The sequence below is a fragment of the Besnoitia besnoiti genome, chromosome IV (genome assembly GCF_002563875.1).
Source record: "Besnoitia besnoiti strain Bb-Ger1 chromosome IV, whole genome shotgun sequence".
Taxonomy (NCBI): domain Eukaryota; phylum Apicomplexa; class Conoidasida; order Eucoccidiorida; family Sarcocystidae; genus Besnoitia; species Besnoitia besnoiti.
Genome location: NC_042359.1, coordinates 2,166,044 through 2,228,984, shown reverse-complemented (window position 1 = coordinate 2,228,984; position 62,941 = coordinate 2,166,044). Strand labels below are relative to the sequence as shown.

At 57.2% G+C, this 62,941-nt stretch overlaps 9 protein-coding genes across 9 annotated transcripts in view; 5 read left to right on the top strand and 4 right to left on the bottom strand.

The window, feature by feature from the left end:
* BESB_054360 (Tyrosine kinase-like (TKL) protein) overlaps nucleotides 1-3,662 on the top strand; it is a gene marked incomplete at both ends in the record, with an annotated part of 12,624 nt that extends 8,962 nt beyond the window's left edge. The window contains 7 exons of the mRNA XM_029363871.1: nucleotides 1-7; nucleotides 390-438; nucleotides 849-1,463; nucleotides 1,800-1,849; nucleotides 2,076-2,122; nucleotides 2,622-2,791; nucleotides 3,363-3,662. The exon at nucleotides 1-7 is cut by the window's left edge and continues 75 nt beyond it. Coding sequence (XP_029219794.1) covers nucleotides 1-7; nucleotides 390-438; nucleotides 849-1,463; nucleotides 1,800-1,849; nucleotides 2,076-2,122; nucleotides 2,622-2,791; nucleotides 3,363-3,662 — 1,238 coding nt within the window. The remainder of the gene's footprint in view (nucleotides 8-389; nucleotides 439-848; nucleotides 1,464-1,799; nucleotides 1,850-2,075; nucleotides 2,123-2,621; nucleotides 2,792-3,362) is intronic.
* A 1,275-nt stretch (nucleotides 3,663-4,937) lies between these two features.
* Nucleotides 4,938-7,926, bottom strand: BESB_054350 (uncharacterized protein; the record flags this gene model as incomplete). Its single annotated transcript, XM_029363870.1, has 2 exons — nucleotides 4,938-6,634; nucleotides 7,104-7,926. The coding sequence occupies 2 exons, from the start codon at nucleotides 7,924-7,926 to the stop codon at nucleotides 4,938-4,940; spliced, it is 2,520 nt and encodes an 839-aa protein (XP_029219793.1).
* Nucleotides 7,927-11,503: 3,577 nt separating this feature from the next.
* On the top strand, nucleotides 11,504-16,365 carry BESB_054340 (uncharacterized protein; the record flags this gene model as incomplete). The annotated part of the gene is made up of 3 exons (XM_029363869.1): nucleotides 11,504-15,248; nucleotides 15,424-15,677; nucleotides 15,988-16,365. 3 exons carry the CDS (start codon nucleotides 11,504-11,506, stop codon nucleotides 16,363-16,365), a joined length of 4,377 nt encoding a protein of 1,458 aa, XP_029219792.1.
* A 2,280-nt stretch (nucleotides 16,366-18,645) lies between these two features.
* BESB_054330 (phosphorylase family protein) lies at nucleotides 18,646-23,301 on the bottom strand (the record flags this gene model as incomplete). The annotated part of the gene is made up of 8 exons (XM_029363868.1): nucleotides 18,646-18,720; nucleotides 19,346-19,581; nucleotides 19,929-19,984; nucleotides 20,376-20,430; nucleotides 20,632-20,760; nucleotides 21,197-21,316; nucleotides 21,440-21,580; nucleotides 21,960-23,301. 8 exons carry the CDS (start codon nucleotides 23,299-23,301, stop codon nucleotides 18,646-18,648), a joined length of 2,154 nt encoding a protein of 717 aa, XP_029219791.1.
* Nucleotides 23,302-26,091: 2,790 nt separating this feature from the next.
* Nucleotides 26,092-26,910, bottom strand: BESB_054320 (uncharacterized protein; the record flags this gene model as incomplete). Its single annotated transcript, XM_029363867.1, has 1 exon — nucleotides 26,092-26,910. The coding sequence occupies one exon, from the start codon at nucleotides 26,908-26,910 to the stop codon at nucleotides 26,092-26,094; it is 819 nt and encodes a 272-aa protein (XP_029219790.1).
* Nucleotides 26,911-29,042: 2,132 nt separating this feature from the next.
* BESB_054310 (uncharacterized protein) lies at nucleotides 29,043-29,456 on the top strand (the record flags this gene model as incomplete). Its single annotated transcript, XM_029363866.1, has 1 exon — nucleotides 29,043-29,456. One exon carries the CDS (start codon nucleotides 29,043-29,045, stop codon nucleotides 29,454-29,456), a length of 414 nt encoding a protein of 137 aa, XP_029219789.1.
* A 2,665-nt stretch (nucleotides 29,457-32,121) lies between these two features.
* On the bottom strand, nucleotides 32,122-43,363 carry BESB_054300 (putative COPI protein; the record flags this gene model as incomplete). Its single annotated transcript, XM_029363865.1, has 22 exons — nucleotides 32,122-32,172; nucleotides 32,556-33,505; nucleotides 33,947-34,006; nucleotides 34,292-34,418; nucleotides 34,661-34,780; nucleotides 35,073-35,159; nucleotides 35,279-35,434; nucleotides 35,835-35,990; nucleotides 36,199-36,327; nucleotides 36,796-36,870; nucleotides 37,202-37,309; nucleotides 37,527-37,760; nucleotides 38,164-38,356; nucleotides 38,661-38,887; nucleotides 39,508-39,596; nucleotides 39,736-39,892; nucleotides 40,294-40,544; nucleotides 40,872-40,956; nucleotides 41,217-41,298; nucleotides 41,778-42,040; nucleotides 42,489-42,675; nucleotides 43,182-43,363. 22 exons carry the CDS (start codon nucleotides 43,361-43,363, stop codon nucleotides 32,122-32,124), a joined length of 3,969 nt encoding a protein of 1,322 aa, XP_029219788.1.
* Nucleotides 43,364-47,776: 4,413 nt separating this feature from the next.
* On the top strand, nucleotides 47,777-50,239 carry BESB_054290 (transmembrane protein; the record flags this gene model as incomplete). The annotated part of the gene is made up of 4 exons (XM_029363864.1): nucleotides 47,777-48,076; nucleotides 48,597-48,788; nucleotides 48,992-49,294; nucleotides 49,544-50,239. 4 exons carry the CDS (start codon nucleotides 47,777-47,779, stop codon nucleotides 50,237-50,239), a joined length of 1,491 nt encoding a protein of 496 aa, XP_029219787.1.
* A 7,758-nt stretch (nucleotides 50,240-57,997) lies between these two features.
* BESB_054280 (uncharacterized protein) lies at nucleotides 57,998-62,011 on the top strand (the record flags this gene model as incomplete). Its single annotated transcript, XM_029363863.1, has 7 exons — nucleotides 57,998-58,154; nucleotides 58,756-58,959; nucleotides 59,724-59,864; nucleotides 60,076-60,183; nucleotides 60,671-60,922; nucleotides 61,113-61,253; nucleotides 61,971-62,011. The coding sequence occupies 7 exons, from the start codon at nucleotides 57,998-58,000 to the stop codon at nucleotides 62,009-62,011; spliced, it is 1,044 nt and encodes a 347-aa protein (XP_029219786.1).
* Between the last annotated feature and the right edge of the window lie 930 nt (nucleotides 62,012-62,941).

Sequence of the window (62,941 nt, the reverse complement as noted above, 5' to 3'; positions counted from 1 at the left end):
TTCTCGAGTGAGAAAAGCGAGAAAAACCCTGCCGAGACAGCGCGCGCAGGCATGCGTGCGAACGCGGAGGGCGCTCTCCCAGACCCGCTGCCAGAGAGAGAGAAACCGATGCGCATATCTATGTGTCATGCAGGGTTTTTGCTGTCCAGTTTTTTGCATCCAGACTCGTTTGTCTTTAGCGGTGTGCGCACTGAATAGCGAGCCCGCAGGCAATGCGTAGACCGATACCACCGGCGAGGGAGCTACAGTGTCGCGGATTCATCCAACACCTTTGATGCGCGCGGGAAGACGACAGTCGGTTGAGATGGGGCGCTCGTACGCGCCTGTGCGGTTGTGGAGAGGCCGCTGCAGAAAGACGGCGATGCGAGTCTGTCTTCTCCCTTTCGCAGAGCTCTTCTGTACCTGAAGCGGCAACCTGTCGGCGTGATTCATCACCTCGTAAGTGCCCATCTTCTGTGCTTTCCACTGTGCCCCCCAATGTGCACCTCTACTTATATATAAATATATTTATTCATTTATGTACGCAGACACCGATTCGTGTTTTCAGGTGTGTAGCGGCGTCAACCAACAACTGAGCAACTGCGTGTCGCGCGTCTCCTCTCTCTGTCTCTCTGCTTCAGTGTGGCAAGCTTTGGGTCTGTGTGGCTCGGTGAAGGCTTGTCGCGAGAGATATACCCGCACTTGCAACGGAGGAATAAGTGGCTCCGTTGTCAGTTGGGGCGGCGCTCTCCACGCACGCGGTCGTCGTGGCGCAAGCTTGCGTCAGCACGTAGATGTTTGTGTCGCGGTTTCCGCGTGTTCATTTCCCTCTTTCTGCGTTTTTTTCCTTTTCGGCCTTTCTCCCCCAGGACATAAAGCCTGGTAACGTGCTGCTGCAGCGCGGGCAGTGCAAGCTCGCGGACTTTGGCCTCTCACGCGTGGCGCCGCGGGCCGCGCGGGAGGAAGGCGCTGACAGCGGCGAAGAGAGCGCAGAGGAGGGTTCTGAAGCAGAGGGTGCCGAGGATGAGGCGGGACTCGCGCGCGGCAACTTGCAAAAGGGACGACGACGCGGAGAGAAGCGTGCACAGCCGCAGGTGTTCTGGGAGGGAGGCGGCACGCTGTGGTACCAGCCTCCGGAGTGTCTCATTCATCAGCGCCAGCGCCAAATGCGGAGAACATGTCAGGCGGGAGACGAGGTGCGGAGCCCTCCGCCGCCCGCTGCGGGGCTGTCGCCTGCGCCGCCGAAGCGCAAGAGCCTTCCAGAGGGGACCTCGCCCTCGGCCTCGCCGTCGCCCTCTGCGTCGGGCTCGAGTTCGCCGTACGCGGCCGCACAGAGCCGCGCGACTCGAAACGTCGCCGCCCGACTAGCAGTCGCCGAGCGCCGAGGAGAAGAGAGAGCTCGGCTCCTCGCGCTCGCCGACAAAGACCTAGAGGCCTTCTTCCGCGCACTCCCGCTCGTCCGCTACGTCCCTCTCGATGACAAGGTTAGGCTTCGAGTCGGGGCGTCAAGGCTTAACATTCATCGATGAAATTGTTGGGCTCATTAGGTCTCGTGGTCTCGACGAATGCGGTGTGCCTGGTTTTCGGGAATTCCGGTTCGCTGTTTTTCGTCTCTTTGCCACGCTTCTTTACTTGCGCTTCTCTCCCTCCTCCTCTACCCCCCCCCCCCCCCCCCCCCCCGCAGTGGGGTGCGGTCGGCGTGTTTGGCCTTCGAGTTGTGTGCGTCTTGCTTTTAGCTGCCTCTGTGTCTTCGTTTGCGGGTTCGTGTCTCTCGGTCGAAACGCCTGCTTCCTCGTTGTCTGTCTCCTTTTCTTCCGCAGATTGATATCTGGGCCGTCGGCTGCATTCTTTACGAGATGCTCTTCAACAAGTGAGGCGAACGAACTTTCGCGACCCAAAAGGGTCGCTATCGACAGCAGGAAACGAAGAGAGAGCTCTGCGTGTGGCGCAGCCTGTCTCTTCCCTCCCCAAGCCGCCAGCACACCGAGATATCCGCGATGCCGGCGAGACGAGGAGACGCCAGGGTCAGGGACCGACAAAGGGGGGGCGAGCTTCATAAGCCGAAAGCGGACCTGCGTGTGCTTGTCCCTTTTCAGGCGGCCGTTTGGGCCTTCACCTGCGCAGACCTCGTCAGATCCCACGCGTAAGGCGTGTCTGCGTCTTGACTGGAGTTGAACTGGTTTCAAAGAAAGAGGGCAGCTCCCCGCAAAAGGCTTGGTGTCTAGCCGAGCATGACCAGCACGCCTCCAGCCGCCGACCGCCACCGGAGATTCCAAGGGGGGGGGGGGGGGGCGGAGGGATGGGAGGATTGCCGGCGAACTGTCTCCATCACGCGGTGCGTGCGTCAGCAGTTCTTTGTTATGGCGTCGGTTGTGTCTCTATAACGCGTTAACCTTGGCGGCCTCACGTTCATACAATATATATATATATATACATATATGTACTTGTATGCTATGTGTCGTGCGTATTTATGCAGACTTCGGCGTTGAATTTGGGTCTCAGTCGGCAGGTGTCTTGATATTTTCGTGTCCAGTTCGTCACTGTGTGCCGTTTCTGTCCGTTGTGCATGGATATTTGTCCCTCCGGGTTGCTCCTTCGCGGGATTTCATCAACATTTCTCTTTTTTCCTCGTTTTCCTGCAGTAGCTCTCATTCGAGATGCCCTGCGCGGCCCTCAGTTTCCTGAGCGGCAAAGCGAGCGCAGCGCTTCGCAGAAGCGAAAAAGTGAGGCGTTCTCGCAAGTCAAAGGCGATACGTTTTCCTTCGAGGCGCACAACGGAGAGCAGAGCAAGGAGCCGTCCGACCTGTGTATTGTAAGCTCGGCAGCGAACTCACGTGATTTATCAATCCTTTGCGCACATATTATGCATATGGGGCCTGGGCTTGAGCGTATACAGATATATATATGTGGATATAGATATATTTGCGGAGTCCGGGCGCCACGTCGCTGCCGCGTTTACATAAAGGTGTGCGCGTCTCTGCTTGCCGTGTAAGGGGATGGCTAAAGGCCTTTCTGAGTTCCGCAGTGTCGCACTGTATTTGCGTCACATATTTGTGAATCTGTGATTCGCATGAATCTGCTGCGTAAACCCTATATATTTAAACGGCTTTGCTCGGCGCGCCCCTGCGGACGGTGCTTGGCTCGTCTGTCGTGAGCCGGGGTCGCTAGGGCATGCGTCATCTCTCCGCTCGAGTGTTCCTCCGTTGTGTTGCGCTTTGTTGCTCTCTTCGTTTTCGCTTGTGCTGGAGGCATTCTCATTGTTCTAGGAACGAAAGTGTCTTTGCTCTCTCCATCTGATATGTGCAGTGCTAGATCGTGGTTGGGGTTTTTGCGCTTTCTTCCAGTTTCACGAGGCGGTGCCTTTGTGGTTCGCTGTTTGACAGAATTTGCTCGAGCGGCTTCTCGCGTACGACGCGTCTCAGCGGCCAACAGTAGAAGAGGCTCTGGCGCATCCCTTTTTTGCGAATCAGATGGAAATTCGCTCAAGCACAGAGAGTTCTGCGAACGGCCCGGAAGCCGGGGCCTGCGCGAGGAGCTTCGAGGAGCTCGAGCTGCGCAGGCGTGCCTTCCAGAGGCAGCAATTCGCCCGCGCGCCCGGGAATAGCGACGCGGAGGCCGCGGGCGACGCAGAAGAGGAAGAAAGATATCTTACAGAGGGACTCGCCGAGCGCGCGAATCTCTGAAAAGAAGATGAGAGAAAAGACGGGAGAGGGGAGAGGGAAGCGAAGAAGGCTCACGGAGCGACGCGTGAGCGAGGCAACGACGGCCGAGACGCGCAAGAGAGGAGACGGTGTCTACATCTGGATATTGCGCGATGAGGTTCAAGCTGAAATGGCACATTTTTCTGTCCTCGAGAGTCTCGAGCAACGCCGCACCACGTGAGAACAATGTTGGCGGGAAATTCCGGTTCGGTGAACTGTGTCTAGCTGCGCAGCCGGCACGAACCGACAGTCGGAACAAGCAGGTCATGAAGATTCACGTTTCATGACTATTCGCGCGACAACAGCTCCAGAAGGGAGACTGAAGCACTGTTGAGGTCTCGGAAAAAGATGCGACACCGGGCTGAGGCGCCTACACGCACATGTACAGATAAACGAAAAGGTATTAGAGTATGTTGAGTGCGATTGATTCTCTTCAAGCTGCGCCATGAGCTACAGTGGCTGCTGGAGTTCCTAGGATATATGGATTTTCGTAACGCTTCTAAATTCGATTCATGCATCAGAGGGTTCGGCCAGTATATCTCGCCTGCTAGCGACAGAGAAAACCGTTCGCCGGTTGTAGCGTATATGCATATATATATATATGCAGACGCCTGCTGTAGCGTGGCCCCAACCAGATGGGCACGTGCCGCGTCGTCTTCACCGAAAAGCGGACGCACTGTTGTTTCTTGATTCACGCGAAGCCAAAACGGGAGAGTCTTGTACGTCTAGCTTTCACGCGAATGAGATAGACCACGGAAACGAAGACGCTGACTGCAGCTGCCCTCCAGAGTCGGGCCTCACTCAAAACGCAGGCGGCGACCGCCCCAACCTTGCTTTACCAAACAACACGCTCGTGGTCATAGCTGCCGCACCACAAACTGAACTGAAGTACGGCGTCTGCCGTCGGGTTCACGTCGCGAGCAACCTCTGCGAGTGCACAAGGTTTGAAAATACCTTGTGAAAAAGCCTGCATGAACAGAGACACTAAGCCGATAACGGAGACATGGCGATTCCAGCGCATGAGTACAGAACCCGCCAGCAGCCGGGCGTGTGTATCCGTATCTGCAGTGCACGTGTATCTAGAAAAAGACACATTTGCAAGTATTCACTTCGCAATTTCACAACCACTGATTGATCTGTATCACACGGAAAACGAGGGACACCTCGCCTCGGATTCCCTTGGTCGAGGCATGACATGCTGCAGCGGCAGCTCCGAGGCTCACGTCCCCCCACCCCGTCCCCCCCCTGATTGGCGGGTTAGTAATCTTGTTCCCCTTCCTCTGCCTCCGCGTCTCTGGTGTCCCCAAAAAGCCAGCCGAAGAGGCTGCCGCGTTCCCGTTTCCGCGCATGCCTTCTCTTCAGCCTCGGGGTTCGCCGGGTGCTGCTCTCCGGCAGCGCTTCGTCGTGCGTGAAGGTGTGGCTGCTGGCGAAGAGTGATTTGACGCTGTCTAGTGTCGAGGAGATGGACCCGCTGAAAAAGTTTGTCGCGCCTTCATCGAGAGCCGCGATACTCTTCGCGGCCTCGGCGGAGGCGGGCGGTCCCGCTGTCTGCATCCTTGCCTCCTCACGCTTCTTTCGCAGACCAGCGAAAACGTTGTTCCTCCATTGGTACGCTGTTTCCTTCATCATTTGGACGAGGTTCTTCCTGCGGCTCGGCAACGCAGTGCTGCTCGACTGACTCGGCGGAATGCGCACGATGGTGCTCTGGCCCGTCACGCGCCGGTCGCCCTCCCCGCGGCTGGCCGCGTCCACCGAGCCCCCGGGCCCGTCGCCGTCGACCGCGGTCGCGCGCCGGTCGTAGTCCGGCGTGAAGGCGAACCTGGTGTCTCGGCTGCTCGCGCGAGACAAAATCGATTTCAGGGACACGAGCTCCAGAGGAAGTGGCCTGCCGTCGCGCCGCCCGCGCGGCCCGCGTCTCTCCGCGTCGTCCGCGCCCGCGGCGAGTCCCCCGACCTGCTCTTGTCGATCCTCCTCGCTCAGCGTGGCCTCCACGGAGATGGTGACTGGCAACACTCTGGGGGAAGCCTGCAGGTGGCCCTTCCCGAGCAGAGCGATCTGTATACTGGCGCCATCTGCACTTGCGCCCCTTCTGCTGCTGGTCGCGTCTCCTCCGCCTGAGCGCCATTCAGCTGTCTGGCCTGCGGCACTGGGCGGCCCCCCAGAACGGGGCGACGAGGAGACGCTGGCAGAAATTTCTCGCCTGCTCCTCGCGTCGCCCGATGATCTGCCGACGTCGGACCCGGCCTTGTTCTCGTCCGACCGCTGCTCTGCACCCCCGCGCTCGTCTGCGCGCCTCGAGCCGCTGCGGCGGCGCTCGATTACCACTGTAAGTCCCGCACGCGTGCGGCCGCTGTCAGGTTCCCTGTGCGTCATCGTTCGCTCCACTCCGCTCAGTGCGAGGCCGTCCCCCTGTGGGGCTCCAGCGGCCTCGAAAGCCTCAGTCGCCGCGCCGCTGCCGAACAGATGCTTTGCGCGCCAGGAGACCGAGGCCAGCGGCGAGACCGCGGCCGTTTGCTGGCGCGTCAAGGGTTCCGCCAGCAGTCCGCGGCTATCCTCGGGTGTGACGGAACTGAGGAACTGCGCGAGCGGCTTCCGCGAGAAGTCTTCGCCGGAGAAAAACCCTCTGTCACCAAATCCGCGGCGCACTGTAAGTCGATACGACTGCCGGCCCGCAACGCACAGCCGCAAGTGCAGCAGAGAGCCGCCGGGCCCGCCGAGCCACGGCGCTCCCATCGCGAAACTGTTCACGAGGTCCGACGCCGTCATCCCCCGCGGCAGGCGCCAATACAGACGGCGGTGCGCAGTCCCGCTCGTGTTGCACACCACCGTCAGCGCGAGAACGAAGCTTTCAGCCCCTGAGAAAAGCACGCGAGCAGACATGGCACCCTCAGCGTTGAGTTCCGCAGCGCCCGGCACTGCAGATACATCCAGGACTGTGCTGGAGAGCAGGGATGCTGTGAAAAGCGTCACATGATGCCCAAGAGTTGAACGCCACGCGCTGAAAAAACATTTGTGTATTACGCTTGGCTTCGACATCGCTGGACGGGACACGGCCTCGAGTGCGGGAGATTTCGAATCTGCCTCAAAATCTAACTAGAGACACGAAAAAGTTGAGATTTGACGTGGACGTCGAGAAAAGGTGCTCCACGCCAGCGGGTCACGGACCTGGCGGCCGCCAGCGAACGGAGTTACGCTGAAGAAAAGAGGGCCGAGGGACGAGAGATCTCGAAGAAGTCAAAGTGGGAAAGGCAGGGCGCACGCGCCCACACGAGGAAGCTGGCATACGGAAGGCGCCGCCGGCAGGCGCGACAAGAAGAGCGAGGAGGAGCGAAACCAAGGGAGCAGGAAGAAAAACGTGAAATTTACAGGCAGCCAATAGGCATCGACGGAAGACACTATCGGCCCACTCGGGTCGCTCCTTACTGCGTGCAGAGCTCGCTTGCAGCTGAGACTTACCGTCGTCGTAGTCCTCATCGTCCTCCGCTACCGCGCCAGCGGAGGTTGCGACCCAAGAGAGAAATCCATCAAGCCAAGCCCCGGGTTTCGCCTTTTCGCTTATGTGTGAAGCGCTTAGAGGAGGCGCGGGCTGTTTGCTGCGCCAGCCTCCAGCGTCAGCCCCGGCGGAAGGGAACTCCTCTACGACGTCGGCTTCTGCAAAGGCCACACGCGGGTGTCGGGTGCGCGGGCTCTCTACGCGGGCGGTTTGAGCCCTCCCGTCCACAATCTTGATTGCTTCACTCGCTTGAGATGTTGTGGCCCTGCCTCGCTGCGGCGTTTCAGGAGCCTCGGCCAAAATAACGGGGGCGGAAGCCGCCTCTGTCGTACTGGGGGCGTGCCACAGCGGCCCAGCCGCAGCGGAGGCGAACAGAAGGCGGAACGCGGCACAAACCTCCACGTACAACGGCGACAGAGACGAGGAGGCCGAAGCAGAGGGCGGCGAATACAGGGAGAATGAAGGCGCAGGGGCGAGGAACGGAGAGCAGAGAGATAAGAGCGCGACTAGAGAGGAGACAAACACGCAGCGCTTGCAGATCTGCGCCGAAAATGGCTGGGAGAGACGCGGAAACAACCAACGGAAAAACGGCAGACGCATGCCTTGAGCGGCAGGAACGGAGTTAATTCGAGAGAGAATCACGAAGACGAACAGAGAGAACATGAAGCTTTCATGAGCGCTGCTCATGGCAACAGGAGCAGAAGGGACTACTGGAGCCCCCATCCGCGGCCTCTCCCACGTTCTGCCTTCCATGTCTTTGCTATTGAGGACGCACGACTCAACCCGCTCCACCACGAAAACAGTGCCTCCACTTCTCTCCTCACGCGGACCGCCAGATCCACCTCTTTCCTCGAGACAGCGGAAGAAACGCCAAAAACAGGAACACAAAATATCGGCATGTCATCTACGTGCATCTTCTGTGACACTACGGTGCCGAAATCAAGATATCTCATGGGCACGGCGCGGTGACCCACAGCTTTAGGCGCAAGACGTCGGATACGGCGACGAAAAAGCGGGGAGACAGCAAAAGAGACCGCAGCATGCTTGTCTCTGGTTGAAAATGCTGGACAGGATACCACACTCACCCACGACGGATTGAAATCCGCAGCGACCGAGGGACGCCGGGTGGAGACCTGTCGCACGAGGCAAAAACGGCTCGGAGAGACACGGCGAAGTACAACCTCAACACTCAGCACTCTTGAGAAAACGGGAGGGCGTGCCATAGCACAGCTCTCGTCTTCACCAGCTCCGTACTCGGGTCATGTAGAATCGTGCATACATACATGCTTTTATGCGCACATCTAGATCAATGCAGCAAATACATGGTATACAAATGCGACAAGGCAAACAAAATCCCTATGCTTCATGCATGCTTGTCTGACTGTGTCTATATACACGCGCTCGGAAGCTTCGTCGTTCTCAGAAGGGTCCCGAAACAAAGAAAACTCGCTGTGCAGCGCAGACGCTGAACCTGCTACCGACTAGTGTAATCCAGACCATACTTCTGGATAGTCTGCTGTCTTGCGGAGCAGAGATAGACACCTGCAGGGAACTTCGATTATCGTCAAGCACGTTGCCACAGGAACAATGAACGTCTCGCCAGACCGCTGAACCGGCCACGTGACCGGGGACGGTGGTGGGTGAGTGCATGGGTGGGGCCAGCGACTTGTAGAGAATCTGCTGTCTCGGCCACTTATGTTGAAATTCATAGAACATCCCTCTCGTATTCATAACAAGGAGTGCAACGAGTGGTGAAACTGCGCAGAACAGCGAGCAGACATCCTGTTGACTGTCCAGGCTTGACCGACGAACGTGGCACGGACGGCTTCGCCGTCCAGGTCGGGTGTACGTACACCTCAACAGCCAGCTGTAACGTTGAACGATATAGGGGAGGTCCCGAAATGGGGCATTTCCTACAGAAATATTCATGAAACGAGTGCGCCACCATGCATGTTAGTCGTGTTCGAGTTGTCCCCTCTCCTGATCGGACCCGAATGCAGAGACAGAACCGGCGCAACAGCCGGCCTCCCCTCCTTAGTCCCCTCCTGCGCACGCGCACGGAGTGTCCTTATATTACATGGGACACCGAATAGAAAAGGCCTAAACCGATGGGTTTTAAGTGACAAAGACTGAAAAAAGAAAACACACAAACGACCTTCCAAGAGGAACTGACTGATGAGCAACGAGCTGTGTTTACCCCACGGCCAGGGGAGAACGGTCACCGCAGATAGGATGCTATCTGCGGTGACCGTTATCCCCCCCCCCCCCAACAGCCCCCCGAGTGTGCGCTTGTCTTCGAGGTTGCAAAGGATCACCTGAGCATCCGGAAACGGGACATCTGTCACAGTACGGAGACGTAAAGACAGCGGTCCGCCCCTGCTTCCTACTGTCGACTGTCGCAGTTCGGGTCGTCGGAGGTCATCCTCGGCGAATCGGATGGCGCGTCACACCGAGGGCCCCCCGTCGAAGATCCCGTTTCTCCGCTGCGCACTACAGCTGTCGCGCGGACGGCAACATGCAGTACACACACCTGCACACGTTAGACGCGCACGAAAAGCGTAGATCGTGTTTTGCGTGAGAAGACGTTATGAAACGGACAGCTCGTCGCGTGTCGCTATCAGAAGGGCAACGGTTTTTCCCGTCGCAGTTCATCGGGCAGCTGCCGCAGTGCCATGTTTGGGATCCTCTCGGAGGGGTGCGTCTCTGTATTCAGTATTGCTGTACCAAATGCTCAACGGATACTGTACCAAGTGTCACGGCGTCATCCGGATTTTCAGCGTGGAGCCGCATATGAGTCACCTCGCAGGAACCAGCCCCATTGTCCGGTTGCGACCTGACCATTGAAGCGCGAACGGGCGGCCATCTCCCTCTCGTCGTGTAAGCAAGCATGTGTATGTACTCACCGGCGTGATGGTACGCTTCTTCGCGATACGCGGTGGGGCTTTGCTGTGCGAGCTGCGCAAATTCGCAGCACTCAGTGTAGCGTAGCCTTGTCTTCGAGGCGTCGCACTCTTCGCTGCTGAAGGCGATTTACGGCGCTCTGCTCCCAATCGCGTGCAAGGCGGCCACAGGGCAGGGACGCGCGAGACTGCGAGAGGAGAAGGGCGGGGCGAAGAGCGAACGCGCTCTTGTTCCTCTCGACACATCGCGTGGTGCGAGGTCTCTCCTCCTTTTGCCAAAGTGTCGGGTGAAGTGTTTGGTCATATGTGCACGTGTGTATGTGCAGAGCGAGTGTGAAGTGCTGCGCTAGTCTGCCTGCAAGGGCTCCGCGAGACAAAAAACGCGGAGTGGGGTAGAGCGAAGAGAAAGGCGTCACCGGTGCTGCGCTTGAGTTCGTGGTTTCCGCTTTCTCCTCAGACAAAGGAACTTGCGAAACGATCCACGCGGCGGGCACGCGGCGGCTTCACTGAGGGGCGCTGCGGTCCGCGGAGTCCGTCGAAAGACACCCGACGGCGTGGAGCGAGCACCGACGGAGGAGTACGCGGTGGCGAGATTGGTGCAAGTTGTTTTTTCAAGGGAAGAGTCCGTACAAGAGATGACCATTTCAGTCAAGTGTAGCAGGTCTCACCATCTATGTTCGCGTGAAAGGCGAGGCAACCAGAGGCAACCCAGAAACCTTTCTCCCTCCGCGCGCGCCCTCGAGACATAACCGCATGTGCAGAGATCAGTGCCGGGACGCCAGCGAGCTTGGCGAGAAAAGAGACAGTAAAACGGTTCGTTCTTCTTTCTCTATCTCTCTCCTTAGCCAGTTGCTTTCCTGTCTCGTTGCCGTTGTTTCCGTGTCGTGGGGAGCTCTTCTTTCTCTCTGTGCGCACCGGGTGCGTCCGTCCGCTCTGCAGTTGTCTCCAGTCAGAGTGCGTGCCCCGCGGGTCGCAACTCGTTTTTCCCTCTTGTCCGTCGCTTGCGCTTTGAAGCGTTACGGGAGCAGCACGTCCGTTTGGCGCCGCTCGCTTCGCTGCCGTTTTGTCCAAGCTGCACTCTCCACTCTACCAGACGAGAAACTAGGAAAGATCTCAATGTTCACATGCTCCCCTCGGCGACGCGTCTCCTTCAGCTGTCACACTCTCTCACCTCCCGTTCTCGGTATCCTCCGCACAACCTGGCGTCTCTTGGTGGCCTTTCTTGACCTCCTCTGTGTGCGCTACCAGGAGTTGTCCTCTTCTCTCGCTAATCTCTCCGTCGCCTCAGCAGCGGACAGGGCTGCACGCTGCTGCCCCGTTTTCGTCCCCTGCAGTCCAGTCCCCCGTCTTTCTAGATCTAAGCTGCAGAGCACTAAAAGCCGAGAAGGAGACAGGGTTACCACGTCTTGAGTAGCCGCGAAACGCGCGCAATGGAGATTTCGGCGAAGGCTCCAAGCCAGGGCGTAGAGTCGCGCCCGCGGCTGTCCTCCGCCGGCAGCCACGAGGCAGAGCCCAGGGGCCAGAAGCCGAGCGGCCCGAGCCAGGTCGGAGACCGAGTCTCGCCTCCATCTCCCTCTCAGGCGGGCAGATGGCGAGGGGGGCTGCGCACCGCGCGCGTGTGCGAGCCGTCAATTGCAGAGCCGAGCGAGGCTGTGGCGAAGGCCGTCGCCAGTCCGGCGGTCGCGGAAGTCCCGGCGCAGACAGACCGCGACAGGCCAGGAGACAGGTGCGAACGCGGACAGAACGGGAAGGAGAGTTTGGGGTCGGACGAGCTGGCGGCCGCGACCCCTGAATCGCCCAACGAACCCTTCCTCTTTTCTGGCGAGTTGCCCTCTGACAGGCAGCCGCCGTCGTCCTCCGAGAGTTCTTCGTCGCTCTCAGTTTCTTCCTCGACTTCTGTCTCGTCCGTGACTGTCTCTTCTTCAGACTCCTCAACTGTCTCCTCTCAGTCGGTTTCCTTGGCGTCGTCTCTCTCTTTGTCGCCTCCCGCCTCTCTGTGGTCTGCCTCCTCGCCCTCTTGTCTCCTGGAGCCCCCGCTGCCGGCAGCAGGTCTGTCTCCCACCTCGTCGGTGAAGTGCCAAGAGAGGCCTGGCGTGACCATGAGGCGCAGCACGCGGCTGCAGGTATCTGCTGTCTCGCAAAGTCAGCAAGTCGCGTTCTCTCCCTCCGCAGGTTTGGTCGCGCGTCCAACCGCGCCTGCAGGCACCCGCGGCCGCAAGGCTCGTCTGGGCGCGCCGTCATTCGCCTCTTCTCTGGCTTCGGGGGCCACCGGGTCTGCGGGCGGGCTCTCAGGCGTCTCCCTTCTTCCCCTCCCGCTGGGGAGCGCGGTCGGAGGCAGACGACAGGGGCGGAAGAGGCGCAGTCAGGGTCTCCCGCAGGAAGCCAGGGAGTCCACCGTAGAGACAAGCGCCGGCGACGGGGCGTCTCCGCTGTCGCCTGCTTCTGCCCAGAAGCGCGAGAGAGGAAAGCGAGTGAAGGTCGAGGGGGGGAAGCAGGAGCCGTTTTCGGTGGGGCCTGTCTCCAGCGACGCCCGTGTGTCTCTCTCGCCAGCCGCGTCGTCCATCGCCAGTTCCCGCCGACCGCAGCAGCGTTCGCCGTCGTCGGGCTCATCTTCTTTCCCTTTCTTTCTTCAAGAGGAGAGCGGCAACTCGCTGGATTGCACGCTCGCGCCTCACGCTTCAGACGCGCCCTGGCATCACCCGCTGTGGCCGGCCAGCGCGCCCCGGCCGCCCTGTCTGGCTCGCGACTCGCCCGTGTGGGGGGGAGCCTCGGCCTCGCTGGCGGCGCGCGAGAGACAGAACTGGCAGGCCTTCTTCGCGCGCTGGGTCGCGACGACCTTCGGGGCGCGTGCGGCGCGCGAGCCTAGTCTGCCGCGAAGCGCGGAAGGTGAAGAGGCGGCGGTGTCCGCAGGCGGAGAGGGCGAGAGAAGCGGCGCGGCCTCAGAGGCCGATCACGTGGGCGCTGCAGCGGTCGACATTCGCCTGCTTTTCAACTGTCTCCTTTACGGCCACCCACAGGGTCTCTTCAAACGCAAAGAAGCAGGCGCCGAGGCCCCGAGAGGCAAAAGGCGGAGAACCGAGGAGGGGCACGCCGCGACGCAGCACCAGCGCGCCGTGCCCGCCTCCGCTTCGTCCGCCACTCCCCCCGCCGCGCAGCCTTCGCAGGGCGGCAGCAGTGAACCTGTGGGCAGCGGGGGCAAGTCTGCGTTACGCGATCCAAGCGCGGCAAGGCGAGAGGCGGCCGTCGCATCGACCGGCAGCGCGGGCGACGGAACAGCGCGAGACGGGAGGGACGTGCAGGGGGAGGCGATGAGCTGCACTTCCCCCGCCTTGATACCTTGCCGCCTCTTCTTTTCTCCAGCGCCCCCCGCCCCGCTCGCGCCCAGAAGACGGCAACCGACGAGTCTCTCGGCGCGTTATCGGCGCATGTACGGGGCCCGTGACGGGCGAGACCTCCTTCAGGTGTACCGGCACTTGACAAAGCTGTGTCTTTCTGCAGGCGACGGGAGCTCAAGCGCAAACTCCGGCGATTCGGAGAAGGCGACAGCCGAATCAGACCAGAGGGGAGAGAGCGACGTCGAGGTGATGGAGGCGGTGCAGCCGACAGGCAGGAGACAGAAAGGCCTTGCAGAGGCCGAAGAGGGGCCGCGGCGGGCCGTCGTCGCCCCGGCGTCCTCTGCTCTTCAGACTCAAGAGGGTCGCAGAGGAAAGGGCCACGGCGTGAAAACAGCAACAGAGGAGGACGAGACGGCGTGCCTGGAGGGGGAGAGATGCGACAGGCGCAAGAGGCGAGCAGGTTGCGAAGGGCACTCGGAAAAAACGACGGATAAGAGACGGTGGGAAATGGCCCTACAGGTTCTCTCGAGACTGAAGGTCGGACACAGCTGTGAAGCCATTTTCCTCGGGCTTGGTGATCTCCCTTTTGCCAACCGAAAAAAGCTCTTCTTCCGCCGCATCTTCAATTTCCGCTGGAGCCCCAAGAAGAAATTGTCTGCGTCGCCTCTGCCTCTGGCCCCCTGCGACGCTCCCGCCAATGCCGCCCAGGCAGCTGACGCAGCCTCGCCTTCCGCGTCAGGTGCGTCGGGTTCCGCCGACACCGGGAACGCCAAGGCCTCGGCCACCCCCGGCGCGTCTCCCAGGGAGGAGACCAAACAGGCTTGCGCGAACGAAAGCCGGAGTGGACGAGGAAAAAAGAAGGACGAGTCTAAGAGGGCCCTGGCCTCGTCGGCTTCGCCTCCGCCTCCAAAATGGCAGAAAAGGACCAACCAGGAGTGCAAAGAAACTGCGCCGTGGGCGACGCTGGTCGATCCGGCGGATTCCCAGTCGCTCTTCCTCTCTTCGTGGCCCTCCCTGGCGCCGCACGTGGAGGCGGAAGATGCCAGCGGCTGTGGCGGTTCAACTGTGGCGACCGAAGAGGCGTCAGGAGAGAGGACAGGCGGGGATCGTCATCGGGAAGTTAGCGTCACGTCGTCTGGCTCCGTGCGAGTCTCCTCTGCAGGGGCGAAGCGCGTTGCGCTCGAGGCTCCGCCTCGTCCGTACCGTCCCTTGTGTCTCCTGTCGCTTCTGCATATGTCTCGGCTAGTGCGCCGAGCGCAGTTTCTCCGGTATTTGAGAGAGCAGATGGAGCCCGAGTGCGCCTCGCTTCTCCACCTGCTTCTCCTCAAGGGCCACCTACGTGTCAAGTGCGACCATGACTCCGACCGCCGCGTTGAGTTCGATCGCCACGTGTCGTGGCTGCTCTCCCGGCTTCCAGGCGACCCGCAGCTCCTGCGGTACGCCTGGTGGGGGCGTGGCGGGTCTCCTGGCCTCCAGCGCGGTCTGCAGATCTCGGAGAAGAAGGGCGACCCTGCGGCCCAGTGGATGTCCTTTCCGCCGCTCCACTCCCCGCCCTCGCTTTACCCCGCGCCGGCGGCACCCAACGCGGGGCCGGCGCCTTCTCGCACGGCCCTAGCCCACCCGGCCGAGGGGCGTGCGGATCGCCCAGCGCGGAGCGACGACGGAGACAGGGCTCTCGAGGACGCGGCCGCGGTCGGCGCGGCACTCGCCGCGGCAGCCGCAGGCGCCATCAACGGCCCCACTCCGGGGATCCGATGGGGCGGGGGCCTCCCCGAAGGGCTGACGTCCAGGCTCCGGGGCCGCGGCTCTTCTGGCGACAGAGACACCGGCGCGGATACAGGTAATCCACGGGTAATCCACGTTACAGGCGTGACAGAAATGAAGGGTTCCCGCTCGCCGGGCAAAGAATGACGTACAACAGGGAGCCTACGGGTGCGGGGGGGGGGGTATGTTTTCTTTCGGCGTGCATGTGTCTTGTCGTTGTGCGTCTGTGCTCGTGTCTTGCACTTCGACAGGAAAAGGAGGGGTAACTGCGAGCGGTGCGGGCGCAGCTGTGGTGGTCGGCACCGCGACGTCTGGCGGGGCGGCAGGACTTCAAAGCGGGCCTGTGCTGGGAAGTTCTCAGCGCCGGCTACTCCGCCTCTTCCGGCGCGTGTGCCCTGCCGACGTCCTTCATCGGGCTCTGACGACCGGAAGTGTCTCTCTTTCGTGGCCCACAGCGACAGAGCTGCAGGTGCTGCGTTTGCCGGAACTTCTGCTGGATCAACAGGTAAATGACGAAAAGCAACTCGAAAGGCAAAGGTGTGCACGTGTGTGCGCTCCATAATGAAGACGGGGGGGATATGGTGCTCTCTTTGTCATCTCAGCCCCGAGCCCAGAGGCAGGTGCCTCGCTCTTTCACGTGGACGAATAAATGGCGCCCCAAGTCACAGGGGTGAATATATGTACACGTACTACGTGTTTTTTTGCAGTTTCGTTTTTCTTTTTGCTGCGGTTTCCAGGCGTTTGTTTCTCAGGACGGGGGCGCTTTTTGTGTGGGCTTTTACCGTGTGTCTCTGTGGCGATGCGTGTTGCTTCAGGTGATGCGTCTCGCAGACGCCTTTGTATGGTCGTTTGAGGGCTGGGTAGGAAATTTGGTGGCGGTCGCGCCGTTCCTGAATGTCTATACACCGCACCGTCGCACGCAAATCGGGATAAAGAAGCGTCTCGGTGTGCGACAGCTGCCTAACGCGCTTCTGACAAAGGGCTCGCCACCCCCGCCAGCCGACTTCGACGACGCGCACTCGAGCAGCAGCTCCAGTGGCGTCTCGCGTCCGTTCTCTGCGTCTGGCCCCGTACCGGGCCTTCCACTCTCTCCGCAGACTGTCTCGGCCGCCAAAGATCAGAACGGCAGCGGAGGCGCCCGAAAGCGACGAAGAGTTGCCGCACGCGAGACGGAAGACGCAGGCGTGGCGTGAACAAAACAGAGCGTAGCAGGGGACGCGATTCGGTGGTAGTCAAGAGCCCCGGCCCAGCCGCCAATATACGTAGATATCAGTGAAGGCGGACGTGTTCTTGCGTGTCGTTCATGTCGAAAGACCAAAACGACGCCCAAGAATCAAGCGGACCGAACTGCAGCGACAACGGGGCGGTTGAGGCATCGCGCAAGCGCAGAATCGCTCCACCCTCACGCTAATGTTCGCTTGTAAAAGCCTCGACACGCAGCTGCGTAGGGATGTAGCAGCCCAGCGATATGGCTAGATTCGATCGGACAGATGCAGGCGCCGGGAAGTAAATTCACTGTGCTCTGGTCACCGTGTGTGCGCCGTCGTGGAGCGCAGCTTTCAAGCCGCAGTTTGAAGCGCGCGACAGCAAAAATGAAGTGGCGAGCACCAGACTGTACGTGTCTGCATGTGCATGGCGCTACTTTCTCATGCGTCTAAAGAATACGTGGGTAACCTGTTTCGCCGGGAAGGCGCGCGTGGAAGAGGGGCAATCTGGTTTTTAGAGGTGCGCCTTCCTTGCAAGAAGATCGGTAGGTATGCGTTCGCACATACTGGCCGCCACCAGCCTTGTCTGGAAGTAGAAAAGAAAAGCTATCGGGACTTCCGCGACAATAGGGACACACTGTGGCGACATATGTAAGGAAGATGACCGGAGCCGTAGGTGTATGAAGCGAGATACAGCGCGAGAGTCACGAAAGTTGCAGTAGAGGCAGCAGTCGAACTACTCGGGTGATAGAGTTGCGGGTTTGCAAGTGATGCCGGAAGAGGGTTTCCGCCGTGTTTTCTCCCGACACGCTAGGACTGATGTATGCGCACCGTCTCATGATGGCAAGACAGATGTCAAGCTGGCCTATGTGGAGTGTATTGCATTCCTTAATGTGCATGTGGGCATGAGCGGGTGCCACGTTGTCGCACTCCCCAGGTTTCGCCTGCGTGAACAGTTTCTGTCGCATGCGGCGTTGATAGACTGCGCGCGCCCCTCTGCTGTAGCCTTCATGTTTACCGCTGCAACGTTTTGCCTACGCTGGGGTTCTCCGCGGCAGAGCTGCAAGGGGGAGGCGTGGATTGTACGTGAGGCAAATGTTCATAAGCGCCTGGCATCTATGTGCTTGTGCCTCGATATGCTTGAAGGCAGAGGGGAGGGGAAGAAGGAAGCAGAGGAAAGGAACATCCCTAGTTTGCTGTCGAACAGAGGTACGAAGAAAGAGCACTGCCCGCTGGCGTGATGTCGCCCTTCGTTTTCCTCAATGAGAACGCATTTAGGACGACCCGTCGCTTCCGCATGCGTGTAGTTTCACTTTGAAGTCCTTCAGACAGAAGCGTGCTCACGTGCTAGGGGCCACTACATAGTAGACGGCTTGCGTACGGCGTCGCCTAGTGGCTGTTTCTAACTCGTGACGCGAGAGTGTTGCGGTGCCTCGTGCCTAACGCTTTTCTAGCTGCAGACACCATACTAGAATCGTGTGCGACGCCACGTGCGTAGGTGAGGTGTGGGGCGGGGGCGACGGGGTGTAGGTTTGATGTTTTGGTACCGCTTTTGGAGGAAGATTCTAAAATCAATAATCGATTTATTGTTTCGTGGCCGAGCACGGCTTTCGGGGTGTGTACACCGCCATCCCGCAGCTAATACGGCAGTAGGCAGTGTGGAAAAGGTTCTTAGACGGCGACGGTTCAAAGAAATAGCAAAGCACGGAATACTTTGTAGTTGGGGTCACGGAACCCGTGTTTTGAATGCCGACAGCTCAGAGCGTGGCGTTTCACAGCGTTTGATCAGTTGCTGTGTGAGAATACAGCAAGCACACCACGTGCATGGAGGTAGGCGGCCATCGCAGCGTCCATCTCTTCATGTCAGTGTGGTCGAATTTAACGGGAATCCGGTGTCCAGTTCGCCTTGCAGCAACTTGAAAATGTTCTTTTGCAGAGCTTAGGCCTTCCGAGGTATTCACTGACCATGGAACGGCAGAAGTCCACACACTCGCCCATGCATCCCTGTCTGGGATGAGTGAGCACCTGCATTCAATCGGGTTAGTTATTCATGCATATGGATGTGTTCAGAAGTACACGTGCACTGCGATAACTGACCGAAGTACATGTCAGCGCACCCATGAAAAGCAGGTATGACACATGCCAGTAACTAACACTACGTGAGCGCGACTCATGCTTGCGCGTTCATTGCGTGTGTAGAGGCACTTTTGGCTTTTCCGAGAACTCGCGAGAGCCGCAAGAAGAGTAACAGTTCCGCAGAAAAGCCGATTAAAGAGGTACGGAGACGAGCGCATCTAGGCACGCTCGCCCTGCGAGCAGGACTTGCTTGTTTAGAACCTCAGGCTGCGCACAAGGAGTTTGCAAAGAAGACATAAGGATATAAGCTGCATTTTATGACCGACCGCACAGCGCCCCGCCCGCCGCGAAGCAAGGGAAACGCGAATGCCACAACGCCTGGGAGGACCTGCCGCTCTACAGAATGGGCCATCTAGAAACTCTCAGAACTGGAGACCCCAGGGAAATTAGAACAGAATAGCAAGTTCTTTGCCTAGTACTGTAAAGCATTATATGCCGCGTCAGAGCTATTCTCATTCGAAGCCGACGAGTTACGTGTTCATCTAAGAAGGGCAGCGCGTGTTGGCGTCTTGTCCTCCTATGTTGTCATCGGCAATACGGGGTGCCACGACGCACGAGTTCCGACCAGGCAGTGCGTTCACTCGTCTGCGAGCACAGGCAGTATGTTCATTCGTATCTTGCGCGGTTCCAGCTCTATATATACGAATATATACCGGTCCTCACGGGGACAGACAACTAGAAATGTCTTCATATATCGAGAGAATGAAAAAGACGTGCCCCGGTCGACGAAGCGTGGCAGCGCATACGTCAAGCGTCGGTGTATTCGAGTTCGCTCCTTTCTATGGGAAGCGTTTCCGAGCACGGAATAGTTGTTTTTGAATAGAGGACGTACTGTTATGGGATGAGCAAATTGGTCGCTGATTCTGTTTGCAATCCCGATATGCGCAGCAGCCGCCTTGACAGGCTGGAAGCGTCGGTTTGCCAGATGAAGCAGCTGGTGGCTCTCCATGTCCATGCTGTCTACGCCGTGTGAAAGAAGCTGATCCAACAGTTTCTCGTTCCTGTCGTTGAATAAATTGTCAATGCGCCCTTGACAGGCGTAATAGTTCTCCGCAGAGACATGAAGGCCTGGAACGAAACGCACAACGGACAGCCCGCGTATGCATCTCGCGCCGTGTGAGACGAAGACTGAACCGGGGGTCATGGCGTGTGCACAAAAGCATAGTTTCGGGAAACCGTTGTGTGCTTGCCAACCACACTAATTGCAAGGCTCTCGACGACATATAGCAACTTGGGTTTTAGAATTGAACCAGCCGTCAGGAGAGGTGGCAGTGAATCGATCTTCATTTGGCAGTGCATACAAGGAAGTATGGCTTTGGGTATCGGTGTCGCAGCAGCGCGTAGCAACACGTACATACAGTGTACTCACACACATGTATGCACTCTTGATCATAAACGGCCGTACAACGCCTCACCCGTGTGAAGAAGCGCAGGGTCGTCGATCGCTTTGGAAACGTTTTCCACAATGCGGCTGCTCAGAAAGCACAACGAGGTAGGGACACCTGACCTAGCGGGATATCCGTGGCCCGCCCGGCCGAGGGCGGCGTGCCAGCTTGTATGTGAAAAGCTAGCGTTCTGTGCATCCTGGTCTTTGCTCCTATTGCCTGCCGATTTACAGATTTTTCGAGTGGATGCGGGACGCCGGCATCCCCAAGAAGTTTTATTGATGAGACAGGGCACATGCGCAGGCGTGCATGTACACGTGCAAGCCTTTTTTTCAAGTAGTCCTACTTGTCGCCGGCGCAGGCATTTCTGTGGCGGCTTTCACCGATAGAGTTGCAGCGCGCAGTGGAGTCCGCGGCTCCTCCAAACTGCGCCTCCGCTTATGACCGTGCGGTGCGTTAATTCCGTGCGGCACTTACGCTGACAGCTCGGGGTCAGGGGCGCATGGGCGAGTGATGACATATGGCGATAGCCCTGAGGAATTGAACCAACCGCCGGCGGAAAGGTGGCAATGAACCGATCTTCATTTGGCAGCGTACACAGGGAAGTACGGCTTTAGGTATCGGTGTCCCAGCAGCGTGTAGGTACACGTACATATACTACGTACATGGCAGACTGGCGGCTCACCGCCAGTTTGCCAGACACGCGGTGGTAAAAGTAACGGCTTCGACTCACCCTTAACTCTGGCTCCGTCTTCCATGGACCCGTCGAAGAAGGTGTAGTCGTTGTAACAGCCCATGATTCCCTTTGTAGCGACAACGAGGCATCCCGGGCGCAGTCGAGGATTGAGAAGAGAGCAAGTTCCTGTAGTGCCGTTGGCGGCAATCAGCCCCAGAGAGAGCGCGCATGAGCCGCGTTGCAAACACATGAAGGAGCTCCCACGGTAGTTTAGGACCAATTTCGGTGCCGCCTCATGCGTGTAAATTTGCGCGGATACGCTCGCGGAGCTAACTGAGAGTACGTCCATACATCCTCGAGAGTTTCTCGATTCAAAAATTCTTCGTGAACTGTTTCTCCGGGGCCACGAGATCTGGCCCCGTTGTCTTCTTTACGTCTCCGCATGCCACGTTACCGCAAAAGAGATAACCTCACGTTGCGCGAGATGCAGGCGCCACGCACCACCCGCGCCCTTGGAAATGGACACTATGGCCAGTTCTGCCACGCTGACAGGCTTTTAGCCACTCTCACTGCCTCAGCGGAGATGCTGTGCATGCTTGCTGTGGATTCTCGTGGCGCTTACCGAGACGAACGACGGCAAGAGGGCCGTCGGTGATGTACGAAACTTCACGCATCAGAAGCTCGACCATAGGCGCGCCCATGCCGATGGCAATGATGGAAACTTTGGCACCTTTGTAGTACCCTGGAGAACCATACAACCGACAGTCATCGCGTGGAGGTTCGAAGTCTCACAAGGGTGTGGACCAAAGACGAGGCAGCCCTGAAAATGAAGGCACCTAGTGTCCTTCAAGTGCGGAAAGCGTACCTGAGTGGACTTTGAAGAAGCGAGAGCTCGTGAGGCTGAGGCGACTCCGTTTCGCCTCAAGAAGGGTGTTGGCAAGGAGGTCGGCGCGCGCGGCGTGCCCGACGGTAAGTATTCGATTGTGAACGTCCCCCCTTCTCACACCTGCGAGAAATCGCGTGCACAGATGGTGAAAAATAACCGCAAATGCCCAAAGCCGCCGCTGAGGTCGGCACGGAAGAGCGCGCGACGTCATCAACAATCTGCAGAGGTACGTGAAACTGCGTATCTAGACAGCTGCCTTCGGATATATCGGTACCACAATGTTGTTATAATGTAATTCATTAGCGTATCTTCACATGAACGTCTACGATGCATGCCAATTGACTGGACCCAAGCATTAGCTGCATTAGTCATCGTGTACTCGAAAATATTAATACACGGGCCAATGGTCTTTTCCGGTTTACACAGTCGCACACGCTTGCGAGCACACATCGTTTAACGATCCATAGAGATATCCGCGCAGGACTGCACTGCTGCTGACCTAAGTGATAGACGTGGCCATCGGGAAGGAGGAGTGCATCACGTAGAACTGCTTTTGCTTCATCTGGGTACATTCCTCTGTCTCTATTCGTAGTAGATCCTTCGCCGTCAAACTGGTGGCTCTCGTCTTTAGTGCTCCTTCTTCTCTCGAGCCCGGATCTTAGAGACTCTTTGTCCACTTTTATTTCGCGGCTACTGTTCCAGTGCTTTGCCCCAGAAGCATCCCACTGCAGATCCCTCTCAGAGATACTGGTGTCGTAACTCTCCCTCCTGGTGATCTTTCCAGGGCCGCTGCTGACCCTGGAGACCTTCTCGTCCATGAAGTCAGTCGATCCAGCAGAAACCATCGAGTCCCTGAAAAAGCGCTCATCTTTTTCTCGCTCTCCAAATTTCTCGTCGAAAGCGAGCCTTCCGGTGCTGGCACTATACCTTCCGCTGCCGACGTTACTTCTGGTACTGCCACTGAAAATATTGGCCTTGCTGTCGTGGAACGAGGGAGGAAGATCTGCGTTGTTCTCAAGGGCCCGAGTCTGCGTCTCTCTCGACCGACCCGAGACATTCCCGCAAATGTTTCTTTTTCCTAAACTCGATGACGTTTCATCGAGCGATCTGGGTCCCCCAAGGGATGTACCTCCATTGGGCAGGGGCATTCGACTGTGGTCCTCCACATGAACACCCAGGAAAGGAATGCCTACAGCGCTCTCCGACACGTTGGGGTTTAGGTCGTTTGTGCCGTCTCGGCATCTTCTAGAGATGCTGCCGCTGCCCGTGCCGCATAAGGAATTCTTCGACTGGCTGGACGATGCGGTTCTTCCCGTGTTTTGCCTACCCAATACAGGGACGTCAACCCCCGCAAGAAAGCTGGGGTCTTCTGCGAGCACACTTCTCTTTTCATCGCTCAAAACTTCTTCGTGGTTGTCTAAGTTGAAGAGGCTTGGCCTTCCAAGGCTGCTTCCACCGTCAGTGAAGGACTGAGTCGCAGATGGTTCACCAAAACTCCTTCTTTGAACGAAACTACCATCTCTGGCATCGGCGCCAGGTCTCGTGTGCCTGCTGTAGCTCTGGCCGCCCGAGCTTATCCTCTTGTCTATCTTGATGCTTCCATCAGGGGAAACACGGGAATCCGCCAAAGAGAGCGAGCTGTGATGCTCCGCAGCAGGCCCTCTAGCTGCGGACGCCGACAGCGGGGAAAGTGACGCAGAGCCTTTATCTCTGGAAACAATTCCTACACTGTGCACCGCGTGCTGGTCTCCACTACTGCCCACGTGAGCGAAGGGCGGGGCCGCTCTACTGCTTGGCCGCCTGGCACTGCTGCTGCCACTGCTACGCGAATCCAACTCCATTTTTCTCTACTCTTCACTTCTACTACTAGCTGTTGCTCGCTGTTCTACCGGCAGCCTTTCTTCGTGCATCTCCCGAACCTCGATCCCTGGTCACAGCCTCATTAAGAGAGAAGTACCTCCAATTTCTCGACGGTCGAGGCAACTCTGCTCTCTCTGTTGCACCTCCATGCGCCGCTTTCAAGCGCGAGATGACTGAAAATCGTCCCACAGCGAAATGCGGGCAAGCGCTCTCTGTGAAGTGTTTCCAGGGGTTCCACAGGTGAGAGAGCAGCCAATGGCGTTGCTTGCCGTTCGAAGTTTCTGCCGCTTTGCTGACAAAGAGAGGCTGCAGAGCCAAGCACACTTGCAAGATTGAGGGCAGCACAGCATTCAGTGAGGCCGGATCCAGCAGCGAGGGAGCGAGCTTCCATGAGGCATGTGGAACGAACCCAGCACCCTGGAGTTGTGACGCAAGGCATTTCACAAGAAAAGAAAAGAGAATTTGCCTGTGCAGGGAGACCAAAAGTGTTTACCCCCTACAGCGTTCGACTGCACCGTATCTTCCACCGAACAGTCAGAAGGCTGGCGTGGAACGGCCGGCGGCCTACAGACTCAGAGGACTACGAGATGCCTCTATTGCCATGAAAGGTGTACAGGAGACAAGCGTGGGTGCTGACACCACCACAACGGACAACGGCGAAAACATAAATTCGTGAACCCAGATACTTGCAGATAGGATTGGATGGCGATTGCCCGTGCGTCCTGCTAAGAAGGGATGCTCGTGAGAACGCTCGCTTTCGACTGTTACCGGCCCCAACAAATTTGCATTTACCGTCCACTTGAGCTACAAGATCCCGAGGCGGGACGAAAGATTCTAGCACGTATTCATACACCGGACGATGTATAGGAAGGGGGGCTCAGAAGGAGTGCAGGCGTTCAGGGTACAGAATAAAGCGAGAGTGCCAATACGAAATCAAGGCTTCGTGTTTCCCCTTTCAAGAAGAAGGCAATAAATGTGGGGGTCCAAATTAAAATGTGACACACCGCAAAATAGTGCAGGAACCACGCTCGAGGAGGTTAACGGCCCGTGATTGTGGCGCGTGTGAATCGGATGCTGCCCACATTCTCTAGCCGACACGTGCTTTTTCCTTGATTATGCTGTATTCCACAAAGTCCAACATTGCCAACACCACAGAGAGTGGTGTAGCCACACTAGTTTTTGGGCACCCTGTCGGGATTCTACAGTGCCGAAAAGACCGAAAAATCGTTCGGCATTTCTTTTCCTGCCGACAAGGTTGCGATGGGATAGACGGGGAAAGTATACTCCCGCGCCCAGTCTTTGTCTGAAGCATTTCAGAAAGACCGGTCACGCAGTCAGAACACCCAGGCCGTACTTAGCCGGAAAAATGTAATGTAAGTGTGCGTATGCCTCACAGATATGCTATGTTGCACTGAACACACTATACCATACAGAGGGTCGCCAACCTTTGTCTTGAAACCGTTGAAGCGCAGCTCCACTACACAGTACAAATTCATTCCAGATTGTTGTTGTGGCCTTTTTACGGCCGCCCCTGACAACAAGGAGTCCGTAATTAGTTTATGCGATTCTGAGGATCTTCTTTGCTGGTGAAGCATCGAGACTGGATATAATCGACTATTGAGGTTGCGGCCGCGCTCCGCCTGAACGTGTGACTGTACTACAGGGTGAATGGCCTAACCATAATCTATTGTTCCAGATATTAAGGAAGCGTTTATCGCTTAGACACCATGTGCTACACGGGGTGAGAAGACGAATTTTTGGAAAATCGGCAACTAAAAGGGGAGAGGAGGTGGAGACATTGCCGACCACAAAACGGCGCAAGGAAACCCGAGAAGTGTAGTCGACGGGTGAATACAAAAGATACGGGCTTGTCCTCCACATCCACAACCGTGAGCCGTTCTTGCTGAGACAACGTGCGAAACCATCCTTGCTCTTTTTGGCGAATGCTCAGTTGAAAAGGAAACCTCGTTCAGAGAAGGTTCGTAATACTTCTGGCAAGTTCTTCGGCCAGGTCATCCATGACGTCGAGCTACAGGCAGCTTGTCGTTATCAGCAGTCGGAGATACGGTGCCGCCGTGCACACCAAACAGTGCTACGATAATTAGGATATCGTGCTTCTTGCCAGCCCAGAAGGCAGTTGAAACGGTGCCGCGCTGCACTCAGCCGCGTGTACAGCATAGCGTGCAAGGCTATGTCTAATCCTCGGTTCTCGGGAAGCCGCCAGACGGCCAGCGACGCCCATGTAGACCTACGACAACACTAAAGTTTTCAATCGGAAACACAGGTGTTCCGTTCGGACTGAAAAAAAAAGACGGTCGCTGTGGGGAATTACGCGCCCTAAACGTCGAATCGCGAGGTACGTATTTCCAGTCAACACATTCTGCTACACATGCCGCTACAACGCCACAGCCTGCAACGAGTACGTCGCCGTTTTTCTCCAGGGAGCACCAAAATAAACGACTGCGTTCGCGGCATATTGAAACCGTTCCTCCACCGCATGAAGATACCCGCGGGCTCATGCTTACGCCTTGATGTAGATGCTGCTACACAACTGCACCAATATCGCATATCACTTTTGTCGTAAACATGTACAACAGTCTAGTGTCGTGTACGCGGAACTGTTTGCGATCGCGAGTCCGGCCTTTCAGAACGGTGAACGCCCAAGCTCGTTCTCGCGCGGCGCCACAGCACACGCGGTAGATTCAACCTGCGCATGGCTTGCGTGCATCCCCTATTCAACAACATTCACAGCATCTCACTGATCCCGATTTTCAGCTGATTCTGCCGGGATTCTCCCTATCGGATCCCCCTTCTTTGCGCTTTGGCTTCTTGCTCCTAGTATTTGCCAGGGACTCGAGCGCCGTCCCAGCACTGCCGAGAAGGACTCTCGCTGTGCTGACCACACTGTTAACTAGCTTCTTGCCGAAGGCTCGGTCGAGTGCTCCGGGCACCTCTCGAAAATAAAACGTCAGCATGCATGCGACAAGGGCCACCACAGGGGAATATAAGGCAATTATAAGAGGATAGTGCAGAATGATGAAGTTCATCCACGGCATCCTGTCCATAAAATCGCGCAGAACTGACGCTTCCTTTTCGATAGCTGCATTGACAGGCTCCCTAGTTACTTCAATCCCACTGTCACTCTGATTTGCAGGCACTGCTTTGTCGGGACTCGCGGGTTTGGGGTGGGAAGGGGCTTCTGAAGCGGCCGTCACCTGTAGTTCATGCGCGCTTTGCTCTGCACTGACCGTCGCCGTGAAGCGGTCGCGGACCAAACGTTTGGCGCCATACACACCCATAAGAGTGAGAGCAATCAGGCCGGCAATAAAAAGACCGGTATCACCTCGCTTGCGCTCGTACCTTTGCCGGCGACCGTCCGCCAGTGCATTCGTTTTAGGGACACCCCGGTGACCAACTTGCTCTCCTCCGGCAGGACGAGGGTCGACGACGCCGGGGGTATGGCGTGCCTGAATAATCGAGCTGAAGTCTTTTGAGTCTTGTAGATCTCCATCGGAGGAAGCGGCGGCTGTTGAAGGGAACTCGCTCTCTCCCGCCCATACGGACCGCGAATTTGTGTACTCATGCTCCATCGCGAGGGACGACAGCAAAGCGTGCACGGAAATGATACAGCACCCAAACTGGCACCGCTACGCCGCCTTCTGTCCGCGCATTCGCGCAAACAGTTCCGCTGTGTGTAGAACACCCGAAGAAGGGCAATAGGATTCCCAAATGACCAGGGCGCACGACGGCAACAGCTGACGGGGACGTGAGACTAAATTGAACACATGGCGGCGATGTTCTTTCGAACCAGCACAAGAGGTAGAGCCTGAGAATTTGAACAGGTTATTCACGCTTCTTGCTAAGGAAATACTGACGCTCGCCGCGGGACCGGAGCTAGACACTTTATCACTTCGAACCGATCCGCTGCACGTGCGTACGGTGCCACGAGCGGTTGCCGGCGCATGCAACGACTCCAGGGAACTGCCAAGGAGGAGCTTTGATGTCCGTGGCCCACTCCTCGCGGGTGCCCGGAAAGTTCGCCGAAGTGGTACTCGTTTCTATGGAAGCTCTGCATAAAAGAGAGCCTGACATATCAGTGTGAGCACTATGCACTAGAGAATCTGGCTGGCCTCCTTATCCGGTATGCACGTGCAATGTCCCAGGCGACGAGCATTTCTACCAGAACAATGCTGACACTTCAGCATGCAGTCACCTACGCCGGGCGCGGGAAAGATACAACAGATATTCTCGTGAGAAGAGATGTGGCCAAGCAGAAATTTGGTTGGAGGCCAGAGCCTACGGTCCAAACGTCAGAACGGACACAGAATGCCGGGGATCCGAGGGAGTAAACTGGACAACCGAAGCACACTTGATTCGCTCCGCGTCGGTGTACAGATGGTAGTATGAGCACACTATCGGTCTCACACCGCAAAATACTAAAAAGATGGTAGCCCATCTCACCTCGCTATGTATCTGTTGTCGAGCGAATCGGAGTGGACAGGCGCAGAAATGCTGGACGCGGGGTCCGCGTACTCCGAAGAAGGCTGGTTTTCGTCATGAGACCTGCCCTACGTAGACGACCGTTGTATCTCTTCGGAAGAATACGGCAGCGCATCATTTTTATGTTGTAAGAGGGCTGCCATATCTTATTCTCACGTAGCGGGGCCACGACCAAACTCCCCTGGTAATGCTAGAGGACAATAGCAGCAATATCTGTGCGGACTCTCAGCGCTCTTCAGCGACAGCAAAAAAGGGGCGACTGGTTGCCAGACTTCCAGTGTGGCAGCGCGTTCAACGTCTCGGAGACGGAGAAGACAAGTTTATTCCCTGAGTTGCGCACCGATGTGACAGCCCTGCGGGACTGGATTGGACAGAACGTAACTGTTTCCCCCAACGAAGCTCGGCGCCGCTGCATGCTCACGATGCTCGGGCCATCATCCTTTATCGCTTCACCGATGACTGAAGTGTGACACACCCTAAGCTCGCATTGCCCCAGGAGCGGGTAAACGACACCGGAACATGCAGCATGGACACAACATACGTGAACATACCGAATGTAGGATGGATTCAGTCTCTTTTTGCACCGATGTACACACCGTCTGCCGGAAGACTAGTATCCACGGAAAACGGAGACGAATCACCAAGGTCCCGGTGCACGACTACAAACTTTCCTTTCTGCAGCGGATACAACGTATGGTCCTGTGGAGCAAAATTTCGAAACAAGGAGAGGTAGAACGGATTTCATTCACGACAACACCATTAAAAACACACCAGACGAGAAACCGAGAGAAAAAACCACAGGTGAAGGCATAAACATTCCTGATTCGGATGTCAGGCAAGTAGTATCGCATCTTTGTCGACAGCAAGAGTATGACAGACTCGGTTCGGCTGCTGTTCTTGTTATATGCCAAGAAACGATTAACTTAGTCAGGGTCACATGCTTGAGGAACCAGTAGCAGACACAATAGACATCCTGAAAAAGCTCCACTCCGTGCACCGCGTGAAGTGCTGCTCCATTCACTCCCGGATCGCTGATGGGTTGAACAGCCTTCGGGATACTTTTCCTGGACATCCAGGAAATTAGTTGACGTGGGCGCGAGCCCCAGATGGATATACATTTCTATATATTAACGCACTGTTCGCAGTCAGGACGTTGCAACAACTCTTTGGAGGAGGAACACTCAAACGCGATTCAGCCACCTCATTTGAATGAATTCCTGCGATGTCTTGTAGTCTAACGAAATGTGATCTCGAGGGGTTACGCGGCGCAGGCCCCTGTGGCCACTATGCATCTCCGAAAAACTGGGGACCCGCCATGGGTGATTTGGATAGCTCTGGGGCGGAGATGTCACCGGATCAGGTTCATCGATCCAAGGGAGATCAGTACTGCTCGATTGCACCGCGAGTCCCCGTCTGGCTCTCAATCTCCATGCGGATGCCCAGCCGGTGGGCAGGCTCTGCGCCAGCACCGGGTCGGGCATTGGCTCTGACAGGAGCGGTGTCTCTACGTCGGATGCCTCGATACTCAGTTGAGGCGGAAGGACCTTCTGCTTCGCTGACGGCGAAGCCGCCTCACCCGGCGCTCTCTGCTGCCCCAAAAGAGTCCTTCTCGGTGGCATGGGTGGAGGGACTATAGGTTTAGGAAGATTGCCCGGTACGCACCCATCACCGTCGATACCCGAGCTTGAAAGAACTAAATAGCAAGGACCGTGAAGGCCTGCTTAGACGGGGATCTGGGGTGCTGAACGACCAAAAAAGTGACTGTGGAGGCCCGAAGTCCGCGCTACTTCTGGAATCACTGCCATGACGGTTTCTTCCGCCTAGTAGGTCGAGCGAAGGAGCTCTTACGCGAATCTTACTGTGACTCTGCCCGTTGCTGCGTATGCCAGAGAAGAGTCTATCTCGGAAGCGCCGAAGTGCTGGCGTAACCCTGCCGAAACAAGCTGTTCTGCGGCCTTGCTCCGTTTGACCGTCTCCTGTATGTGGTCCATCCAAGAAGTCGGCAGATCGAAAACGCCGCATTGTAGAGGATCCTAAGATTTGGGGTTCCTCGATTGCGTCTGGGATCGGCTCTGGGCCACATAACCCCTTGCGGCGGTGCGAGAACAGTCGGCAGCGACGGGATGGAGGCTCGGGACGAAGGGAGACGGATGACTCAAGAAGACAACCGCTGAGATCATGGCCACCAGGAGAACACTGCTCTGCCATTTCTGGAGTGGCCTCCCGCAAAGGACGGCAGAAATCCTCGTTCTCTCCATCTTTTCTCTTCTGTTGGACGGTGATTTGCAGGGAAGTGCGGGGCTCGACGACGCGCAGCGTGGCTGGTTGCTAGTCGTTGCATCGACTCCCGCGCCCCCCCCCCTTGGGGGGGGGGGGTGTTGTCCGCAGGGGGCACAGAGAACCGAAGAAAACTCTGCCGGCCGTGGCTTACAAACGTCGACAAAACTGCCCTATACTATGCGCAGATGGATTATTCCTGGCGTCCCGCGGTTGCAGCGTGCCTGTCTGGGACAGGCGGCGGGCCGAGGGAGCGGATAGCCGCGCGGCAGCGTATAGGGAGCCCAGCTCGAAGACACGGTTGCGGTCGTCCGGCCTCCTGATCTCTGCGTGTAGAAATCTAGTTCGTCTGCCCGCACCCGCGTCCCATCAGGAAACTGGTGCGTGTGCGTCCTCCCCAAGACACGCTCGAAGTTATGGCTCGCGCGCGGCTCCATCAACTGGCGAAACACGACGACCAGTCCGCGGGGCGAGCGGTTGCTAAGACCGGCGACGACGGAAGCGCGCAGGAACGCCACAGCGTGAGCCCTCCCCCCTTTGGCGCCCTATATGAAGACAGGCAGTCACTGCCTTCTATAGTGCTCAAAAGTTAGCTCAGAATGACTTCTTCGCTGCTGGCATACAATGCTGCAGCCAAGATTTCACCCCACACAGTGCTGTCCTCCGCTCCCTCGCGCAAATTACGCCGTTCAACAACGGGCTCACGCGACTGTCGTTGCAGCCCAGCGGAGACGCGGGATAGCCGTCGGTGTCACGAGTGTAGTACCCAACATGTGCCAACTTGTGGTTGGATAACATGGAAACACACCATATTACGGTGTCAGTGAATTTACTCGAAAACAGGAGCAAATCTTGCCATAGTCGGGGCCCGACGGCGGCGACTCAGCATCGTAGCTGCGCCCTGACATAAGAATATATCTGGGCGTCCCTTAACACCGTGCCATGTAGTCTATTTGGTTACAGCTTTCCCATGTTTGTTCAGCGGTGTAAGACAAAGTCTGCCATACGGCAGACTCCCGGGAATGTGTGGCCGCGGCATACGTAGCAATATTAGACAAAGCACTGCGTGAGTACCCGCAACAACACCCCCCCTCCCCCGCACGGACTGCAGCGAATGCCCACTTACGTTGGCTTGTTTCGAACGGGCGCGCAACTAGATTTATAGAAGTATATATGAGTAGAGCGTCGGTAGTTCTGTACATGGCGCACGCCGGAAACGTGGTTCGCGAAGTACGGAAGCTCGGACAGGGCTCAGAGTTTCGGTAGAATGAAGCAGGAGCGATGACCACGAACGTGACTGCCGGTTTGCGGAAGGAGCTCTCTCTCTCCTACTTCCCAGCACGAACAAGCAAATAATTTCACTCAAGAAGAAACCAGCAAAACGAAGACATGACATTTGGCGTCTTCTTATTTCTGTACTCTGCCTCCGTGTGGCATTTCACACCGGCCTTTCGTCTCGCTCGAGCGGATACCACATCCACACCTTCGGTTTCATCCCTCCTTTTTGCCTCGTCCCTGTGCCTCCTCGCTCTACATTACCTTTGCTTTGCCACCCCCCCTGGCACCAGTCTTCCCTCGGTTTCCTGTTCCATATTCCGCAACGAATCGCTGCTTTCTGCGCTGTGTATCTGACGGCGACAGCAAGCCGCTCGATGAAAACTGATTGCCGAAGCAAGGGTGACAGGGCCCGTTCCTTTGCTTCCGGGAATTCTTGAGGTGTAGTGCGTGCCGACAGACGACGGATTTACAGTTCCTAATTGACTGCTGAAGGTTGCCCAGGCTTGCTACCGGAGAGGCTATACCTGCTCCGTTTAACCCCGGATGCTTTCTTGCGTTTTTCCCATTCTACCCGCGTTGCCCGACGTGTTTGCGGCCTCATTTCGTCTTCCATTCTTCTGCTTGCAAAACTTCCCGCTTTCCGCGTATCTCTTGCTTCTTCTTTGCTGCTTTCGGGGAGACGTCTCGCCATTTTGTCATCATTCCTCGTTTAGGAGAAAAACTTCTTCCACCATCGGAGGCGCGCCTCAGGCCTCGATATCAGAGAAGGAGATGTCGCTGCCCCCCCCGGCCGGCGCCTGTACCGAAAACGAGACACAAAGAAACGCTTTAGAGGGAGAAGCAACGCGCTGAAGAGTGCGACAGATGCAGTCCACCCCATATGCATGAGAGCGACACAGAAAAGAGCCCACTCTAAAAAACATATGTGTGCGTAGACGTACCCATCTGCGCGCACACGCGGCATGTACGCGAGTGCCCCTGTGTCCAGGGATGCGGCAGCGAGGAAGGCCGGGATTCATTAATGTATTCGTGCCTCGAGGAATTTACAGTTCTTTAGTTGCGTACTTGCCTACGAGTTTTACGATGTTGAGCAAAGCTAAAGGTATGTATGCAACATATTTGCCGTTCGTCCGACGCCGCTGCTGACTGCGCAGCCGGCGGCCGACGAGTCGAGTCTTACCCTGTGCGGCTCGACAGAGTCTGCGACGTCAACGAACTCGTCCTGCAGGAACTGCGCACCCGCGTCGGGTTGAAGGTCAAAGCGCGGCTCCAGGGCGTGCGGCTCGCCCACCGCACCCGCCAGTTTCGGGGACGCCGGCGCATACGCATAGTGGCCCAACGCGGCGGCCGCGCCCCCTGCGCCGCGGGCGTCGCCCTCACAGCCGCCGTAAGGCGCGCCGTAGGTCACGGCGCCGACGCCTCCAAAGCCGTGGACGCCTGCGGAAGGTGCCGGCGGAGCCTCGTCGGCGAGCTGCTCGGCTGCGTGCGGCGACGGCGCGCGACCACCCAATTCGCTCTGGTGCTCCTTGCGTTCGGGGAAGTGGAATCCGGAGGCGGCGCTCCGGGCCTCTCCTTGGTCAGCCCCGTGGAGATCCAGCCTCTTGTCCATCCCGGCAAAGTGCGCTCGCGTCGGCTCTGTTCCTGCGTACGCGTCTGTCCGCGCGTCCCCCGACACCTCCGGGGCGCCGCTGGGCGCCAACACGAAATCCCCTTCGCCGCAGCCCGCAGACCACGCGCCCGCGCCTCCGCCCGCGCTCAAACCTTCCAAGCTCGACGCGCCCGTGTACGCACTCGGCTCTGTCACAGTGCTGCGCACGTCGGGGGAGTAGGCTGCACTCGACGAGCCCGCCGGCACCTCCCCCTGGGCGCCGTTGGCGCTCGCGCGGGCCCCTGCGCGGTTGATGCTGGGCGCGAGGCCGCCCACGGGGAGCGACTCGGCGGCGAGCGGGACGCCGACGCCGAACCCAGACGGCTCCAGATAGCTGTAGGCAGACGCTGAGCCCTGGCCGGTCGGCAGTTCCGACGCGCCCGCGACGTGCAGCGAAGGCGACGCAGCCGAGGTCAACGCGCCACCTGCGTCAAAACTATGCGGCACACGGTGGAGCTCGACCGGGACGCCCGTCGACGACGCTAACACGCAACCGCAGGCAGCAAGAACGCAGACAAATGCTATGGCTCCCCGCCGCGCAAGAGGACTCCGGCTGCGCGACACCGACACCCACGTTCTTAGCAGAGTGATTTGCAAAAAAAAAAAGAAAGACACGCATCATGGAGGCGCACCGCAGCGCCACAAACAAAGCCCAGGGATGCCACAAAAACCAAGGGCGACCGTAATGCCGTGAGCATCAGCGGAAAGAGGCAGCAACATACGCTGGCACAGCAGCAGCGCCGAAAGGTAGGGTTTAGGGTGTAGAGACGCCGCGGGACTCGCTTCACAGCCGATGCGGAAGCTCGACAGTGAAGGGCAGCTGGGCCCACAGAGAGAAAGACAACACCCGAGGCGAAAAAGGACAACGGAGGAGGGACATTCGAGGCACAAACGAGCCAAAACGCCAGAGAGCCATCGCTTACGGTCGAACGCAGGGACGTATGCTTCCGTTGGGGTCGTGCCGTTGACAGGGAGCTCTTTGCCTGGACGCCCGATTCAGAAAAGACAACACGCGATACACTCTCTACGCAGACATCCACTTCACTCCTGAGCTGGCATACACAGTCCCGCATGAAACAGGCCCGTCTACAGCTACCTTGTCGGCGCGCCTGCGAAAGTGACAGGGAGGACCTCATATGTGCAAAAATCATCGTTCTATAAATGAAGTTTTTTTTTTCGCCAGACTGACCACGTGCGTTTGCGGATCTCCTACTCCCCTCCACGGACGCTTGCATGCGCGCGCGCAGCCGCGCGGCCTGTCCCGTTACCTGGCGGAACCGTCTCGCCGTCGGCGGAGGGCGCCGCGTCGAGGAGATCGGATGGAGCCTCGACGTGCTCTGAGGCCGCGCCATCGAGCAGGTCGTCCAGCGAGGCCGAAAACAAGTCGCTCCGAACCTGCACACGCGCAACGCAGCCGCAAGCAGGCCTCACACGACGAGAGATCAGGCTCACGCACTCGGTGACGCGGAAGAAAACCCCTCCGAACAAGCCCCCTGTTGGGCAGGGAAGGAGCGTTTCAGTGCGCGCAAGATTCGCGGCCTCTGCGCGGGCGTGGACAATCGGTGCGTTTTCTCCGCCTCCTCTGCCTTTCCTTTCCTCTTAGCAACTCGCGCCGGCTGCGCGTCTCTGTCTCTCACCTTCTGCAGGCCTTCTTGATTGATCTGCTGCACGATGTCGTAGTCGAGGAAGCGTCGCATGGAGGGGAAGGCCGCCGCAGGCGTGACCCGCGCGTACCGCTCGCGCAGCACCTTCTCTGCCTGAAAACAGAACACAGTCCGCGCGCGCCTCAAAAATAACTATGGGCGTCAAATGCAGATCATGCACCTCTTTAAAAATATATATATATATATATACATACACAGTACTTATGCAGAGTAGAGTCTCTCCGACAGCGCCAGCAAAGAGTTCTCTCCCATGGCGGCAGCATGAACCTGCCCGACAGCCTGAGGCAGACCTCCCTTTCTCGTCTTGCTGCTGCGCCCGTCTCCTCGCTCGCTCTTGAGCACGCGACGGTCCTCCGCGCCCTTCCGCCTTTCTGCGGAGGCCTACCTCCACTGCGTCCTCGAGGCCTTCGAACTTTTCAGGCTGCTGCGCGGGATCTGCAGGACTCCTCTTGCTTGCGTATCCGTCACCTCCCTGCAGCAACGCCACACGCGGATAGCAGGGGCGATATCTCTGAAGCGGCACACCGTGGAGAAATCGAGCGGCTCCAGACTGGGTGCACGCGTCGCCAGCAGCCTTCCTCGCTGTCTCACCTGTTCACAGTCCTTCTGCACGTCTTTCTTCTCGCGCCTGCTCTGCTTCTTCATAAGCGACTCTCGCCACTTTTGCACGCAGTCGCTAGCGCGGCTCGGCGCGTAGCTGCGCGCGAAGAAGGCCGCCTCGGGGAAGCGCTCAGACGCGCATAGGACCTGAAAAAAGAAAAAACCCGAAGAAAAGATCTTGCCGCGATGTACAGCAGCAGGGAATCCCGGTAGCAGAGAACAGATCCAACCGCGACACATCCCGGGGAGAAGAAAGTCTTTCGCACTTGCGCCCGCGAACGTGCGGAAACCAGAAGATCGAAAAGAGTGAGTCAAGATGCTGTCGACTCGACATCGGCGCCTCGCATCAGCTGCTCTGTTTGTCCGCCACTCAAGGAAAGCAAACCGATACGAGGAGACAAACTTGACACGCGGCATACACACTATCCGTCTCTCTCTACATCTCTATCAGAGTGAAGATCTCGTTTCACGCGTAAGCACAGACGTAGACAGGAGACAGACACATCGCTGCAGAAGTCTCAGCCTTCAAGAATGCCAGGGCACTTACATCTACGCAGGCGTCCAGTCTCTGCGTGAGCGCGTAGGCTAGAAAAGCCACGGTGAAGTTCTTCGCCGCGACGGCGGCGGAGGCGACGTCGAGGAGTCTGCCGGCGTCGCCGCTCGCCGAGTAGAGCAGCAGGAGCGAGTGGTAGTCGTGGCATTCCTGAAAAAAGGACGACACGCGCAGGAAATAGAGCTAGCAGCTAACACGAGCCGCGGCAAGCCCCTAGAAAATCAGCGGAAGCCGCACAATCCTCGGCCTCCTCGGCCGCGACGCAGCGAGCGACGTGAAAACGTGGAGAGATGCCGCCGCAATCGCTCTCGCGTATCCCCTTTTTCCCCGCTTATAAAATCCCCCCGACCCAACTTACATGGAAGCAAGTCGCCGCGAGTTGCAGATTTCCCGTCTCGAGGGCGACGTCGCCGAGGCGCTTCCAGCGAGCTACGAGGACCCCCTGCTCGACTACTGTCTTGCTGCTGGCGCGGACGAGATCCGCACACTGGAAGCAACAACAAAAAAGTGTGAAGCTCTTCCTCGTGAGAGGCACGAGTTTTCACCTCAAAAGCAGATGACACACGCACGCGATAACTCTGTCTCTACACTGCGCGCAACCCGTCTTTCTTCAGACTCTATGCGCAACAAAGCTTTAAGGTTTACAAACGGTAAAAGAATTAGTTATGTCGCTCGGTGCATCTACGTTGAGACTAATAGATTTGCAACACATACAACTTGATGGGCGTCCACGCACGCGAGTCCTTCGGTGCGAAACGCCTACATATGCGTTTTGCATTTCGCCGGAAGGCCTCCTTCACTCTCTGTCTCTCTAGCCCCTGTCCGCCTGTCGAGCACTCGCTCCTGAGCCCGTCGCGGAACTAGGAAGCGAGCGGCGTGCAAAAGAGTGGTAGAAAAGGGCGCTGAAACGGACGAGAAGAGTGTTAAAAACGTGGAGAAAGAACAAAACGCTTACCATCGCCAGGTTTCCTAGCGAAAGGGCGACGTCAAAGCGGAGTTGCTCGTCGCGGGCGAGCTTGAGGGCATCCTCCTTCAACCTGAATGCCCACGTCGCAGAAAAAACCGGAATATGAAGACCGGGACAGAGCCATATTTTCCTCTCCACGTCTTTTGGTGCTTCGCAGTGCAGGCTGTGAACGCAAAGTCGAGACAAACATGGTCTGTCTCGCCTCTGCCGCCTCCACTCAAAAGAACGCAACGCAGATATCCCTCCCAAAGCACACACAGACTGCCTCCTTCTCCGCCTTCTCCGCCATGCCTCTTGCGCATCTCCACGTGCACCAAGCCTAGAAAAAGTACAGGATTTAAAGTTTAGGCTTCGAGAGGCGGCGAGCGCGTTCCTTCGTTTCCTTCGTGCGGACTGCGTACCCTCTCGAGAAGAGGAAGCGCGCCGCGCGGTCGTGGAGCTCGACGGGGATGCGCGGAAGGAACTCCTGGGCGGCCTGGATGTCGTTACGAGCAATGGCGACCTGAAGGAGAAAGCCGCGCAAAAACGCTGCCCGCGTAAAAAAACACTCCACTGCGCTTCAGGAAAGCATCGCAGCCGGCAGGGGCAGCCCGCGCACGCCGCGCCTACCCGCCCGAACCATGCACCCGGCCCTTTGCGCCTCAGGCGACCCCCCACCTCCGCCTCTCTCGCTTCGCCGCCCTGCTGCTGCTGCTGCTTCGCGAGGCAGTCCTTCGGACCTTGTACTCGATGAAGGAAACGTGCAAGCCGCACGCGCTGAGGCCGAGGTCGCGGTCGATGAAGTAGAGACGATTCTGCTCGGGTACGTAGCCCAGCAGAAACGCGGAACGCCCGCCCGCGTTGTGGTGCAGAGTCTCCACTTGGCTGCCACACCAGCACTTCACGCGGCCCTGCGGCGTCGTGTACACCAGGCACTCGCTGACCCAGAGGCCACTCAAGGCAGTCTCTGAGATCTGAAGAGAAAAAAAACACACAAACACGCGGCGGCGTCTCCTCGCCCAGCAGCAAGTGCTCCTGCGTGCAGGCTCGCAGCTGCGGCCCTGCAGGCACGTCTCAGCCTGTCTGTCCCTCTGAAGCTCAAGAAGAGAGTCTTCCGCGCTTTATCTAGAGACTGCGTCGCAGCCAATCATGTCGCTCTAAACCCTAAGCGAGCATTTTCTTTCCACACTGCCTCGGCGCAGGTGCGTGGACTCGCGCACGCCAGACTCGACGCTGCTGCTTCTCTCTCTCATCTCCCGGGGCTTCTCTCTTCGCTCCAGGCTGTCTTGCACTCGGTGCGACGGGGGGCAGCGACGCCAGCCTCCGAGCCGAGATGCCGCCGCCCTGCGGCCTTTCGTGTTGTGTCCTTTTCCGCACCTGATCGACGAGCTCGAAGGCGATTTCGATGCCGCCCTCCTCCTCGCGGGCCTGGGCGGCGTTCGCGGCCATAACCGCGAACTTGTCGTGCCGCAGAACGTAAATCTTGTCGGGGGTGAAGAGCGCGACGAAAAAGCCGCTCGGACTCCAGTGAACCTGTTGCACGCCCAGCACGTCGATGCGGCGAATCAGCCTGAAAAAAGACAGAAAACGAGAAACCTCAGAATGACACGTCGGCGCCGCTCTCAGCGTTGTCCGCGTCGCCACCACACACGCACCCCACGCATCGCCCGCGCACACCTTCCAGCGAGAATGAACGAAAATCATTGACATTGCTTTGCAGTTTAAATCTGTTAGCCACTAAAAATTGATCTGGTCGAAGCCACTTCTTTCAACGCGGGGGTTCCAGTGAAGACTGAAAATAGCTCCCCAACCGCTGCACGCTCGCGCGGGAGGCTGCAAGTGCCTCGTGCCTTTCTGTCTCGCCCTCTCCCTACCTTCCCGCCTCCCAGTCGTAGAAACAGACGAAGGAGTCGTCGCCGGCCTTCAGCGCGAGCAGAGCGCCGCCCCACAGAGTTTCAACTGCGAAGGGCGGCGCGAAGTTGAACGTCTCTGCGAAGTTAGTGTAGATGCGGATGCGGTTGCTCTCCTCGCGGATCGCGTAGTGACCCTCCGCCGACCAGACAAAGTCCACGCACTTGCCAAAGGTCTTATTTCTCAGCGCCTGAACGCTCACGAAGCCAAGCAACCCAGACGCGAAAGCTGTGTGGAAGACCCCCCCAGACACTCGCAGTTTGCGCGGTGGCAACGACCCAGTGATCCACGCCGAGGCGCCCGTAACCCGCACGCCGCCCGCCTGGCAACGCGCAGGCAGGCCTCTCGAAACCAAACCGCCGCAGCTGAGATTCTCCTTCGGCAGCGCGGCGATCTCAACATGGCGACAGCCGCCATTGTGCACACGGAGAGAGGCTGAAGCGCGAAGCACTTGGGCGAATCAAAGATGAGGAGGAGGGGGGGGGGGGGGGGGGGGAAGGTTTTACTAAAAAAATTTATATCGATCGAGGACAACTTTTTTTCTCTCAGTTTTTATATTGAACAGAACTATTATAGTAAATGTATAAACGGATTCGCTCCATAAACTGGGTGGTAAGCTAATTTTGCTAATGTTTTTAAGTGGGATCGATCGCGCGCGCAGCTCTCGAGACCCCGCTGTAGGAACCGCGCGGAAGGCGCAGGTGCCCTTCATTCACGCGTCTTCGGCGAGTGGAAAAAAAAAGCAGCGAGGCCACGCTCCTCTGGTTTCCGCATCGAGTAACGAGGCTTTTTCGGACAAAGGCCGCTCACCTGCGCAGTGTAGATCACGTACTCGCCGTCTCCGCAGACGGCGATGAAGCGCCCGTTGGGATGGTGACTAATGTTCTGCGGGAAAATCTCTGCAGCAGAGCCACAGCGGCAGCCCACAAAGACAGGCATGAACGCCGGCCGCACTCTGACTTCACGAAAAATAGAAAGACACACACCCACCTAGCAGCGAAGGCCTCGCTGAGCGGCTGCGGCGAATGAAAGACTCACCGCACTGGCCCAGCTCCTTGTACGCCACGGGAAGACGCTCTCCATCCTGGTACTGCTGGTCCTCCAGCAGGCGGAGATTCACTTGGAGCACCTCGAAGCCGCGCGCCACGACCGCCTTGCCGCTGTGCAGCGAAGCCACCGGCTGTTCCTTCCCCATCTGAATAAGGGCAAGAAAGCGGAAAAAATCCCAACTCTACGTGAATATACGCACAAGATCCTGAAAAAAAAGGCAGCCGCACTGCATTCACGCGGGCAAGCATGCATGTCCTTCGACGAGAATGGCCACTCGCGCGACGCGCTTGAGCTCGAAACGAAATAAACTTCTATTCGTACCTACATCGAGAAGTCGCATGGATATCGGCGCATGCAACGGCTGCGTGGGCCTGCTGACTTGAAATCTTGCGTCCCTAAACTAACTCGACCGAATCGCGGAACCCACACCACCCCCCTGCATGCACCACTGCATCTCTTGAACACCCAAATTAAGACAGATAGCTCCACGACGCTGCAGGTCGCGACGAAGACCTGCGAGGGCGCGAGACGAGATTCTCGGCGCACCTTGAGGACGAGTGTGCCTGAGTCGCTCCCGATAGCGAGAACGAGTCCTCCGAGGCCGCCGGAGCCCCCGACGCCAGCCGCAGCGCCGGGAGAAGGCCCGCCAGCCGCAGGCCCGCCGCCAGCGCCCGCAGAGGCTGAGGTCCCAGAAGAGTCGAGGAGCGAGAGTGACCAAATTCTCTCGACGTTCAAGTCGAGCGAAAGCTCCTTCTTGTAGGTGAGTGCATGCCACACAAAGAGCTGCGCGTCTTCGCCTGAGAAAACTAGACGCACGACAGCAAGACAATCAGCAACGGCCCGCGGGGGAGACAAACGCACCGATGCAACGTGGATGCATCTGCCTTCGCACTGCATTGCGCGAACACACCCACACATAGTGAAGCAGGAGACAGAGACAGGAGCCGAGGCATATCCCCATATGCAAGCAGACAGCCTCGCTACATGCAGACACCGTGGCGCGGCGCAGCAAGGCATGTGAGGATGGAAACCCGCTGGTATGCTCGCAAGGACGTGCAACGGTCTGCACAGGTGAGCAAAAGATGAAGTCAAAAAGAAAAACGGAAACGAGGACCGAAAGCTACCTGCGGAGAAGAGAAGCGGCAGAACGTGCCCTGCGAGCGCCGTGAAGGTAACTGCGCACACGTTGCGAGAGTGCCCCGTCAACACCTGCGCCACAACACGCAAAACCCAAAACAGCGGCAAGACACGAGTCCGCCCGGTTCTCTCCGAATATAAGCCGAAGCGCGAAAAAGTTGAGAAAGCACGCCGTCAGCCTCGCGCAAAGGGAAGTCATCTGGTAGTCAGCTGCGCAAGAGAAAAGCGGCGGAACGCCCGGCCCGCGAGCGAGGCGGGACAATTTCACGCTGAGAAAATTTGCAGACTTGGCCAACAGCATGACTTTTTCTGCGAAGCGCCTGCCGACTTACTTGAATACACTGTTTGGTCTGGTAGTCCCAGACGCGGACGGTGCAATCGTCACTTCCGGAGACGATGTAGGGGCGTTCTCCGCTGCAGAATAACAGAGACGACGCTCGAGCTTTCCCATCGACTTCCTTCTGTTTCCCGTCTCGAGAGCCTGCAGTTGGCCTCGTGCCTCCTGCGCTGTCAACCGCGCTGGCGTCTCACTCCACTCCCCTGGCGTCCTCGCCAGCTCGCTGGGGCGCGTCTGGTTCGCGCTCTCTGCTCCCCCCTGCCCCCACGAAGCCAGGCTTCGGCTGTTCCCCAGCACAGCCCTGTGTTGATGCGTTCTTTCCTTTTTGCGCGCACGCCTCTGAGCCGCCGTTCCTGCCAAAAGTTCCGCGCGTCCTGCGGAAGCTCCTGCGCGCCGTTTTCTCAGGCGGCTAACGACTCGACGCCCTCGCAGCTCGCTGCGCTCGTCGAACCCGCCCAAGGGGGCCCTGCCGAAACTCTGCGGCCGGAGATCGCGTTTCGTGCTTCGTCGGCGCAAGAGCCCGGAGCTCCTCAGCCTCTCAAAGGTGCCCGCCTACCTCTTGGAGTACTCGATGCAGTTGACACCGCGCTCGTGCCCCGTGAGCGTGAAGTGCGGCGCGCTGACGACTGCCACAGAGCCGGTGGACGCGGGCGAGGCGCTCCGCGCCTGCAGGCCCCAGACCTTGATGGTGCGGTCAAGTGAGCAGGAAGCGAAGAGATTCGGGTCGCGCGGGTGCCACTGCGTCTGCATCACGTAGTGACTATGCTGCTCGTACGACGCCATGCGCTGCCAGTTCTTCTCATAGTTCCACAGCTTGATCTGACAGCGAAAAAAAAGACACGAAACGCGCCGAGAAAGAACGAAAACAAAAGAATCAGCGGGGCTGTGCAGCCAAGGCGCAAACATGCGACTTCTACAGTAGGCACGACAGCAGAGCCTCCAGAGGCGGACAGAACAGACTCGGAGGGCTTTGCAGGAGGGAGCTACTACACACACACACACTAACAATGAAACATCCGAGAGAGCTCGGATCCGCCGGCGCGGGAAACGTGCTGCGTTTGAACCGGCAGGGCGACGCAGAGCGGCAAGCGGGAAGGGCTGCAGAGTTCTTTAGTTACTTACTTGCCTACAAATCCTATGATGATACGCAAATCTAAAGGTAGGTCATGCAAAACTTTACAAGAGCCCTTCGCCGTTTTATAGCTGCACTTTATAAAAACCAGATTAATCCACATCACATTCTATCTTTCGTCTCGCAAGGACGTACAGTCATATCATCGGAGGAGGAGAGAACGAGCGGCTTGGAGCTGTGGACAGAGACGTGGCGAATGTAATCTCCGTGGGCATTCGAAATCTCCTTGACTTTCTCCAGCGTGTGGATGTTGAACACGCGCAACGCGCAGTCGTCGCCTCCACAGATCATCCATTGGCGCTTGACGATGAACTTGGCAGTCCTGAAAATCGAAACGCAGACTCAAAACCTGTCTCAGAGAGAAAAAGACAAATCGGACACAGAGGAGCAAGCTGTTTCGGGGTTGCCCCGTTCAGCCTCTCCGGTGCATGCACAGGCGCAAAGACCTGCCCACATCAACACATCTCGTGAAAGCACACATGCCTTTCTCTCTCCTGCCCCCCCCCCCATCCCCCCCGTGTCTGCATGCGGGTGCCCAGCGCCGACCGCACTCGTGAACCCTAAACGCGAGAGCGACGGGGTAGACACTCGACGCTTTAGTGACTCCACACGAGATTGTGAATTCACACGTAGTTGAACTCTGAGGGATACACACACATCTCTCAGCACTCCCTCATGCATTCTCCCTGAATGCAGCGGAGGCAGAGGCGACGGAACCCGCGCGTGAACCGACAGCAAGAGTCTACAACAGGAAAAGCTTGGGCAGGGCGATGAAAAAACTTGTGACCCTGTTCCCTCGTTTCGTCCGCTCGGCAAAGAGGCGCGCACCTGAGTGGCAGCGGCGACGCATCGATTTCCTTCACCAGCGCGTGCGTTGTGTAGTCATGAATTTGCAGCCTTCCATCGTAGAGCGCCGAGAGGAGGAAGGGCTCCGTCGGGTGGAAGTCGACGGCCTTCACGCGCTCAGAGCGCGAGAAAAAGTGCTTCTTCAGCGACACTCGCAGCGGCATCTTGCCGACTGAATCCAAAGAGCGAGGCCTTAAAGAATGGAAGCGGAGCGAGGAGTTCAGAAAACGAAAAAATGCGGCGCGAGGGGGACGAGAGCCCGACACGCAAGCTCCTCTACTGCCGACCCTTTGAGACAAACGAAGCCACGAAGCCCGAAGCAAAACAAAAACCCGCGCAAACGAGACCAGAGGCGCAGCGCGCGGAGAATGCGATGCTCCAAAAACACCGAGAAGAAGAAAGACCAAGCGAGACAAGACGCGACTGGGGAAGAAACGCGGAAGAAAGAGACCTAAACAGGGGTGATGAAGCAGGCCGGAGCGAACTACGGGCGAGGCGAGTGAACAAACAAGAGAGACAAACTGAGATGCAAAACGATTCGAAGACGCGAGATAGTTCTGCAGATTAGAAGAAAAGATGAGGGAAACCAGAGCAGGCTCGACAATGGTGAGGAAAGCCAGACGGACGGCAAGAGAGCGCAGAGCGAGGAAATTGGAACAGTAGCAGACGTGAACTGGCACAGATGCTCCTGCTTCCCTCCCTCAATGCAGCCGCTGAGAACCAAGACGTCTTTTCCTCCGTCTTTTCTCTCAGCGCTAGGCCCGACGACAGTCAAAGAAAACCAAAAAAACAGAAAAGCGCCAGCGAGCGTGAGCGTGGGAGCAGAGGAGAAACCGGGAGAGACGAGAAACGCAGCGAGCTGCTTCTCCACGACGAGAGACTGGAAAGCCGTGTGACGCCAGGCGGAAGAGAGTGGAATAGAACCGGAGAAACTCAAAAACCGGAAGTAGAAACGATGAGAGCGAGAAAACTAGCGCCCTGGCAAAGGAATGCCTTCCTGCGTCAAGGATACAGACGCCGCGGAAAGAAAGAGAAAGCGCAGTCGTGGAAAGGCGTTTAGAGCCCCGCCTCTCCTTTGCGTTTCTCTCCCTTCTCAGGAAGAAAACAACGAGATTTTCAGCTGCCCTCCTGTGCTGTTCCGATTTTGTAGTGTGGGCGTCCGTAGACTCAAAGAAAGAAGAAAGCTCCCATGCGCCTTCCCTTTCCAACTTTCTTCCTCAGCTCCCGGCGGAGACTTCACTGAGCGTTCTCTACTGCTACACTTTTCTCTACCAGCGATGATGGCGAAGACTTTCGAAAGAGGAGCATTCCTTGGAGCTCGCAAAGACACGCGAACGAGCGCAGAGGGCAACGAAAAGCCACGACAGAGCGGAGAAGAAGGAAGAGGGAGAGATAAAAGGAAGCGCGAGATAGAACTCCTCGCCTGTACAGGTAAAAAAGATACGGCGCAGGACGCTAACGAGGCCGAAAACAGAAGAAAAGACAAGACTCAGAACAGAGTCGAATTTAGCAACTACACCACGGTTCTCGCGTCCGGATGTGAGCAGGAATACGAGATGGAAAATACAGGAAACCTCAAGCTTGGCAGAGCCTGTCGCTCTTCCTCCCTTGTGCGGCCGCGTTGTCACTCTTCTTTTCCTGAAGCGCGCACGAGCCTACGCTCTTTCTTTAGACCTACTACCTCTTCCCGCTTCTTCTCTCACCGCTCAAGCCTTCCGGCATGTCTCTCTTTCTGGCGCTTCTCTTTGAAATAGGCAGTGTAGTCAGGACGAAAAGGTAGAGACACATATTGCCTGCATGTGCCTCTGCCGCCTGCGCCTCGGGTTATATTCGGGTCGACAGAGCTCCAGGTTGCGAGCTCGGCCACTCGAGACGGCAGCATAGAGGCACAGAGACAAAAGGCAGGGTACATTCCGAGGAGCATAGATGCAAGTGTTCAGCATTGTATGTCATTATTGTGGCGAATTAAGGGCGGGAAAAATAAGCTCGATGCTGAGAGTAGGCATACGCGTATTCTAACAGGTGCCACAAGGCTGCACTCAGGGAGCGAGACCCAGGGACGGACTGTTCAAGCCCATTCCGGTATATCAAACATCTTCAAGCAAGTCGGAACTCATCCTCTTCAAGCGACCTCATCAGCGTCTTCGCCTATACCCGCAGACCGTTGAACTCCCCTGACTCTTGGGGTATCGTACGCGACTCCCGTCTCTGCGCTCGCGCTCACGGATTGAGTGAGAGGTATCTGTACGCGTGTCTCCTCGCCGTGGCGAACTACAGTAAACTAGCCAAATCGTCTTGCCCTGGCGTAGTCGCGGGGACCAATGGATGCTTGGCAGAGAGACGCGAGAACTGGATATGCTGTACAGATGAATATGGGATCAGGGGCAAATCCTCTTTGTGGGAGTCATTCTTCATAAGAGTCGATTAGCTACGCCATTCCCGCTGGCCGTTTGAGATGAGACTCTTGCAGCGCGGCATTTGCTTCGAGTTTGCCTCTCTCGCAGCTAGGGCGGGGCTTGAGGAGGAAAGTGCAGTTACCTTTGTCTTCTTTCGGGTTTTTAGCGCGATTGTTGCATGCGGTAGAGATCGCTTTTTTGTTTTCCTCCATTTACCGCCCGCCTCTCTGCATGGACTGCCACGCATCTGCCGGGCAGCGACGAACAGCTAGTTGAGGTTTTTATCTCCATAGCCCGTGAATGGTTTCCGTCCCTAGGGAAAGGAGACGAAAGAGAGCGAATACTGGGATAACAGTTTTTTCGGTGCCTAATGCATGTCCTTCGCCACCTTTTTCGTTTCGGGTTTCGCTGAGCTCCACGAGTCACCCTGTGTCTCCAGTCGTCTTCCCGCAGAGAGGATCGCCCGCCGCGATGCCTCCTGCCGTCGCCTCGCGGCGCATCTTGACGTCTTCTCCGAGGGAAATCGAGGTAAATAAAATGTAGTTCCCATGGGTCGGTCTCGCCTCTTTTGCCTTGCGAGCCCTCTAGGTCGCGGTCACCGCTTGGGGTACATGTGATGCCCGTGTAGCGGCGAGCGTTTCCTGAAGTCCGCCGTATTTTTCTGCCTTAGTCTTGTTTTTCTGCCTCAGTCTCCATTTTGCAGTTAGGTTGGTGTTTTTTTCAAGCCCTTGCGTCTCCGCAGCCTCTATTCTCTCCTCGTTTCTCCTCGGGCGCTAACCAGAGGCTCCAGGGTTGAGAGAGAGGCGGGTTTGCGTGGCTCCGCCAGTTTCTTTTCTAGACTGCGGCAAACCGTGGACGGCAGGAGAAAGCAGGGACGACTTCGCAGTCGTGCAACACGCCTGCAATTGAGATGAAGACGGTGCCGAACGGAGGCGGACTGGGGAGCCTTCATAAGTGGTCAGAGCGACACAAGCGCATCCAGTCTTTCGCTGTTAGCATCCATGTCGTTGTTCAGTCTTAGAGGGCTCTTCCCCGGTTACGTTGGTTTCAACTGTCGTTTTCTTCAGTCGCCCCCAGAGGCCCAGCGCTCAGTCCGCAGGAGGGCATCCACTGTGTCCTGTTCTCGTCTCGCTCTCCCTGGAGCCCGCAGAGAGCCAGTCTAGCCTTTTCCCGGCCGCTTCCGCTCTTCTAGTCACTACCTGCTTCCAGCCTTCTCCTCCGGATTGTCGTGCGTCTCGACTGGGCTGGATTCGCGTGTCATGTCTGGTATCTTCGTCCTCTCGCCTCTGTTACTCTTCGACTTAGCTAACCTCGACTTTGCCTTTCTTTCCCACGCTCCATGGCCTCGGCCGCCTCTCACTTCGTTCGCATTTTTACCTGTGGTCTATGCACCCGCATTCTAACTCCCCCACTGCGGAGCGTCTCCTCTGTCATCATCTCCACTTGCGCGTCGCAGCCGCAGCCCGTGCCGTCGCTGCTCGTTTCTGTCTACAGCCTCAGTTTCGATTCCTGTGAGTCCACTTTCTCACGTGTCTTCAAGCGGAGCGTCCCCTGAACGCGCCGCTGGAGATTTTGTTTCGCAGGAGAGAGGATCTAGCTCACGGGAATACGCTGGCATCCACCTTCCGCCTCTGTGTGGAGGTTCCGCTTGATATGCAATTTGTGATGCGTGCGCTTTCTGAAGCTGCCTCTGAGTCCGAAATTGTGTTTGCTGTATTTGTTCGTGTGGGATTGGGGCTGGTCCGCGTGCACAGCTCAGGCTGCAGCCGCCTTCTTCTCAGGGCGACTCGTCCCCCCGATGTGCCTCACGCTGGAGTGCGGAGTCATTTTTTCGCTTTTTGTCCTGTGCTTGGCGGACACCACGTGCGGCAAAGCGCTTGCTGCACGCCACCACCGTTGTATGCTGCGGCTTGCGCCCCGCTCGCTGGCTTCAATACATCAGATCGAAAAAGTTCGTGCTTAGCGTTTGCCTGCGCCTCGTTGCGCATCTGCGTCGCCATATATGGCTCGTGAGGCGGCGTCCAGGTGCGGCCGCGAGCTCCTCTTTCCTGCAGAGGTCTCGCCTGCGCCTTTGAAGGCCGGCGCGTAGCCGAGACTGGTTGCTGTGCGGGGTGCGTCTTGCTCCGCGTCCCTCGGTCGGTTTGCTCCGCATGGAGTGTCCGCTCTTCTGCCCGCGTTAAGATGTTTTTTCTGGATCCCGCCGCGGTCTGCTGCTGCGCGGCGACTTGCTGCTGCAGCGTGGGCGGCATCTGCGCCTACCGAAATCGCAAGTCGATTCCTCACCCGTCAGAATGTGCGCTGATAGGCAAAGTCTACCGCATCTGCGGCTGCCACGACCACTCGAAATTTGACATGCTCGTAGAGGTCCACGAAATCCACAACCTCTCGCAGTCGGGCAAGTACTACGTCGAGCTCCACGCAGGGCGCTTCGACGTGCGAACTGGCGTCTGCTCTGCGAAAAAAGGTCGCGTCGATATACAGGTGGGAGAGCTCGGAGACAAGCGCCTTTATGGAACGAATCGGGTCCCTTTCATCCGCTGCGGGCGAATCCCGGCCTCCAGTTCGTGTTTTGGCAGGCAGAATATGAGAATATTCTCAAACGCTTCCGCGAGAAGGATTCCACTCTTTGTGGGCGCACACGGTTTTCCTCGTCGCCTTCGGAAGGCCATCGCAGTTGCACGCGTGCGGCTGCGTGGAGCACGAGCCGCAGGCTAGACGCCGCAGGTGCAAGCGTGCCGGCTGCTCGTGGGCGTATCAGTGCATATATATATATATGTATATATATATATATATATATACAAGCGTCGACGTGTATGTGGGTGGCTGGTTGCGCGCATTGCCGTAGGCCGGGCGGGGGGTTCGAAAGCCGAAAGCACGGCGTTGAAAGACTTTTCTAATAGACCTGAACTTGAGTTGCATCGAAAAAGGCTGAAGAGGGAAAGTCTCGCGCATGCCCACTCGAGACCGCTTGTCTCTCTTTCGTGTTCCGCGCTTGCTTCAGGAACGGCTGAGCCTCCACGTGCGCCAAGTCGACAGTCTCGTCGTTGTGCGGGTCAAGAAGCAGGGTCTCGTCTCCGCCGAAGATTTCGGCGATGCCTCGATAGCCGTTAAGTCCGAGCTGCTCGACGCAGGCTTCCCTAAACGCCAGCCGTTTCTTTGTCAAAAAGACGGAAAGACAACATGCAAAGTCGTGGTGCGTTTCTGAGCGCTGGAACTCATGCTAGCGGCATGTCGCGGTCGTGCGCCCGAGACAGGGTATGCATTTGCGTGCGCTACTGATTTTTTGGTGTTCGCCAGTTCTTCTAGTGTGTGATCGTGCATATAGGCGTATCCTCTTATGAGGCAGCTACCCCGAAGCCGACACGAATGACTGTTGCGGAGTGCGTGTTTTCGCAGCTGTCCTTCCATCGTCTGGACACCGCCAATGTGAATCTTGGGGACTTCCAGATGAGCCCGCTGCTGTACCAAGCGCTGCTGCAGGCGCAGTACGAGGCGGAGGCGCGAGGCGAAACGCTCCACGTAGACGTGTATAACATGACAGACGCTGAGCGACTCCGATTTCTATCCAAGGTTCTCGAGGGGCCGTTGAAGCAAATGGGTTCCCTTGGTGGCTCCTGGAAAAGCTTTTACTTCCGCGCAGTTGAACGGAAAAACGGAAAGTGGGAGTGGCAATACTGGGACTCCAAAGACGACTGTGTGGTGAGGCTGCTCGACGCCCAACGCCGCAACTGAAGATAGCGCTGCAGCGCAGTTTGCGGTAGCCTGGTGCACAGTAGGCTTCAAAAAGGCCTTCAGCTACGCACATAACGCGATCGCCAGTCCATAGGATGTTTGGCAACGCAGTTCACTGGAGTCTTGTGCCTGCATCACGTCAGGCTTGTGCACGTTCGGTCGTGTGCGGCACCGGCGCGTTGATATCTTTTTCTGTTTCTTGTGCTTTATCTGCAGAGTGGCGTGAAGAAGCGCGGGTCCTACTCCTTCATGGCGATCTCGCTGGTCCTTCCCGACAAACATGACCGTCAGTGTTTTTATTTGCGCTATCATGATACCAGAGGCGCACACGACCTCTTTTTCAAGCGCGTGGATCGAGACCGCAATTTGTGGTCTGATGGTCTCTTCGAGTTCATTGAAAAGTTGCGCGAGTATCTCGAGAAGCATCCTGAGGCAGCAATGCAGGGCGCCGTGCGGCACGATTCGCCACGCAAAGAAAAAAAGCGAGGAGACGATGGAGGCAGCCGAACGCCGAGGCATCGTGACGGCTCTTCGCGAAGTCCGCGTAAGAAGGATGTCGCCAGCGTTGAAGGCGACGCGTCGAGGAGGAGTCGGAGCCCCAGGGCTTCGGAGGGAAGGACGAACCGAAGTCAGGTAGATACGGCAGACTTGTTGGAGAAGCGACGCGTCCTCTCGCCAAGGCAAACCGCCGCGGAAGAGGTTTTGAGACCCCGCGTCTCGGTCCTGAAAGGACGAATGATCGACGGGCTCATGTACGACGGATCCGCTCATGTCGCGGACGAAGCGGCGCAGGAACAAGCAGGTCTCTCGCCCGGAGGGATGTCACGAAGGAGAGAGAACTCAGAGAGACAAAGATTTGAACAAGAGGAAGAAGAGCCGCTGCTGCACAGCGGAGAGCAGGCGCGTCCATGAGAGACCACGAGACAGCATCTGAAACCACAGCATTTCTCGGCCAGACGGCAGTTGACTGCGGGTCCAAGGGCACTGAGAGAACCACAGAAATGTACTGAGAGGAAAGCAGTGGTCAGGAGCGGTGTTACGGGAAGGCGGCAGGTCGGGACGGAACGGACGGGGAACCGAAGAACCTGAAATGCCGGTTCGAGCACTAGGGTACCGAGAAAAACGAAAGTGGGTGAGGCTGGGGGTGACGGATCAACATCATGAATGCCACTGTCTGCATGTTTTTGTGTCCAGTAAAACCTTCTTCTCGCAGCTATCCACAAGTTCATCAGGTAGCTCACATGGTCAGAGTGCGGAACTTGTTAAGCGCTGATACGTCAGAGCAAGCTAGTGACGGTCACGGAGACGGAGGGCAGGGGGTCGCCGAATGCATTGCAGGTATGAAGGTTCCTGCTAAGCCTTGCAGCACCCGTCACCTGTACGCACTAACTCTTCCCCTTTCCCCATCTTTTACACGCCTGGTAGGTAGGTGGTAGCATTTCCATTGACACGGCGTCTGAAGTTATCATCCCGCATCCGCACTCCGCCAACTGTTTCGCACTCACATGCACTCGATATATAGCTCGCGAAGGTGTCGCGCCTGTCGCCCGAACTCTACACGGCCCAGCGCTGAAGCAGGACGGGACGTCATTCACACACCAGAAAATGTCGGTCGAAGGCCAGTTCGTTCCTGACCACGAAGGAATGTCGCCACTATTGGTTGCCGAAGCTGTGTCACGTCAACAGGCGCTCGATTGACTGTGAAGAAGACGGGAGGAACGATGACGGATGCTCCAATAATACTGGGTCAGACCAGCTCGCCTCCATCGGCGTTGGTCGACCTGTAAGTCAACACGGTCCAATGACTCCTCACTCGGCTGTACGAGCGTCGTCAACTACACAGTGCCAACGGCAGGGGTGGTGTTGGGGCCGACGTCAAACTAGAGGGAACCCTGACTGGCCTTAGGCATGTTTTCTATCCTTCTAGGGTGTGTGCATGTAATCGACGCGCAGCATCCGTTTCGGGCTTGCCACCTAACCCTCTTCTCCCTCGATTGAGGTGGCAATAAGCGGGGTCGCAGAGAGAGCTATGTCATTCGCGAGTCTGAGGCGGGAAAGCTCGGCTGCTCAAACTGCAGCATTGAGGCACTGGCACAGAATGAGGCTGATTTCAGAGCACGTGTGCAGAACAGGGGCGCGCGCGGTGCTCTGCAGAACCGGGTTTGCGCTATGGGATTGACTGCATCTGTGAATGGCACACGCTGCCCTGGCTGCATGACGTGCGGGGCCCGTCTCCTGAGTCGCCTATGTCTGCTACCTGGTGGGATCATTAGTCAACGGGAAGAGGTAGAGGCACGACAGAATCTAGCTGACTCTGTCATTCTCTGACTTTTTTGCTACGACTAGCGTGCATCCAGCGCGCCAGCGGCTCTTATCTAGGAGACTGGATTTCCACCCCTGTAGCCGCTGCAAAGAGTTTGTGCCTAGGTTTCTGCGCCTTGCGCGTTCTTGAGACTGCTTCCGGCGGGCATGAACTGCCAGATGGAGACTCTGTTCAAAGCCTAGACCCGGTCACCGGTGCCACAGCCTACGTGGTACAGCTTCCTGCGTGCAGCGGTAACGTGGGGAACGCGCGACACGGTTTCCGCTGAGCCAGAGACGCGTGTCTGGCACTGGTGTGCTTGATAATCCAGTACTACCCCTCATTTTTGCCCGATCGGCAATTGAAATATTCGTTCTGCACCAGTATGCGCTGGACATAGGGTGCACAAGCGTTGCGTTTTTCCGTGACCTCCTGAGCGAAGAGTTGGTAGCTTGAAAAACGGGGGTACTTCCAGCCTCATGTGGAACATGTGCTCTCCGACAACGACGACTGTCACGCGCTGCCGCACTTTGTGTTTGCAACTGGCTGCAGCTGTTTTCATTATTTCTTCCACATTCTCACTCTCTTCAAAAGAAACGGCAGACCCTGTGCTCGGGCCGTGGTCGCTTGCTGCCGAGGCCGCGGAGGGGCCCCCTGGAGAGCGAAGGGGTACGTCTTTCATGCGCTACTATGCGCGGCCGCAGACGGCTTTGATGGGGGTAAGTCGTAGTGCTGCAGTTCGCCTTGAGGCCATCGTTAAGCCCGTCGTACTTGATTGCGATAAATAAAGCCAATTGGAGGAGTTCGACTAGTGCATATATGTTGCTGGCAGCAGTGTTGTTTACGCAGTCCATTGGTCACCGGCTGGCAGCGTGGGGTGCATAGGACATGCACCATGTCTGTATGTTCGTCCACGCGTAGACGTGTCCACGCGTTATCACGCTCGCCATTCAATCGCGCCAAGTGCCGTAAGCGAGGGCACAGCGTCACACGCGGTGCAGACACAGCAGTGATCACGGACGGTTTAAATGTTCCGTCACCTTGCGCAGAATTGGCAAGCGGCCCTTTTGGCCCACCTCGGCTCGCCCCCGCCGACTCAATTGTGGCGCACTATTGAGCGTTGAGACTTGTGTTGGTCCTGGCGTTAGCGATGAGAGGCTGTGCTGGAGAAATTTACTGTGGCATCGGAACTGGTGCTCGATGGTGGTACCGGAATAGAGCACACCGCCTTGCTGAGCCCAGCGAATGCTGTGCACCGCAACGGGCGGCTCGAAGGGTGTACTGCTCTTGTCATCAGACAGCAGCAACGTGGCCACATGTTGTCATGTTGTTTGTTCTGCCGCTTGCCTGCTCATTTTCAGTCGTGCAGGAGGATTCTTTCCAGCTCCCAGACGCTCAGCTATTTCCGCATGTAGGCGACGTGTCTCGTCCCTAAGGTTTCTCGTCTTGTCCCGGAGGGGCGCCACACCAAGGCGCAAGAGGCGGCCCCAGACATTCTAGAGTTGTCTGGCGTCCCCGTCCGATACGCGGTCAGTCTAGTGCATCACTGGGCGTGATCCAGCGCATTGGTGCCACCTCAGAGCGCTGGATGGGTGCTGTGTTGCCTTCTCAACGCCGTGCCACCTCCCGCATTATGCTCGCTGAGGCATGCGAGCTGCCAAATCTTCGTAACCTTGCAGCTCGCTTCTTCACAACTTAGCACATCGAATTGTTTGTATCCACACGTGCTGGAGTAGCAGCTGTGTCCGTTCTGTGCTCATGTAGGATGTGGGAAGTGCAGCGCGCGCGTTTAGCGTAGCAACCCCCGGAAAAAGGGTGTACGCTTCGGTCGTTCCTCGTTTTAGGTTTCGATGGTTTGTTCATCACCAGCGGTCAGCTGGATGCAGACGCTTCCTTCATCTCTTTGCGCCTGCACCACGACGGTAATCCACTACATTCCTTCTTATGGCGTGTCGTCTGCAGCTGGTCAGCCTCTGCCTCCAGGGTCTAGTAGCCAGTATACGCCCCGCCCACTGGTTAACCGGCCTAACCTGGGTGGCCAAATGAACTCACGACATCGTTATAATCTCATCGGTACCGGTTGGCGGCAGAGGCTGGATGGAGCGCGCACCACTTCAGCCAGTGTGCCCGCATCCATGGCTTTTCGCCAAGAGAACGCTCTGCAGCCACCCCCGTTAAACACCGCAGCGCTACGGCGGCCTACACGGCGCCGACGATACCATCAATCGCAGAACCTAAGGCGCTGCGGGCCACTTCAGGCACAGCAATTCAGGAGGCTGCCGCGATTACTGCAGGAGGAGGCAGTGCTCCCTCGACACTGCCTCTTACTATTTTCCATCATGGCGTAAGCCCTGTTGCAGCAGGTAACAATTGTGTGTCTATTGCATTTCAGCATGGGCGCAGTTGCCTCTACACGAAGCTCAACTAGTGATGTCAGAACATTAGAGATAATTGTACTGCATGCAAGATCCGATCTAGTACTTTATGTTTCTTGTGGCACAGGAAACGGAAGTCTGCACTCGGCCGCAGCGTCGACACAATTGCGTTCGTCCCCTAGGCTTTCATCTCCCGCTGTACCCGATTGGAAGCCTCCTTTTCAGCCGTACCGGAACCAGAAGAATGCAGTGTTGACCTCTCTCGTAGTCCCTTCGACACCTCCAGCCAATCAACGCAGAGGATGGAAAAGAAACCATCCGGACTTGCACTCCCCCACTGCAGACGACCCCACCACCTGGGGCCATGTACAAGGTCGAACAGTCCGGCCTTCTCATGATTCCCATCCAAATCCGTTTACAAGACGCACATCAGCCACGAAGGGTCATGGAAACAAAACTGTCTGGCAGTCAGCGGGCGCTGGCTATTTCCAAGGGGCCAGTCAGCAACTGGAGTTCCCAAGAAGCTCGGAACGCGTGGGAACCATTGCGTACCGCGCGCGGCCGCCGTCAGATAGCGGCACGATGACGGAAAATCCACCCCAGCCCTATGAAGAGGCCAAGGTGGCTTCTGCGCGAGACTGCGGAGCGCCAATAACACAGTCGGCGCCAGATGTACAGTCCGGCTCCGACCTACGCCAGGGCGTTCCGGCCGTCAGAGGTAACTCGCAACGTGTCGCTCGGCATATCTTGAATAATCGAAAAGAACCACAAGTCCCGCCTCTGGGCCATGCGCCTCCAGCAGATGTTTCAGTTTATGAGGTGCTAACTGATGTGTCATGCGCTGCAGGGAACAGCGACCTTGGCGTTTTCCGCTGGCCATCAGTGGACGCCGTCGTCCCTCGTCCCGATCTCCCGGCTGGTGGTCTCACTACCTTCTGGTCTGCATCTGCGGCTTCAGGCTTACCGACAATCCTCGGGGCGCCGCCAACGTCCGCTGTCGCGTCAGCGTCCACAACTACTGACAGAAGCCGCAGATTATGCCGTTCGTCTACCACAAGCCCAGATTCAGGTATTCACGGAGTGTGCAGGTCCCTTCTTCAAGATCCACTCTGCCCGTCTGACCAGAGCATCCACGAGTTCCGTGAGGCAGCGGACCGTCCGACAGCCGAGTTGCCGGGACCTACGGATTTGATGAAGGAAGCTATACAGCGGTGGCAAATTCCTCACGCTACGCCCTCTGGTACCGACGCCTCAGGTGAGGCAGAGCCTGCGTCACCCCAGGAGCGGACAAAACACTCTTTATGCTACCACCGAAGAAGCGATGGGCACATCGTGCTCAAAGGAGCTTCTCTCCTGCTGAGGGCGTGTCCACGGATCGCGCATGAGAGGTGTTACTCCTCTGGCAGCCATAGAAGATGTGTGAGCAGCCTGCCTCCCCTGTCCTTCGGAGGTTCATGGTGACCGTCGTAGGATGCAACAAAGTCAGACTCAACTAACAACATTTTCCCGTATCTTCTCATACACACCGCGCCCAGCCGAGTGAAAGCGATGCGGTGTTTTTTCTGTCGACACCCATGCGAAAACTGCCGCACTCGTGCCATGATAACTGACGCGGAGCGCTACAACGAGCTTGGTGGGCATGACCGCTCTACTGCTGCCTTCAGCGAGCCGGCAACATGCAGAAGTCCCCACGAAACTCGTGTCATAAGTGTTTCTCACGCGTTGTGTGATACACGTAGTGGGCTTGCTGTCTCTCAAAAAACACAAGACGGACGTCGTCGTCGCCGGAAACTGAAGCTCGACGACGTGCTGTTGTCTTCTTGTAATGTACAAGACCAATACGTAGATTTCGATTGCATTTAACTAGGGATGAGGGGTGAGGTATGGGACTTTTACAAGTTGGCTCACCTAAACCCATTTATATCATTTCCCTACTTGTGTTTGACTGGCTTGTACGCGGAACGCAGGATGCTATCGATAAAGGGGGACGGCTTCTGCTCGTTTGGAGCCTGTCGTGTCTGTGATGTGTCATTTGCCCACCAGGCAGGGGGCTCTGAGTGCGCTCCCCTCCGGTAGCCACAACACCGGTCAGGAAAGAGTGTCAGGCAGATTTTGCCATTTTGGGTCTAGATTGATCTTACATGAGCGTCTAGTCAATGGATATGTTGTCGCCGCTCATTTACAAGGCAGGCAGTTGTAGCAGTCCTGCAGCCATAATTTCTTGTTCCAGACACCTCTGGGCCTCGAGGCAACATTCTGCACTGAGACAAGCTCAGTGCAGTTGCCTGCGTGTCGCACTAGCTTGTCTTGGTACCGATTCTTCTGGTTTTGTAAAGCCATCACTGTAAGCCGCTTCGTTGACCGAAATGAAATCCACCCTGCAACCCTGGCTATCTCACGAAGCTCCTCCGCTATCTAGTGACACTGAGCATGCAAGCGGATCAAGAATGAAAGGCTGTAGCCTCCATGTCCAGCGCTTAAATACGAAGAAGCGCTATTTTCTGGACGCTGTGGTCCAGGGCTCACGTCAGCAGCAACATACAATTAAATCTTCAGTGCGAGATGACTTTTGTGACACCAGCTGTGCGAACGGAGGCGCCAATGACGCAGCTTGAGTGTACGAAAGAGGCCCACGTTGCCACTAGAATTCCGGGAGCGAAGATCGCTCAACGACGAGATGGTCATTAATCCCAGTCCCTTGGCGAAGGCTCTTGAGAAGTGCAAATCTCCGATGCATCCGAATACATATGTAGCACTTGCCCTGTTGACTAGTGGCCCGATATATGGCAACTAACGGGTGCGCCACGCCTGTTGCTCGAGCTCTCCAAACCCCGGGCCCCGATGATGGACGGGGGCGTCATTCACGCACCAGAAAAAAATCGCAATGACGGTAGAGAGCCAGTTCCTCAGCGCAGAGGAACGTCGCCACTATTGGTTGCCGGAACTGTGAAGTCAATAGGCGCTTGATTTAGCTTCGGAGAGGAAGAGAGAAACAATGACAGGTGCTCAGTGATACGAAGTCAGACCAACTCGACCCCATCGGCGTCCGTCGATCTCACAAGCGACAAGGCTCCACGGCTCCTCACTCGATTGTACAGGCGTCGTCACGTACAGAATGCCGACGGTAGGGGGCAGGGCCGAGGTCAGACGAGACGGAAGCCGAACCGGCCCTAAGTATTTTTTACCCGTTTATGGTGTCGTCATACAATTGAGTCACAGGCTTCCGTTTCGGGCTTGCCGTGTAGCCCTCTATCTAGGGAGATAGAGGCGGCAGTATGCGGGATCGCAGACGGGGTCCCGAGGCAGGAGTGCTCGGCTGCTCAGACTGCATGGCTGAGACTATGGGGAAGGCTGCGATTCCAGAGCATTTGTGTGGAGGAGCACCGCAGGCGCGGCGTTCCGTACAGCTGGAATTGCACCTCACGCTAGATTGCTTGTACGGCACAGCTTGCCCGGTCTGTGTAAGGCGTGGGCCGTAACGTGCGAGGTGTGATGCGCCTGCTGGGGGTGGTTGTTCAGTAGTGCCAGAGACGCGGCCGCATAAAGTGGGCAGACTGACCTGCCAACGTTGTTGAATGCGCATGCTTCTGCTGCGGTGTCGCGCAGAGAACAGTTATGTCTGCGTCCGCATCTGAAAAACGCCGACCCATAATTACAGACGCAACATTTGTCTGGAAGCGCCCCGTGGTAACGGCAGGGGGTGAGTTTCCTGCATCCTACCATGCCGATAGCCGATGGAACGAGGACCGAGGCCCTATCCCGGGCAACACATCGCGCGCGTTGCGTGACCGTGTTCTGTCGAACGGGAGACGCGTGATCACGCGCCCATAAGATTTCAGAGAGAGGGAGCATCTTGGGAAAGCGTGCTAGTTTGCTGCGAGCAACTGATAGACTCGGAGTTGCGCATCGCTGCCTGTTTGTCGTGACGTTGGTGGAAATGGCCGTAGGTTGACGATCCGGGTGACCTCTAGCATCGAACCGTGCTCTGGAACAATGACGTCCCTCACAAGGTGGCTCACCTTGCGGTCAACACTTACAGGAGCTGTTTTCGCTGTCTATTCCTTTCTCGGATTCTTTCGAGGAGACACAGCTTTCGATTTTCTGTTTCGGCTGGGGGCGCTTGCCGCCGAAACCGCGGACGAGTTGCCCTGTAAGTGAATTGGCTGTCGTTTGCCTTGCATTGTGGCTTCAGGCGGCTTCATAATCTTGTCCACACCGTCCGTTCGCCTCTTTTGGACAGTGTGCGCAATCAGGTCTTGCGTATTCATCAGACGGGCGAACAGCGAAGAGGACATCCGTGCCTGCGCAAAATTACGCCTGCTTTGAATCAAATTGTAAAAATCCAGGAACGCCGTCGAAACTTATGTCCATTCGGGTCAGCCCAACTGGACTGGAGCACCTCTAGTGTCAAGCTATAGGGCAGTCTGGTGCACAGTTGTTCACACACTGTATCGGCTCAAATAGTTGTGCGGTGGGTATTTTTCCAAACTGACGCATCGATCCATACACCAAAGGAAAGCGACCTGATTGAGTGACTGTTCTGGCTCCTGTGGAGGCACATTTCGAGTTGGATTATCGGTTGTCATGGCAGCAGCGGGTTACCAATACGTATGTGAGGCGCCTGAAGACTGGGTAGGGGGGTCTGTTGCCAGGTGTTACCAGCCTCGCCTGTTTCACTGATAGTTAAGCCGCGAAGACGAATGCAATTGTCTACAATTTGTTGGATTGTCCGCTTGTCTGTTGGCCCTCAGGTACCAGTCGGGAGCTCCCTCATAATCCGGTCTCGCGGGCAGCCTTCTCAGTGCTCATGCCGCTCCCTGCTTCCTCACACGACGACAGCCATGTTTCAACGGCGAGCCAGGCACAGGCTCCAGCATCGCAGATTCCTGTAATGACAGATGGTGCTTTCACTGATCGGGCTGGCGGAACGTCCGGGACACTAGAAATGAACCCAAGTGCAAGTTTAGGGTTTACGAGCCGTCAACCCCATACTGCGTCAGGTGGATTCATCACGTCTTCAGTTCCCGTCACTGCGCTTGCGGGAGGGCGAACTCAACGCATAGCTGCAACACGTACAAAGGCTTCCTCTAACATAAACTCTAATGCAGCTGCCATTTCGACGAGGGCCACTGCGTCGAAACACAAGCCACGCCGGCGCAAGTATTTTCTTCGCAGACTTCCACATCGCCGCCAACAGCTAGCAGCGCCTACGCCAGCCCACAGATACAGTACTCGTGCTAAATTAAGGAAAGAAGGCCAGAACGGTACTGCATCTGTCGCTCCCGAGCTGTCGTCCGGCAAACTGCGAGCTCCTTCTGGCTCCAAGGGAACCGCGACACAAACAGCACCCGAGCCACGACACAATTTCCCTGTTTTGTTCCTTCGTCGCTGTCTAAGAATGCAACCACACCGATGACAATACGCGAGGAGTACAGTCGTGAATACTCGCCGGACCGCGTGCCATTCAGTCAGAGGCTGAAGCGCCGCAGCTGCTGTTTCGCAATCAGCGAGAGCGTGCCAACTCTCACCCGGCCGATGACCGGAACGAGGGCGCCAGCATGATCGCACGTGGAGTCTTACACTGGTGGGATGCAAGCACAAGGTGTCGATGCCACAGCAGAGAAGAGGGCCTCTGCCCTTTTCGGCTGTGAAGCGCGGTATGAGGGCGTCATCACGTGGGCACTGTGGCGTGACGGTATGGGGTTCTGTGCCTTCGCAGGTCGGTTGCCTTCTGTACTGCCAGCTGCCCCTCCCCCGCCGGCGTTGCCAGCTACGGTGCCTGCAGTGGACACGCCGGTGAAAGAGCCGGGTGGCGGCGGTAGGCCGTCGGCGGCGGATACCCCAGGACCCTCGGATCGCGGTACGTCCTCTCAGGAGCGGCGACAGCGACCGCCGCGGACGACTCCACTGCGGCATCCTGTTGTGTACGGTCCTCACCAGGAGAATGCAGGCTCATCTAGCTATCCTGCCGGGCAGCGCCCGGTTCGACAGTGGATCTTCGATGCTGCCATGCGGCTAGCGTCTACGATGCCGCCTGCATGAAGAATTGCTTTTTTTTGGTGGGCTGGCAGAGCTGACAACTGACGCAACAGAGGAGCGCAGCAAATGGTCCGCACCGGGACCGGTTGCGGAGCTCTCGTGTGTCCTCCCTAAGAGGCGGCGGGTTGTCGCTTCCGAAGGTGCGCTGAGCGTCACACGGTAGAATGAGCGTACGACTGGGTAAACTTCGCCGCTTGCGCTTTTCAGTGACTCGTGCAGAGCAACGCCAATCGCGTATTTCGGCTGGGCGACGTGTTGGTGATGGCGTTCGGAGGACGTGGGCACACGTCTCGTAAACCTATCGTTTCAGACGCGCTACAATTGCATGCGGTTCTGTTTATGTGCCTGGCGGGTCTTTGATCGCGCTGGCAAGAATGAACCTGTCTGCCTGCTCTCCACCTTGTCGCCTAACATACTTTTCCGTCAGCTCCGGCTGCTTCAACTGCAGACTTTCTGGTTAGAGTTCCTAAGGTGCTGAATAATGCAGAGACGATCAAACGAGTGTCGCGTCAATACGTGCCAGCCGCAGGAGCCCCGCTGTCATGGTGGCAGCTCAAACGCCCTTCAACGGCCTCCTGGCACCTCGGCGCAATCATCATACAAGCGTATCTCATGGCGTTCGTTCAGGCATTGATTCTACCTGGCTTCAGCCCCTCGCACCTCAAGACCGTATACCAAAACGCCGTTGGATACGTCGATTTGCTGAAGACGTTCTCAAGACCTTGCAGTCCGCTGGCGGGGATGCAACGGGTTCAGTTGCGCGAGACATAGAATCGCGGCAGAAGGCTCCGGCGGTGGGCTACGCGACACATACGCTAGCGCTGCCACCAAGGAAGCGTCTGGCGATCGCGTCAGGGGACACCTCCGCGCGTGTTGCAGGTCAGTGACGCGGAATGCCACCTGGTGTTGGGAAAACGGTTGCTTCTATGAACCCGTAGTGGCGGAATGCAGGCACCCGGTGTCGAAGCCATAGCAGAGAAGAGGGCCTCTGCCCTTTTCGGCTGTGAAGCGCGGTATGAGCGCGCGGGTGCAATGCGGCATGACGGTATGGGGTTCTGTGCTTTCGCAGGTCGGTTGCCTTCTGTACCGCCAGCTGCCCCTCCCCCGCCGGAGTTGCCAGCTACGGTGCCTGCAGTGGACACGCCGGTGAAAGAGCCGGGTGGCGGCGGTAGGCCGTCGGCGGCGGATACCCCAGGACCCTCGGATCGCGGTACGTCCTCTCAGGAGCGGCGACAGCGACCGCCGCGGACGACTCCACTGCGGCATCCTGTTGTGTACGGTCCTTACCAGGAGAATGCAGGCTCATCTAGCTATCCTGCCGGGCAGCGTCCGGTTCGACAGTGGATCTTCGATGCTGCCATGCGGCTGGCGTCTACGATGCCGCTTGAAGATAGAAGTGCCTTTATTGAAGGCCTCCAGGGGCTGTCAGTTGATGATGGGTTGAGGCGCGCGACACCATCTCCATCCTCTTCCCTTGGCAGCACGCACGCACGAGCGCGTACTAGAGCGGCCGCTAGTCTCGCCCGTATGGCTGGTTGGCCTTCCAACAAGTAGCACGAGCGGAGCACAAGGCTCACATTTTAACGCGGGCCGTGCCAGGCGTTCCAGGGAATTTCTGGCGAGTTCACGAGAGCTGCCGTCGTCTGGAGCAGAGGCAGGCCTCGCACCCGCGTTGTCTCGTCCCATCTCCTTCAACGGACCAGTCAACAGCCAAGAGCGACATAGTCCTTCCCCCTCACACCGCCCTGCGCTAGCGGCTTCGCCGGTTCAACAACCCCCCAGAAAAAGCGTCGCTGTGGCTCCTTCCCAGGCGGCTGCCCAGTCACAGCGGGCACCGCACCCGTGAGGGAAGCAAGCTGCTACAGAAGCCGCTACTGCAAGCGTAGCGGCAAACTTTTATTCTCACTGCTGGTGTGTCTTATAACAGGCAAATCCGTTACGCCTTCTCAACTTGCAGGGCTTGCATAACGTGCTTACAATATTTCCATGTTCCGAGACACAGAATAGTTTATCGCAAGACGACCATGGTGGTGAGAAGACTGGCTGTCCGCGCCTGCATTGGAGCCGTTGTCACTTGTATTGTGAGGTTTCTGGGTTCCAAGTTTTCCCAGATTACACTTTTTCTGATTTGCCTCATTGTCACTTGTTCTCCATTTACTCGACGCAGGCGTCAAACTGCTATTGATGCTTTTTTGGAAGATTGCAGTTGCCGAACAGCTGCGTGATTACATAGCCCAGAGAAGCATTGTACGACACATTGCAGCTACTGCTTACGGAAAGTTCTGTTATCTCTTGCACCGACTCTGGTGCACGGGGTCTTTCGCTCCTACTCTGTATGTTTCACATTAAGTAATCATACCCTTTTGGATTCATCCTCCTCGTTTTTGTGGCCCTCCCCCATTCCCTTTCATCAATTCATCATCTGCGCGTGATCACAAGAGCAAGGAAATACCGTGGTGACGGACACCGTTTTATGAGACCGCTCCCGCCTGCTGGTTAACGGGCCCCTGCACTCACCGGGCGGGATATCCGTCGCTGGGACATGCTGATACGGGAAAGTGATGTTGATAAAGGCGCACCTGTGTGGTTGTTGGCAGCACTGTGGCATTGGTGCTTCTTCAAAAGTAGTCCCTTTAATGCCGCGGTGCGAACTCAGCCTTCACGAACTTGCCGAGTTATGCACTAGGTGCGGTGAGCAGCTTCCCGCAATACTGGTGGTCACATCAATCGGTATACGGTCTCAAGTTTTCCCGGACAGAGCCCGTGGTTCATGGGACACGTGTGAGCCCCGAAAAGTAGCGCCTTCCGCGAAGATCTGGCAGCTTTGGGACGATGAACTGTTTTTGAGCTAACCTGGTGCTGCGTCTACAGCTGCACTTGCTGCTTTGCTATCATCGC